Source organism: Mesoplodon bidens, assembly GCF_964165515.1.
Source record: "Mesoplodon bidens genome assembly, chromosome: 4".
Classification (NCBI taxonomy): domain Eukaryota; kingdom Metazoa; phylum Chordata; class Mammalia; order Artiodactyla; family Ziphiidae; genus Mesoplodon; species Mesoplodon bidens.
In genome coordinates this window covers 171,413,954-171,486,042 of record NC_138160.1, presented here as the reverse complement: position 1 = coordinate 171,486,042, position 72,089 = coordinate 171,413,954, and positions in this window count along the sequence as shown.

Here is a 72,089-nt window from a genome sequence, read left to right as displayed (position 1 = left end):
TCACCACACTCCCACTCTGTCCTAACCTCCTGGCAAAACCCCAGCCCTGAATAAATCCAACTTCCTGCCACCCTAAGCCCCTCACTGTGGCTGGAAAAGAAGACACAGACAAGGCTGCCAAGTCTTACTTTAACTTTCAGGCCTCAGATCTCGGATCCCCACTGATCATCCTCCTAAGGCCAACACCTCCATCTGTGCATTGCTTCTCTCCTCCTCAGGGACTTTGCTAACATCTTTCTTCCCCTGTGCTCCTTTGTGAACGAGCTTTCCTTCTTCACTGTATCATTCCCTAGGCCTACAGGCTGCCTGTCATATCTCCCATCACTTTGGCACCCACATCTGCCTCCAGCGGCCACCCTCTTTCCTCTGTCTTCCCAGAGCAAACCTCCTGTAAAAATTGTCTCTACTTGCCACCTTCAATCCCTACCCATGCATTGTCTTTGTCATCCTCTTCAGCCAGGCTTCCAAACCTCTGCTATACAGAAATCTGTACAGCATCTCCCCCTAAGGTCCATAGCCATCTCCATGTCACCAACCCAAAGGGTTGCCAATCCTTAGCGCCCCCCTCAGCAATTCCTTTTTTTTTCCCCATAAATTTATTTATTTATTTTTGGCTGCATTGGGTCTTTGTTGCTATGCGCTGGCTTTTCTTTAATTGCGGCGAGCGGGGGCCACTCTTCGTTGCGGTGTGCAGGCTTCAGTAGCTGTGGCAAGAGAGCTCTAGAGCGCAGACTCAGCAATTGTGCACGGGCTTAGTTGCTCCGCGGCATGTGGGATCTTCCCAGACCAGGACTCGAACCCGCGTCCCCTGCCTTGGCAGGCGGATTCCCAACCACTGCGCCACCAGGGAAGCCCCCCGCCCCGCCAACTAGCAATTCTTATTTGAACCACAGTGGCATTTGGCACAGATGATTACCCCTCCTTTTTCTTCACTAGGCATCTAGGACCCCATCCTCTCCCAGTCTTTCTATCAACTCTCTGGATCTCCTTCTCTATTTCTTTTACTGCTACATACTCCTGACCTCTCGTTGTTGGAGGGCTCCTAGAGTTCTACCCTGGATCCTCTTGTCTCCAACTTCTATCTTCACTCTCATGATGAACTCATCCAGTCCTGCCTGTGGCTTTAAATACATCCATATGCTAACTCCCAAACACATACCTTCTGCTCAGCTATTCCCCCAAACTCCACACTTGGATTATCTAACTTCTCACTCTTAATGTCTTTTAGACATTTCAAACTTAATATGTCCAAAGCAGAATTCTTGATTTCCCTCCCTGGTTCCCGCTTTAAAAAAATCTCCTCCCCCAGTGCTTTATGGCTTAAATGGCACCCCATTCTCCCAGGTTCTCAGGCTAAAAACGTGTCATCCTTGACACATCTTTACCCTTGCACTCCACATCCAATCTGTCAGCAAGTCCTGTCAGCTCTAACATCAAAACGTATCCCTGATCTGATCACTTTTCACCGCCTCCACCCAACACCAGAGTCCACGCCCTCATTCCCTCCAGGACAACTGCAGAAGCCTCTCAGCTCATCTCTCTGCTGCCACTTCTGCCCTGACCCCCATGATCTGTTCACACAACAGCCAGAGGGGCCTTCACCATCATTAAATCAGATTGTGTCATTTTCTTGACCAAAACTTTTCAGCTCTTATCACATTTGGAATAAAATCTAAAGTTTAGCAGGAACAACAAAACCCTGCACAAGACCCAGCCTGTCTTGTCAGCCTCATCTGGAGGAGATGTATCCAGAAATATTGAAGAGAAGTTGGCTCTAGCTCTGTGCCCAGGAGTTTTCTGCCACTTGCCATGTATTTCTTGCTCATGAGGCTCACGATGGCATTAGGTCCTCCACGGATACATCTGAGAGATGGATGGGTGGATAACGTTGTCATTCACCACATGAAGAATCTTAGGCAAAAACTTCACGGGACATACTATAAATATCAAGGGCTCTTGTTTGTGAGTTATAGAAAACCCTACTCAAACTGTCTTCCTACAAAATGGGAAGTGTTGGCTCCTATAACTGATAGGTCCTACAGGATGGCTACTTCATTCATGGTTTGACAGTCATCATCATCATCAGGACCTGGCCTCTCTCCATCTCTTGACTCTGCTCGCATTCATGATTTCTCCATTCTCAAGCTCTCCGTGGTGTCAAGTGGGCTACCCTCTCCTGACTTACATCCTTTCTGCTTCAAACCCAGTTGAAAATATGGTCATGCTTCTTGCTCACCAATCCTCTTTGTCCAGAGGTGGGTCACGTGCCCATCCCTAACCAGTCACTACAGCCAGAAGGATGAGATGCCAGATCTGAATCCCACAGGCCCATGCCTGAAGCCAAGTCAGTATTACTTCACTCAAAACATATGGATTGTGAGTGGAGTTCTTATTATTAGGAGTTCTTAGAGGAAAATCAAGTATGATAACCAAAAGTAGGGGAAATGGTTGCCTGCTGGCAAAACAAGAGCCTCCTATGAACATCTCAGACACATGGTCTTTCAGCTCCTACTAGGTTCCCTTAAGGGACAGGAAGCTCACTACCTTGTGAGGGCGATCTACTCCACTTTTTGTGCTAAATTGTTAGAAAAACTGTTCTTACATCAGGTCATGTATAACTTCCATAGACTCTGACTGTGGTCCCGCAGCAATACAGAAGGAGCACATCCAGGCACATTACAGCCCTTCAGATAATCAAAGATAGTTTTCATAGTCCTCTCAAGTTTCCATTCTACAGGCAAAACATCCCTGTTCCCTCAGTGGTTCTTCCAATGCTATTTCACCTTCCTCCTAGTGAACCATGACCTGTCAATGTTCCTCTCCAATGAGAGCAGAACCGTTACATCCATCCATCCTGCCCCTATAGATTGGAGTCATAGGTCACATAGAAAGTCAAGTCTAACATCAGCACACAAGGCAGAAACTCAGTGCCACCGAAATTGCCCTGGAAAATAGAGGCCACATTGGAGAACAGCAGTGTCACCTCTCAAGTAATCTAACACCTCTAGTTTTCCACCAGTGTTAGCACAGATCATTGCTCTCTGCTCGATCACCTGATGATCATTTGCTCCATTAGGGAGCCGCTGGCATTTTAACACATGGTATTATATACAATAGGTACCTATAGAGAGTAGAATCAGACTCGACACAAGGAAGTACTCGTGTTTAGAGAGACACAAAGGAAATGAAACCAGCACATCTCAGCTCTTACTCAATCTGAGGCATGCACACTCAACTGAGTGGCAGGGCAAGCAAGGCCTCTGTACAATTTTAAGTTTCTCTGTCTCTCTCTCCTTCTCTAATCCTGCTGCCCCATGTAAGTCCATAGACTTGAAACTAGACTTCACTATACTTCTCTTAATGAAATCTACAGTTAGCTTCACCATATTTTTAGCAGTCATTTTACATTAGCTCATATCAAACTTATTCTCAACCAAACTTCCAGGGTTTATAATCTTTCCACAGAAGTATAATTATCAAGTCACATCTCCCTGATATTCTTTTTATGTAATTGGTTATTGGTATCTAAATACTATACCTTAATATTTACTTCTGTTCAACTTCATTCTGCTGGTTTTACCCATGATTCTTACCTATGATGATTCACTTAGGGATCCCAATTCCATTATGCCATGCATTCATTACTCTTCCCAGGCTGGTGTCAAGGACAGATGTGATGAACCACGGTTCAAGCAAAATGCTGCTAGAAGTATGGACCCAATGCAGGGAGCCTGAGTGCAGAGCCCTGAGGCAAATCTCAACCTCTTGATTCTAACTTGCCAGATACAGTTGCTCCCTCAGCAAAAAAAAAACATAAACCATCCTAGTCACATTTCTCATCTCACCCAAAAAGAGATGCTATCAAAGTTCTGCTGAAACCCAGCCTCATCGTTCTTGTTATTCCCCAGAGCCACCAGTCTCACAATCCCTCTAAAACCAAATAAGATATATGTGGCATGATTTTTAGAGAACCAGGCTGAAGGACAGCAGCCACTCCTTAATCCAATTGCTTATCACTGTCTGTGGAAAAAAAAAATTCTAAAATTTTGCTGCTGAGTACCAACAAATGGAGGCTTATTGTCTCTCTTTTTCATTAAGTTCTATTAAAAACCAGTTTTTCAAAGTTTTCTGTTCTAGGAAAAAATTAGGGATACTAAAGCTTGGGTTTATTCTAGGAGAGACTAGGAATACTAAAGCTAGAGCTGAAAGAGCTTGAATATCATCTAGTCTGTGGCAGGCTATATCAAGGTTCCTGATGATCCCCAGTAAAAGGATTAGACATCTTCACTGTTGTCATCTGACTTTTTAAAATTGAAGTATAGTTGATTTACAATTTTGTGTTTCAGATGTACAGCATAGTGATTCAGTATTTTTTGCAGATTATATTCCATTATAGATTATTACAAGATAGTGGGTATAATTCCCTGTGCTATTCGGTGTATCCTTGTTGCTTATCTATTTTATATATAGTAGTTTCTATTTGTTAATTCCATACCCTAATTTGTCCCTACCTCCTCCTTCTCCCCTTTGGTAACCACAAGTTGTTTTCTATATCAGTGAGTCTGTTTCTGTTTTGTATATACATTCATTTGTAGTGTTTTTTTAGATTCCACATAAAAGTTATGTCATATAGTATTTGTCTTTCTCTGACTTGTTTCGTAAAGCATAATATTCTCTAGGTCCATCCACATTGCTACAAATGGCAGTATTTCATTCTTTTTCACTGTTGAGGAATATTTCATTGTATGTGTTTATATACACATATATCACATCTTCTTAGTCCAGTTGTCTGTTGATGGGCACTTGGATTGCTTCCATGTCTTGGCTATTGTAAATAGTGCTGATGTGAATATTGCGGTGCATGTATCTTTTTGAATTAGTGTTTTCTTTTTTCCAGATATATGCCCAGGAGTGGAATTGCTGGATCATATGGTAGTTCTATATTTATATTTTTAAGGAACCTCCATACTGTTTTCCATGGTGGCTGCACCAATTTACATTCCCATCAATAGTCATGTGACTTTCTGTGCCCTCCCATGGGAGGGGTATACTTCCCTGCCCTGTTAATGTTAGACCTCGCCATATGGCTTACTTTGGACAATAGGATGTGAGCAGATGTGAAGTAGACCCTGTTCAAGCAGAAGTTTTAGGAGCCATTGCATAACTCAGTATGCCCCTTCAGCCAGGGTCCAGAGTTCCCAGTCACTAGCTCAAAGAAACAACTGATCCATGGCCAGCATGAAACATGAGCAAGAAATAGACCCTTATTATTATAAGTCACTGAGATTTGGGGATTATTTATTGTCACTAATACATAATCCATCCTCAACCTCCATACACAGAGAAATTGAGACCTAACAATTTGGTGACCAGCATAGCTATTTAATCCTTAGCAGTAACGCTAAGTGGAACTATTCAGGTTTCCTAATATTTAGGTTACTAATTCACCCTTCAATAGTTGCACGTTGAGGTTTTATCAAGGAAGAAAGAATAAAGCTCTTAAAGTTCATTAGGAAAGTTTTCTGAGGGAGGTTGTTATAGTCAATCTACTGATATTAGTAGGAAACCCATATGATAAGAACCAAGAAGTGTTATATGGTGCCTTAGTTCAGACTGCTGTAATGAGTTACTATAGACTGGGTGACTTAAACAGCAGACATTTATTTCTCACAGTTCTGGAGGTTGGAAGTCTGGGATCAAGGTGCCAGCAGACCCCATGTTTGGTGAGGACCCACTTCCTGGTTTGCAGATGGTCGTCTTCTCATTGTGTCCTCACATGGTAGAGAGCAGAGAACAAGCTCTCATGTCTCTTCATTTAAGAGTACTGATCCCATTCATGAAGGTGCCACTCTTAATGACCTCATCACCTCCGAAAGACCCCCACCTCCAAGTCCAAATACCATCACACGGAGGGATTAGGATTTCAACATATGAATTTTGAGGGGATTCAAATATTCAGTCTGTAATATATGGGAATTTAGAGTCCCAGATGTATCCCTAGCCATATCTTAAAATAGGCAAACTTAGATTGGAAATTTTCAGTTCAATAATCATCATGTACTCAGAGTGGACCTATCAGTGTGGTAGGTACTGGGTGCTCAGGTAAAAGTAAGATACAGGTCCCCTCCCCCCAAAATCAAACTTATAACCTAGTCTGTTGTTCCTATAGTGTGATTTGAGGAAGGCCTCTCTTGCAAAGTGCTCTTTTTTTTTCCTAATTGAAGTATACTTGATTTACAATATTTCAGGTGTACAACAAAGTGATTCAGCTATATGTATGCATACAGATTCTTTTCCAGATTGTTTTTCATTATAGGTTATTACAAGATATTGAACGTAGTTCCCTGTGCTATACAGTAGGTCCTTGCTGTTTATCTATTTTATATATGCAAAGTGTTCTTTTTAAAAAGGTGGATACATGGTGTATTATTTTGCTGCTCCTCAAGCACGCATGAAGTCATCTTTACAAGGTCTAAGAAGTCCTTTGGTAGAAAAACCCTGTCAACCTTGTTTAAGCCAGTGTATCCCTGACTTATTTGACCATGGAATACCCATTTTGAATAACACCTACTTGCATCCTGCAAACTTGTGTTCCAAGGTACAGCCTTATGAAAACAATTCTCCCACCCTGCTCCAATGCTTGCCTACACCCTCACCCCAATCATAAGGGAGAGTGCCACCAAGATTCCCCTTCCCAAGGTTAGCTAGGCCTTGAGTCCTCCCTTCCTCTGGTCCCCTTCTTTCATTTCTACCAGTATAATTACTTCATCTGGGCTCATGGGATCCTGGAGGGGAATAATTTAATGTAGGTCTGGCACTAGTCCTTGGTAAGTGAATTTCATGCTCACTAGGAAGGAGCTTCCTGGAGCGGGCCAGGAGATGGGGCTATTTTGGTCCAGGCAGGCGGTAAATCACAGTGCAGAGGCAGCTGCCCACTCCTCCTACTGTCAGGCTGCCCTGTGAGATGTTCTCACACTCCACAGTCCTGCTGCCGCTCTTCTAGAATGTCGCCCTAACTCTGCACTGCTGAAATAGAGCTGGGGTACACGCGTTGCCTCCATAATGTGTGCTGCTTCCCCGCTTTGCACATTCTTTCTGCCCAGAGTTCTAAGAATCCAGAAGCAGAAAGAATTCATGTCTAGAGCTCATCTGACCTGACACCCTCATTTTACAGATGAAAACACTGAGGTACAGAGAAGCTAAATGACATGCCTAAAGGCGGGAATTAGGAACGAGAACTAAAGCTTGTGGATCTCAAGTCCAAGGTATTTTCCATTCAACAAAAAGTGCTAGTAATAGCAAAGGACTGGAAACAAGCTAGGCCAGCACAAACTTCTATGCTGTGAATATATACACATATATATGCAGAATATTTATATACAAAGTTATGCATATTCTTTTTAAAAAGACAAATAGAATCACATGTATGTTTCTACAGCTTGCTGTCATTTTTTTTTCACTACTGATGTTTTGAACATCTTTTCTGTGATTACTGCTGGACCTACCTCCTTATAAAATCCTGGTCTCCCTGTTTTGGCTCTTGCTTTCTCGTCTTCCTTGCCGAACACAGCAGTTAGAACAATCTTTTTAAAATGTAAATCAGGTCTTATTACCTCCAGGCTTAAAAACCTTCAATCACCTCCCATTACTCTTTTTTTTTTTAACATCTTTATTGGAATATAATTGCTTTACAATGGTGTGTTAGTTTCTGCTTTATAACAAAGTGAATCAGTTATACATATACATCTATTCCCATATCCCTTCCCTCTTAAGACAAAGGCCAAACTGCCTGATCTGATCTCTAAGGCCTTAGGTGACCTTGCTCTTCACTTCCTCCCTGGCCTCACCTCTGGCAGCTACACAGGCTTCTCTCATTCCTTCAAGGCACCAGACTCCTTCCTCCACCTCAGGGCCTTCCAGAATGCTCTACCCTCTCATTGAAATGCCCCCCATATGTGCACACGTGTGTGCATACAGGCAACACATATGCATTCATGCTCACATTTACACACGCATTCACACACACACACCTCATCTAGTCTTAAAAGCTCAGCTCAAACATCACTACCTGTTTCTCCTAAACACCCCCCATTTCCAACCGCTCCCCAAACTATATCACATCTATTACCATTCACCCTTATAGCAGCACCTATTTTTCTTTACGTCTTTATCCAGGTGTATATATGTATATATAAATATTTGTAGGAGTAGTTGATGAATAAATGTCTCTCCCATAAGACTTGTAAGGTCTGGAGGAGGGGTGCGGGGGGCAGGAGCCAGCTTTGTATATCATTATAATCCTCCGCATTTAACCAGAGTACTTAACAAACAGTAGACCCTCAATTAATGTTTATGGAATGAATGAATAAATGGAAATGCCAAAAGAATAGAGGGTGTGTGCAAGTTGTAAAGGAAACCATGTCAAAGGAAAAGACCTGGATAAGTCGGCACCCTGGAATCAAGAAGGCAAGTACACATTGCAGACCTCAAATCCCAGTTTGGAAGGAATATCACCTTCTTTATTTTTTAAATTGTTTATTTCCTATTCTGAGCCCTCAATCTGCCATACCGGAGATGGAGGGGTAGTCGTTTTTTTTATTTTATTTTACTGATGTATAGTTGATTTACAGTGTTGTGTTAATTTCTGCTGTGCAGCAAAGTGATTCAGTTATACATATATATATTCTTTTTCATATTTTTTGATTGTGGTTTATCACAGGCTATTAAATATAGTTCCCTGTGCTATAAAGTAGGACCTTATTGCTTATCCATCCTATATATAATAGTTTGCATCTGCTAATCCCAAACTCCCAATCCTTCCCTCCCCCACCCCCCTCCCCCTTGGTAACCACAGGTCTGTTCTCTATGTCTGTGAGTTTGTTTCTGTTTCATAGATATGTTCATTTGTGTCCTATTTTAGAGTCCACATGTAAGGGATATCATATGGTATTTGTCTTTCTCTGTCTGACTTACTTCGCATAGTATGATCTCTAGGTCCATCTATGTTGCTGCAAATGGCATTATATCATTCTTTTTAATGGCTGAGTAGTATTCCATTGTGTGTGTGTGTGTGTGTGTGTGTGTGTATATACACACCATATATATATACACCACATCTTCCATCTTCTTTATTAATTCATCTATTGATGGACATTTAGGCTGTTTCCATGTCTTATCTATTGTAAATAGTGCTGCTATGAACACAGGGGTGCCTGTATCTTTTCGATTCATAGTTTTGTCTGAATATATGCCCAGCAGTGGGCTTGCTGGATCATATGGCAACCCTATTTTAAGTTTTTTGAGGAACCTCCATACTGTGGAGGTTCACTGTGTTTTCCACAGTGGCTGCACCAATTTACATTCCCACCAACAGTGTGGGAGGGTTCCCTTTTCTCCACACCCTGGAGGGGTAAAGTCTTTGTTGGAGCACCCCATCCCCTCCCAGCCATGAATAAGAACACGGGATTATCAGCACAGTGACATGATGCTCCAGAAACAGAAAAAGGGTCTGCCACCTCCAGCCTACCATGGAAACCGCTGAAATCAAATCGTCAAGCTCCACCCCCTACAGTGATCCTTGAAGCCTGGCAGCCCTACTCTGCATGGGGCACAGAACTCTGTTGTGACCCAGGTCTCAAGTTCCAAGTCCTATCTTCCTGGGGGCATGAAGCTGCCATCCCCACAAGGTCTCCTCTTGCCCTTAGGGAGTTGCCACAGAAAGGTGCACCAGTCCACATTGTCTGAAGGACCTCCACACAGCAGAAAGCACCATGCTTGGAGAATGTGCCTAGGAGATGCATCTCCTGGTCCCCACCCCAGCCTGCTCCTGCGCCAGACCTCTCTTCCCTTTCCACGCCAGAAGCGACTTGCTCATTGCCTCCTCTTTCTGCTCCCCCAGGGACACCCAGTGATATTTCTTCACAAGTTGCAGATGGGCTGTGGGCTGTAGGCTGCTTCTGCTGACAGGAGTCCCTGAGCAAGAAGCCCAGAAGGGCCAAGCTACCTGCTTAAAATGGGTAGGAAGAAGAGAATTGAGGGAACTCAAAAACAAGTTAATATTCCAATAAATCATCTTGCCTCACAGGTCACTTTGATGCCTCACCCCCCCCACACACTTCCTTCCTGAGCCAACTGTCATTTGCAAGAAGGTTCTGTTTGCCAGGGCTCAGCCCCATGGGAGGAGTTGAGGCTCAGAGAAAAGAAAGGAACTTGAAGTGGCACTGGAGGCTACTAAAAAAACTGAGAGTCAGGAGGTGGGGCATCTGGTAGCACAAATCCCAAAAACCTGCACTAGAAGACTCTTTCCCCTTCCTCCCTATACTGCTTTAAGGCACACTTCATGGGAATTCAGTTGGGTTTAGTCTTGGAAGACAGGAATGTCAGCATTTAAGAATGGGACTCTTGCAAAGGATGGGTGGTGGGTAGTGGGCAGTGGGTGGAACAAGCCCTCCCAATATTGACTGCTGGACAGAACAGAGCACAGGCCAGCTCCTTCACAGCTAATCAACCAGAAGGATCTTCTCACCCCATGGCCCCTGCCCATCCAAATTACCTAAATGCACCCTTTGAGGGGTTTCCTTTGAGGAAGCTATGGCCTCTCAGTGTTTAGAAGACAGCCAAGGGGTGGACTGTGAGACTGTGGCCTGAAGATGAAAGAGTCACCCTCTCTAATCTTGAGGGTTAGTCACACACCCTCAAGCCTGGATGTCCCCATCCAGAAATCTTTCACCTGACCTCAGCTGTTATCTCTAGCAGCTCCCAGCCCTCCAAGGAAGGTGTGCCCAGCTTCCACTGTGGCACCAACTTTTGGGTGAACCACAAGTGGCTGGAATGACTTATTCTGTTAGCTGATCTGTAGCAGCCAGTCAGTTGGATTGTGACCCAAAGGCAGAAATTCCTCCTGTAGTTAATCAGCACTGGTTTCTGCCAAGGAACTGGGTAGAGCACAGGCTCTGGCCCACCATGGGTCTCTGCTGACACACAAACCCAGACTCAAGGCTATGGCCAGTGGAGCCACTGGACCTCAGGACCTCGAGCTGTGTCCAAGTTACCATCCAAGGTAGAGTATCTCCTTACCCAGGCCCTCTTTGGCTGGAAATCTCCAATGGGATCCTGGTGGTGATAAGCACAGTGATTACAAGGGCCTCACCCTGCCTTGTCCTAGACAGAGATAAAAACCCCAGAGGACTAAATACCAACAGCCTGTGTCAGCCATCAGTGAATGCTTGTTGAGTGAATGAATAAATGCGGGGAACACATGGCTTCATATCAATAAATATTAAAGATCTACATGGTTTCAGAGCCATTTTACATGCTTTGGGAATACAGATGTAGTTTTGGATGCTCTCCGTGTATGATTTTCCTAGGTGAAGAAAGCAGACTCACGCAATGAGCACTCATTAAACAGTTACTGAACACCTACTGTGTGCTGATCACTGTGTTGGAACAAAAACAATGACCAGCCCCTGCCTCCACGGACTTCACACTCTCATGAGACTGACAAGAAATTAAATGCAAAATGTACAATAAAGTGTGATGGATATTTCTGAGTGCTGTGAAATACAAAAAGAAGGGAGCTTCACTGGAACATGCTATTCAAGAGAAGTCTTCCTGGGAAGGGCAGAAGGAAGAGGAGGGAAGACAAGGACCCATGCTACAAAGACTTGAAGAGCAGACCAGGGGTGGACATACCAGCTCCGAAGCTAGTGCAGAAATTGAGGCATAGCCACCTCCTCACATTCAAACCCCACCTATCAAATAAGCTGTTGTTTGATCTTGGACAACTTCCTCACTTGGACCTTCAGTTTTTCATCATCTGTGATAAAATGGTGATAATAATATTGCCATCTCATAGGGTGGCTGGGAGAGTTCAATGAGTTGATTAATACAAGGAAAGATCTTAGCAGAATAAGTATCAATATGCAATAACTAATAATGTTATTGTTACAAGAGCTTAGCTGGGGCTAGAACCAGGGAAATCATAACAATAGGCTGAATCCAAGTCATCCTGATGGAACTAAGTCATGGGACTTGGTGACAGGCTGTGTCTAGGTAAACGAGATGGAGGAAGAATCAGCAATGATTAGCTCATTGTTGATGAACAGTGTGGAAATTGCAATAACCCCTGAATTAGGACATCAGAATACCTGGGCTTACTCCTGACTCTGACATTTGGTGGCAAGGTAACTCTGGAAAATCACTTAGAGCTCTGAGCCTCAGTTTTCACATCTGTAAAATGAAGGTAACATTGGCTGCTCTGTGTACCGTACAGGGTGGTACTGCAAAGCAAGCAAAAAGTAGGTGCGAAGGCCCTTTAGTCAAATTAGAAAGTGCTACCAGCATGTGAGTTGTTGTTATCCTAAATGTTCTAGCTTAGGAAACTAAAAATACATGCTTTGGATTCAATCTCCAACAAAGAGGAGATTCTAGATTTCTTTTCTTCTTTTATTTGTTCTTAAAGTTTCTAAAGCTGTGCTTCTCAGACTTGACTGTGTCTACAAATCACATGGGAGTCTCACTAAGTGCTGAGTCTGATTCAGTGGGTCTAGGGTGGAACCTACATTTCAGACAACTCATGGATGGTACTACTGCTGCTGGTCCAGGGACCACACTTTCAGTAGCAAGATTCTTCACAGGACCACACAGGTACGATGGTCCCATTGCACAGGGTGAGCTGACAGGAAAGTCTAAGGAGGGGTGTGGGGACCCGCGAGAGCGTTCAAGACCCACAGCCGTCAGGGTCCTGCCAGCTGCTCTTCCTTTATTGACTGTCACTCTTTTTTTTTAAATATACATATTACAAGGTCTGTCCCTGGTGGGTCTGAGTTTTATATTATTTTTTTCACATCTTTATTGGAGTATAATTGCTTTACAATATTGTGTTAGTTTCTGCTGTACAACAGAATGAGTCAGCTATGCGTATACATATATCCCCATATCTCCTCCCACTTGTGTCTCCCTCCCACCCTCCCTATCCCATCCCTCTAGGTCGTCACAAAGCACCGAGCTGATCTCCCCGTGCTATGCAGAATGGACAGTCACTCTTGCTGAGTGCCAAGCACTATCTAAACACTTGGCCGATATTTAATTTCATCCCCGAAACATCCCTGTGTGATAGGTACTGTTTTTGCCCCTGTTTTATAGATAAATTGTTTATAGGTTAAATTGTTTGCCCAAGATCACACAGCACACAGCCCTTATACCTCCAATTCTAGAGCTGAGCCCAGAGCAGAGATTAATAACGCACAACGCATTCTGTGATCAGCTGCCCCTCCAGACTACAGAGCAGAAAAGCAACTGCTGATACATCATCCACTGCTGAAGGCTGGTTAGAGCTGAGTCACTCAATGACAGCGACCTAAACGAACAATCCTAGATCTGCCCTGGTTCCTGTCCTGCCTGACGTTCATCTCCCTGTCACTCCGTGAGCCCCCTAGGATCCATCCAATGATCCCTTTCCTTGTGTGTATTACAGCTTCAAAACTTCGGCTCCATAACCAGGCTACCTGTCTTCAAACCCTGACTTCGCCACTTATTAGTTACTTCACTGCCTCAAGGCTCAGTTTTCTCTTCAGTAGCATAGGGATAATAATAGTACTGACCCCACAGAGTTGTTGAGAAGATTGAACGTGATAATGCACGCCGAGCACTTAACCCGATAACTGATACACAGCATGGGTTCCATAACTGTTCTTGGTATAATTATTAAGGTAAAAGTAAGAACAGGCTTGCAATCCCTGTGCTGTGAAATCAGCCCACCACACCACAACCACCTGACCCCCTCCTCAGATGCTGTGAGGAGGACCCAGGGTGTGTGGGCTTGGGCAGTGTGAATGACTCGTACTTCTGCAGGAAGTTCCAGGCCACTGCACCTGCCAGCCGCATCTGCCACTGCTTCTCTTAGAAAATGGGGAATGTGTCACATTTATGGGGGCGCTTTATCGCACATCAGGGAGCGCTTTGAACATATGTGTGGATCAACTTCTCATGACTCTGGCTCCAGGCCTGCTATGAGTCAGTCTTGCAGTCCCGACTCAGTGCCACACTCCTCCAGAGTTGGTCCCGCACGCCATGCCCCTCCCTCCACCCCTGCCTGCTGTCACCAGCCACCACCCTGAATCCCCCAGGAATCCAGGATGGAAGAGAGAGATGTTGAGTGATGTGAATGACAATTGCCAAAGAGCCACACTGGCCCTCCAGGACTTGTTAGCTGCTATTAAAAGATACTCCAAGTCATTATTGTGACATTATGGGGACTTCGCTAATCTCAGACTCCCTTTGTGTTCCTAATGGAGGGGAGTGGCCTCGTGTGAAAAATCCCATTTTGTGCCTTTCTTCTAAAATTTAGTTTAAGAAAAATAACTAGGGGCCAAATGGGATGTTCAGCCATTGAAAATGAGTAAGATAAGGGTTTTGGTACAGAACAAGTGAATCACAGAAGAGTCAGGTAGACATTAGAGATGGCAGACACACAGGATGAGTTAAGAGAGTAGAGGATATTGAATCACTTGGTGAGCAAACTGTCCTCTTCCGATTCTCTTTAATGCCTTCCAGTTGTATCAGTGAGAAATTCTCCTTTAGAGCTAGTGTGTCTTTAACATCCTGTGACACCAGCTAATCTTCCTTTTTAACAAAGAGACAGCTGGCCCACACAGAGAGGCAACACAGGACAGCCTGCTTGGGGTAAAATCTCAGCTAAGACACACACTGACCTTGAGAACTTGGGCAAGTTAATCAACCTCCCTCTGGCTCAGTTTCTTCATCTGTAAAATGGGGATAATAATAGTCCCTCTTTCACAGAGTTACCGTGAGGATCAAATGAGCAATTTCATGAGAAGCAGGCTTGGCACAGGGCAGTCAGCCAATGTGAGCTAGTATTATTTGACAGCCAACAGTATCTGACTGGAATATAATAGCTTTGTTCTTATTGTACTTATTTTTAAGGTTCTCTTCTACTTGGGGGACATGATATGGTTTTCCATTTTTAGTAGCAATATGAAATGATTTATAAAAGAGATGTACTTAAGTGTCAGTCAAAAATAGTATACTGGGCTTCCCTGGTGGCGCAGTGGTTGAGAGTCCGCCTGCCGATGCAGGGGACGCGGGTTCATGCCCCGGTCCAGGAAGATCCCACATGCCGCGGAGCGGCTGGGCCCGTGAGCCATGGCTGCTGAGCCTGCGCGTCCGGAGCCTGTGCTCCGCAACGGGAGAGGCCACAACAGTGAGAGGCCGGCGTACCACAAAAAAAAAAAAAAAAAAAAAAAGTATACTAACAATAAAACAGGTAATATTAAACTGTAAAAATCACTGAAAGTGTTACTTGAACAACTGAATTTTGGGAAGGAAGATCCAGTCTAATCCATTCATTTTCCAAGTGAAGACCTAAAGCCCAGAGACGGAAAGTGACTTTCCTGAGGTCACACAGAAAGTTTCAGGCAGAGTACTTCTAGAATCCAGAACCCTAACTCTCAGCCAAGTGTTTTACCCAACACACTGTACTCAAGTCACTAAGTTGATAGTGCCTTAAGGAAGCACAAATTAAAAGGCAACTTTGAAGTGAGTAGCCACTCGCTTTGAAGACCTAGAATTGGAGCTATTATTATGGAAGGCCTCAGCTACAATGAGACACTTTGCTCACACACACAAAAAAGGAAATAATATCATTTTTGGAGTTTCAGATAATTCAAGCAGGGCACGAAAACAACTCAGAACCCAGGATACTGTTTTCTTTGGAGCATGTACAAGATATGCCTTCGGGTTCCTAATTTTTTTTCCTCATAAAAGCATATTCAGACTAAAGTAGAAAATACTGTGATGATTTTTTTTAATAAAAGCAAAAAGGGCAGGCAAGAGGGTGTTTGTCTCATTAGAGAACAAAGGATGAACTTACATGGTCCAGTGTAACCACAACATAACAAGATTACATCGCAGGCGGGGAAATAAGTCCAGTGGAAATTGGAGATCAAAAAAAAATTTTTCCCTAGCCATGGTCTGAGTATTTACTGACTCCAAAACTGAACATTGAACTCCCAACCCTCTTTATCCTTTCTTTTTAATAGGCAGGACCAGGGTGGAGGGTCTTTCAATTTCCACCCTTCTTTGGCATTGATTACTTGCAAATGCTCTGGAGACCGGGGAATGGGCTTCATTCTATTAGTAGGAATAACAACCTTCAACCACACCCACTGCAATAAGCAGTGTACTGAACTTCACCTCTAAAGAGGTCCTTCCTTCCCTTTAGGAAGATAGAACTCATGTCTTGTGAATAGAATCTGGAGCAAAGAGGAAGAGTTTGAGGTGAAACCAGAAAAAGAGATCTACCTTGGAGTACATTATCTGATGAACATTCGTGTTCCCCAGCTGTACGTCCCACCCATTACTCTATGAGAATCACAAACTCAGAAGTCTTCAGGGCCCAGGCAGATAATGGAAATGAGAAGACCAGGCCCTCTGGCAACAGTGGGGACCTGGAAAATGTGTGCCTCTCTAAAGGGCCACAACAACTCAGCTCCACTCACCTGTTGCCTTGTGATGTAGGCCCAGTATTGCCACATCTTTCCATCATTAAAGAGAAGCCAAAAACCTAGATTTTTATGTAAATTTTTTTGATTTTTAAATGTCAGTGACTAATTCACTTTTTTCCAAAACACAGTGTAGGCTCCACACAAGCCTCTGAGCACCAGATCCAGCCTGCAGGCAACTCTGCTCTGTGGCCTCTCCCTAAGCAGTCTCATTCCTTTCTGAGCTTCAAGCACAAAGCGTGAGCAGTGAATCCCCAGGCTACAGTACAGCCTCACCCTCACCAGTGCTCTAGATCTGCTTTTCTCAGCTCAGGCTCTCCTCCTTTTTTTTTCTGTTTATTTGTTTTGGACCAACATTAAAGGCATGGATGAAGGAGAAGGAAGCAACGAAGGAAAGAGAAGAGCCTAGTCAACGGCATCCAACATGGCAGAGCTCAGAATTGCCTCTTGTTCTTCTTGGTAGCTCCAACCCTGAACACAGTGCCGGGTGCACAGTAGGTGCTTAATAAATGTGAATGGATGATAAAATAAAGGAATAAACTGGAAAACAAATGAAGTCACTGTGTTGTCCATAAGGAATAATAACCAGCATCTGAAGCAGAAATTATCAGCCACTGTAACGAAAGCACAGATGGTGAGACTGGAGCCTATGAAGTCAGAGGTCAAACTAGGGGAGAAAAGAAAGAATTTAAAATTCCATAGCCTGGATCAAAGTTGGGATATATCATGTAGAGACAGAAAGCTTGGATTTGAGTCATTGTTCTGCAAATTATTAACCACGTGATTTGGGGCAAGTCTTGGAACCCCACTGGGTCTTGGTTTCTACATCTGGAAACTGGGACCAGAGTTATCTAGCTCCTAGAGGTGACGTGGGGATCAGATGAAATAATGGAATTTAAAATGCTTTGTAAACTAAAGAACACCCCAGAAGTGGGTGAGGGGGACAGGAGAGTCAAGTCACGCAGAGGATGCTGAGTCAGAGGCCGTGCAGAGCCATCATGTTTCTGGGGCTGTCTGCATCATTTAACGTGTCAAGACAGCTGTTGGCTTAGCCCTTGGCTTCAGTCATCCTGATTAACAGGTGCCTGCCCAGCCAGGAGTTCGACTCCCAGCTGATTGGATGACTAAATGGGGAGGAGCTCCTGAACGTGGCCTGTGACTGGAGAAAGCTAAGACAGCAGCCAAGAAAGAAAGCAGCCTTCCCTGCCCAGCCCAAGGACAACTGGGTTGTCTATGAAACTCATCCTACAGTCTGTCTCCAAGGGTACATGTACAACAATTCTACTGGGGTCTCAGTGTTGATAAAGAGGGAACTCCAGTGAACAAGCTCATTCACGGTGTGAATTATTTATGTTCATAACATGCAAGTTTACACAGATCCATTAATGAAAATTATATCTGGCAACTACTTCCAAACAATGATAATAACTGTGGTTTTAAATAGTGAGCAAGATAATAAAACAGAGCAGCTGTTCTCCATCCTGCAGAGTATCCCCTTGACTTCAGCAGCTGAAGCTGGATAAATGGTTAAGAACATGGGCTCTGGAGACAGACAGACCTGATTCAAAGCTTAGCTCTGTCACCTGGAGCCATTTACTTACCCTCTCTGAGTCTCAGTTTCCCCAAATGTAAAGTGGGAATCATAGTATTAGCTACTTTCGAGTGAGGTTCTTAAGATTAAATGAGTTGACCTTTGCAGGACACTGAGCACAATGTTTCCCTCAGAGAAAGCAGTCCAAAATTGGTAGATAGCATGTCTTCTTCTACAGCCACTTTGGAATTCCATCTTAGACCTAGTCCCTTTCTCATTGGGATCTGGAAGATTTCTAGACTGTTAAGGGTGGATGCATCATTTAATTAAGACTATTGAGGACAGAAGGCTTTTTTCCCTTGGTGCCAGAGAGTATCTTGAAGGTCCGTAAGAAGCTTTTTGGGGAGACCAAGAGAACCCAAAATTAGAAAAGCTCTAGACCTCCCATGAGCTCTTCACCCAGAAGGGCTCCACTTTGATCTGTTTTCTTATATTGTAGCTCAGTGTAGAATTTTTGCTTGATGAAAATTGTTCACTAACCCAGAAGGGTGCCACTTTGATCTGTTTTCTTATGTTGTAGCTCAGTGTAGAATTTTTGCTTGATGAAAATTGTTCACTAGTAAAAGTAATTCTACCTCTTTGTTGTACAAAGAGAGCATCTGAGACCCAGAGTGAAGTGACTTGCCCAAGGATACCTTGTGAATATAAATCAGACACAGGACTGGCTTTTATGTCTCCAAACCTTTGTTAAGCATAAATAAAGATTTGTCTAAATTATCAGTTATTGGATAATTACTATCCCTAATGCAGCTATTCTGCCCTTAATCAAAGTTACACTCAGTCCAATGTGCTTCTTCTACTTTAAGACATGGGTTAAGAAGATACTATCTCACATCCAGGGATATGGGGAATCTCACTTAGATATGTAATATGTATTATATACCTTGTGCCTGGGATCTGCAAAACAACCCAAGAACCCTCACCTTCTGTTGCTTTACTTTAGCTTTTATTTTCAAAATAATGGAAGAGCAAACCAAGCCAAATTAAAGGATATAGGGAGGAAATAAGAAAGAAGGGAGAAAATAGAATGCATGAAATCCCAAATTAGAAGGATTCTGGGTATGTACAGTGTCTAACCCCCAGAAGCACCGTTAAAGTATCACCATGATGTCCTCATGTGCATCCTCAGAGCTGGCAGCCATTGAGTGTTTGTTTGAGCCAGGCCATGTTCTAGGTACTCTGTACACATTTTCTCACTTGAACCTCTCAAGGACCCTGTGAGGTAAGTATTATTGTTCCCATTTTTACAGATAAGGAAAGAAGTAGAGAGAGAATTAAGTACATAGGACAAGATCACAAGACAGGCAGGGCCACAATTGGAATTCACATCAGTGTGACTCCAAGACTCTTGCTCTTAACCATGGTATACAGTGGACTCACTCTACTCCCACATGTAACTTACACAGTTTCAGCTAATGTTCTAACAATCAAAACAAAGAGAGAGATAATACAATAGTATAGGTGGTCCCACCTGTCCTACCCACTGACCATGAACCACAGGGAGAGTGTCAGATAGAAGATGTGCTCTGATGGTCGGTCCACAGCCACATGCCTTTTGTAGCATCCTTGCCACAGCATATAGAGTAATTCTAGACATGATTTTTCACTTGACCTAAATGTAAGCCAGTTATGTCATTTGAGAAGCAGCAGCAGTCAAGTCCAATATTGGGAGAACAATGACTCCATCAGTGTTTTGACTCCATCAGTCTCCAACCAAGGCAAGTCCTTCTAAGGGATGGTTAAGGAAAATTTTGACCACACACAACTTTTCTCCTTACTTGCTCACTTTAGAACCCAGTTCCCAGGACTTCCCTGGTGGCACAGTGGTTAAGAATCCACCTGCCAATGCAGGGGACACAGATTCGAGCCCTGGTCCGGGAAGATCCCACATGCCGTGGAGCAACTAAGCCCATGTGCCACAACTACTGAGCCCTCGTGCCACAACTACTGAGCCTTCGTGCCACAACTACTGAAGCCCGCCTTCCTAGAGCCCGTGGTCCGCAACAAGCGAAGCCACCACAATGAGAAGCAGGCACACCACAACGAAGAGCAGCCCCTGCTCGCTGCAACTAGAGAAAGCCCGCGCACAGCAATGAAGACCCAACACAGCCCAAAAAATAAAAAATAAAAAATAATAAAAAGCCAATTCTTTAAAAAAAAAAAGAACCCTGTTCCCTTAGAAGTTATGCTTCCTTCTCTGGACCATCAGAGAGCCTGATGGGCAGGCAAGAGAGCGAGCTTCTTGTCCTGACCACACCACCAATCTGGAGGGCTATGCCTCTTCACGGTCTGCCACAGGAGGGATTGGACTAAGCTGATCACTGAGGAGCCAGATGATGAAGAAGCCTGGACCTGGTATTTGGGTCTAGTCTCTGAAGGCTGAGGGAACTGAGTTAAGCCAAGTTGAGCTCTACAAGGGGACTGCCCAGACCCTCAGGATATTCTGGGTCTCACACAGCAGACACCAACCAACACCCCCACCCCCTTCCCAGGTACTCCATGTTGTTTAGCGGCTAGGCCAGACCTCTTCCTGGGTATGTGGGGAAATGAAAGGGACAGCTTCCTGGCCTGGAGGCACAGTCGCAAGTGGGCTGGGACTCAGACTTTGAGCTGAGGAAACAGGCTACAGAGCCTCTCTCCATCCAAATCAGCCCCCCTCTGCCCCAGCCACCAGCCACTTGATAATTCATAATCTTGATGACAGGAGAGAGATGGGGGAGCCAAGAAAAGGAAAAAGATCCTTTCCAGCCAACTGGGATCTGAACTGTTGAATCCAGAAGTTTATTTTATTAAAAATAAAAAGAGAAAAGAAAAACAATTGACCAAGTGTGATTATAGAGTGTCTGAGACTGCACATGACTGGCCTGCCTGTGAAAGATGAGGACGTCCTCCTTCAGCCAGTGGTTTTGTCTACATTGCACCAAACAACCCACCACATTCTCTTTGTTTCTTTATACAAATTGACCTGTTTTATTTGAACAAATAGACCAATTGTTTGAGTGCCAAGCAGCAAATCCTTCGTATTCTCCGGCAGCTTAGCAAAGTTTCTCACATAACAGCCTGCCTGCCTCTCCGAGCTGATGAAACATACTACTTAATCATCTAGGGCCATGAGCCAAGGTGATTGCTGGAGAGGACAGTCAAACACAGCAGCCTGTGTGTAATGTAGGTCCAAGGCCCTTGGAGAACTCAGTGGAAATCAGTGCTCTTTGGAGCTACACCCTATTAAGTCGTTAGATCTTCCCCCAGTGGAGTTTCACTTGTAAATACTGAAAGGATCAAGAATCAGACAGTTCTAGAGGGAACCTTTCTGCTGCTGGACTTTGTAATGCAATAACCCCTGACTTCTGGGGCTGCCCCTTGGAGAGGGTCGCTCTGTCCCTAATCAGATGTGCTCTGCAGACCAGCCTGCGTAAGGAACCAAGCCCCTCTCTGCCTCCAAAGGCTAAGAATACTGTTGCACTTATTCTCCAATTTTAGGAGGTAGTGTGTGTGTGTATATACACATATATATATATATAATTAATATTAATATCAATGTTATACCTGTCTTGTACCTGTGATCTGTAATACAGCCCAAGAGACTTCATCTCCTGTTGCCACTCATTTATTCTAAAACTTGTTCATGAGTAAGTCTTTCCTTTTCTTACCAGACTATGAATATCTCTTGTTTTTCTTTCTTTTTTTTTCAAATATAATAATCCTGTTGTATCATTCTTTTTTTTAACATCTTTATTGGAGTATAATTGCTTTACAATGGTGTGTTAGTTTTTGCTTTATAACAAAGTGAATCAGCCATACGTATACATATATCCCCATATCCCCTCCCTCTTGCGTCTCCCTCCCACCCTCCCTGTCCCACCCCTCTAGGTGGTCACAAAGCACCGAGCTGATCTCCCTGTGCTATGTGGCTGCTTCCCACTAGCTATCTATTTTACATTTGGTAGTGTACATATGTCCATGCCACTCTCTCACTTCGTCCCAGCTTACCCTTCCCCCTCCCTGTGTCCTCAAGTCTGTTCTCTAGTAGGTCTGCATCTTTATTCCCATCTTGCCCCTAGGTTCTTCATGACCTTTTTTTTTTTTTTTTTTTAGATTCCACATATATGTGTTAGCATACGGTATTTGTTCTGCCCTTTCTGGCCTACTTCACTGTATGACAGTCTCTAGGTCCATCCACCTCACTAAAAATAATTTCATTTCTTTTTATGGCTGAGCAATATTCCACTGCATACATGTGCCACATCTTCCTTATCCATTCATCTGTCGATGGACACCTAGGTCGCTTCCATGTCCTGGCCATTGCAAATAGAGCTCTCTTGTTTTTCTAAATCAAGAGAATTACAGTGGATGTTAAAGGGGAGATCTTAAAGATACATTTCCCTATCCAGTGCTTGGCTCCCTGTCCCAGAGCCCAGTACAGAACCAGCTCATAGTTGACACTCAGTAAATAGTTGGCAGCTCAATCAGAAGGTTGGATAAAGGGCTGGTTGGGGCTTACCCCAATCAAAGGCAGCTTCAGGTCTTGGCTCTGCTTCCTTGACTAGACTAGAGCTACAGAGACCTTTGCCACCATCTAATAAACATGCACACATACAAGGACAGGTCGGGATCCCCCCTTTCCCAAGGCAGCCTCTGAGTCAAGGACTCAAGGGCAAGTGGTTCATTTGGGCAGTGATCCGAGGCAGCATCCATAGAGGTTTAGGGAAGTAAGATGGAAAGGAAGGCAGCCAAGACAAGGTGTGTAAATGAGCAACTGAATCATATTCCCAATGGAGGCCTCTGGGAGAAAATAGAGAGCATGCCTCTGAGTTGCCCCCCCACCAAAGGGTATCTTCTACCAACTCCCATCTGTGAGTTGAAGGCTACTCCTGCAGCTATCAGAAGCCAGACTGCCCTGCTCATGGGCTGAGCATGCAGCCCAAGAAAGCTTCCAGGCCGAGTCACAAGTGCAAGCAGTAGAAGCCGGTGAGCATGAGAAGGATGAGTCTGGTGGTAGGAGCAGGGCCCTGACAGTGGCTGATTAACTGGACTCCCCAGTGCCTGTAGCAGTGCTTGGCATATAGCTGGTGCTCAAAAAAAAGTTGCACAAATGAATGCATTTATTCTATTGGCTTTATAAAAAAATTTTAAGGAGGACACGTTCTTCAAAGGAAATCTTACAAGCAAAGTTCAGAACGTAAACGAGATTAAAAAGGAGTTGCCTGATTTAAGGACTGAAGCCTCATCACCTCCTCTCACAATACACAGACAGCTGTGAGGAACATGCAGCGTGCCTCAGAGTGGAAAGCCCTGATTTAATTCCTCCCCCTCATTTTACAAACGAGAAAATTGAGGTACCATGTCTCTGCTGACACCATGAGTTAGTGCTGGAAGCCAAAGGCAGCTCAGGGAGTTGGTCAGTGGGAGTGGGCATGACCCTGAGCATTGGCACCTGGGAAGCTCTTACTGAGAACTGGGATGCTCCTCCCCCAAGACTGGCAGGGGAAGAGAGAATCATCTGTTGCAAAGTCATGACACCTCATCAGTCTCCAAGAACACAGGTGATTAAGTCTGTTCTCATTCACATCGCATCACTCCAGAACCAAATGTTAGCAGGCAAGGGGGATGTTGGCACCTTCGGTTGTTGCCATCACCCAAGTCTGCTTTCCACGTCTGCCAGGAGGACTATCATCTTGGATGTGCAGACTGTACACTCCCATGCACAACTGGGTCCTCTCTTCCCTGGGAAGGTGTGCTAAGCAAATCTTGGGGCGTGGCCAGGAGCAAGAATACTGAAGAACTTGAAAACACAAGTTTCTGCTAGAAACCCAAGATTAAGGCCACTAAACTGGAATGAACTCACAGTTTGGACAGAGAAAGAGATTGAGATGTGGAAGGAAAGATTTCAGCATTGTCTTCCAGGAGCTTTTGGATTTCCTGTGGCAACGTTTGGATCTGTGCATGGCGCCCGCCCTCTGAGGCTAGGTCTCTTGCTGCCAACACTGAAAACTCCCAGCTCAGCTGCCTTCCTTCCAATCTTGAGATCAGTCTGAAAACCGGGTGAGGCAGCCAAGGCCACCTACCAGTGTTATCAGTGAAGAAGGAAATCCCTCCTCCTTAGTCTCTCTGGAGCACCTAGGCCTTCCCTCTGCTGACAAGAAAGAGAAAAGAAATAATAAGGAATGGTTTAGTGTGAACCCCAGTGGAAATCAGCTCTTCATCTCAGTCTATTCTCCTAAGAGGAAATCTCAATGGACCATTCCAACTGGGGCAACTTGCCAAACTCCTCATTTTCGCAGATAAAATTTAAGGCCCAAAGAAGAAGTGACTTGCCTAAGATCTCACATTATTTATAGAACATCTGTGACTAAAATACCAGTGTTTCTTTGTCTAGCACCTTTTTTCTATACTAATTATAGACAAAATCTTTTTTCCTTTAGCTGTGCTTTTTTTCCCTCTTTCTTTCTTTGTCTCTATATATTTGTTTGTTTTTTTGTTCATCTGTTTAGTCTGTCCCTGGCATATAAACTTTCATCAAACATTTGTTGAATGAAGTATTATATGAATATATGAATGAATCTCCTCTCTAAGGGAAATCTTGGGACTTTCTTTTTTTTTTTTAAGTATATTTACTTACTTATTTATTTAGCTGCACTGGGTCTTCGTTGTGGGCTTCTCTCTAGTTGCAGTGTGTGGGCTTCTCTAGTTGTGACGCAGGGGCTCTAGAGTGGGTAGCTCAGTAGTTGCGACGTGGGTTTAGTTGCCCCATGGCATGTGGGATCTTAGTTCCCCGACCAGAGATCGAACGCACGTCCCCTGCATTGGAAGGCGATTCTTAACCACTGGACCACCAAGGCAGTCCTTGGAACTTTTTTTAAAAGATGATTTTTTTTACCTTCAGAGATCTTCCAAATGGTACAAACATAAGCATGTTGGACAAACAGCATTCTTTTTTTTAATTGAAATATTGTTGACATATGATCTTATGTTAGTTTCAGGTGTACTACATAGTAATTTGACATTTGCATTCATTATGAAATGATCACAATAAGTCTAATGACTATATGTCCCCATATAAAGTTATTGACATATTTTTTACCGTATTCTTTATTCCTTATGTATGTTACATCCCCGTGGGTTAATTTTATAGCTACAGGTTTGTACCTCTTACTCCCCTTCACCTATTTCTCCCCTCCCACACCCCTCCCCTCTGCAACACCACCCATTTGTTCTCTGTATCTGTGAATCTGTTTTCATTTTGTATTGTTTGTTTGTTTGTTTTGTTTTTTATATTCCACATATAAGTGAGATCATATGGTATTTGTCTTTCTCTGTCTGACTTATTTCACTTAGCATAATACGTTCTAGATTCATCCATGTTGTCACAAATAGCAAGGTTTCTTTTTTATGGCCAAGTAATATTCCTATGTGTGTGTGTCTGTATCCATTCATCTATTGATGGACACTTAGGTTGCTTTCATATCTTGGCTATTGTAAATAATTCTGCTATGAATATTGGCATGCATGTATCTTTTTTGAATTAGTGTTTTTGTTTTCTTCAGGTAAATACCCAGAAGTGAAATTGCTGGATCATATGATAATTCTGTTTTTAATTTTTTGAGGAACCTTCATACTGTTTTCCATAGTGACTGCACCAATTTATAATCCTACCACAGGGGTTCTCTTTTCTCTACATCCTCACCCACACTTGTTATTTGTGGTCTTTTTGATGATACCCATTCTGACAGGTGTGAAGTTGTATCTCATTATGGTTTTGATTTGCATTTCCCTGATTATGAGTGATGTTAAGCATCTTTTCATGAGTCTGTTGGTCATCTGTATGTCTTCTTTGGAAAAATGTCTATTCAGTTCCTCTGCCCATTTTTAATCAAGTTGTTTGTTTTTTTGATGTTGAGTTGTATAAGCTGTTTATGTATTTTGGATATTAACCCCTTATCAGATATATCTTTTGCAAATATCTTCTCCCATTCAGTAAGCTGCCTTTTCATTTTGTTGATCATTTCCTTCACTGTGCAAAAGCTTTTTAGTTTGAGGTAGTTCCATTTGCTTATTTTGCTTTCATTTCCCTTGACTAAGGAGACATATCCAAAAAAATATTGCTAAGACTGATGTCAAAGAGCATCCTGCCTATGTTTTCTTTTAGGAATTTTATGGTTTCAGGTCTTACATTTAAGTCTTTAATTCATTTTGAGTTTATTTTTTTATACGGTGTGAGAAAATAGTCCAGTTTGATTCTTTTACATGTAGCTGTCCAGTTTTCCCATCACCACTTATTGAAGAGGCTGTCTTTTCCCCATTGTATATTTTTGCCACCTTTGTCATAGATTAATTGCCCATTTAAGCATGGGTTTATTTCTGGGCTGTCTATTCTGTTCCATTGATCAGTGCATCTGTTTTTTGTGCCAGTACCATACTGTTTTGATTACTGTAGCTTTGTTGCATAGTTTGAAATCAGGGTGCATGATACCTCCAGCTCTGTTCTTTCTCAGGATTGCTTTGGCATTCAGGGTCTTTTGTGTTTCCATACAGATTTTTAAATTATTTGTCGTAGTACTGTGAAAAATGCCTTTGGTATTTTGATAAGGATTGCATTGAATCTGTAGATTTCCTTGGGTAGTGTGGTCATTTTACAATATTAATTCTTCCAATCCATGAGCATGGTGTACCTTTCCTTTTGTTTGTATCATCTTCAGTTTCTTTCATAAATGTCTTACAGTTTTCAGAGTATAAATCTTTTACCTCTTTGATTAGATTTATTCCTAGGTATTTTGTTCTTTTCGATTCAATTGTAAATGGGGTTTTTAAAAATTTCTCTTCCAGATACTTCATTATTAGTATATAGAAATGCAATACACTATTCTCTAATAACTTCTGTACATTAATTTTCCATCCTACAAAATTGAATTCATTTATTAGTTCTAAACAGACTGCATCCTTGATGGCAGGTGAAGTTACTGGATGGTGAGTGATGCAGTTCAGAGTTCAAAATTAAAAGGAGTGATGGAGAATATGTGGCATTGGGCAGCAATTGAGAATACCACTGCAGCAGCTCCCCCGTGGAGGGTTCTCAGACCCCTCCCCTTGGCCTAAGGCAGGGAGAAAGTCATCAAGAACTTGCCTCATGGCAAGGTTGAAATTATTTCCAGTTCTAAAATTCCATAATTCAGTACACTAATTGACTAAAAATCAGGATACCTCTGCTACTGTCTATGATCATGTCTACACCCCCAAAATACTTAACTTGATAAGGTGATTTGGAAAAAAAGAGGTTATTTTGATCCAAAACAGCTACAGTGATTTCCACCTAAGAGAGAAATCTCTAGACATCAGTCTGTCTCTTTTGCAGACTAAGCTTGCCTTTCTTTGGCTTTATCTACTTATCATTAGCACTAGAGCATTGTAAAGCAAGCAGTAGCTTTTATTTTTGTTGATTTAAAGTTTGCTACTTACTAGCCATTCTTTTCTTTTCAATAAAACAGTCTAACTGTAAACAGTTTTTTTTTCAAACAGCACACACACTAACAAAGAAGAAAATAAAAATCACCATCAACATTTCTGTGAGCATTCTTCCTTTCACTTCTCTGACTCCGTCACCCAACATTTTAACTTCATCCTGCTGCTTCCAGTCCCCTAGTACTACCTTCCTTTGACTCCATTGGGCTGAGCCCCCTATGTTACCTCACCTAATTCTCACAACATCCCCACAATGTGGCATTTATCATCCCTGTTTTACAGTTTGGAAGCTGAGGCTCAGAGAGTTTATGACCTGCCCAAGGGCACACAGCTAACAAGTGACAGAGCTAGGTTTCAAATCCAGGTTTACCTTATTCCAAAGAACAAGTCTAAAAAAATACATAGCCACCATATTTTATACCTTTACCATGTGCCAGACACTGTGCTAAGTGTCTTTCTACATTATCTTAGGACAGCAAATTGATAAGGTGGGTTTTATTCTATTGTTGGGAAGTCTAAGGCATAGAGGAGTTAAGTGATTTGCCCAGAATCACACAGCTGGTAACAGGCAGAGCCAAAAAGCAGATTCAAGATGTTTGACTCCTAAATCCGTGGTGCTCTTAACCAGGAAAATACGTCGTACCCTCCATTCCACTGGTCTAGACAGATTTATGTATATATGGAGTCATAGTCTACACACTGTTCTATAACTTATTTGTTTTTCTCATAGATAAAGGTAGTGAGTTTTCAGTCCTTGCCTTTACATTTGAAATGACATGATTCAGTCCTGCTCCCTTAAGCCAGTGATTGGCCCCTGTCCCACCATTGGTGGCCCCACTACTCAATCACAGCCAACGCCCTGATCACTCATCTCAACTGTCTTACCCTCTGTCACACCTCAACTCCTCACATTGGTCTCACCTTCAGGTTGTCATCTTATACTTACCCCTCAAAGCAGATACTGCATAGAGGCCCACTGACCAGACCTCAGGTTTCAAACAAGCTCTCATCCCCATGATCTGGCCACTTCTGACCACTCTGGTGGGCTACCTCACCCCACCCAGCCTGCTACCCAGTACTGGAACCCTCAACACAGGACCTTGCTTTGCTAGCACTTGCCACCTTCCCTAGACGGGCTCTGGCTTCATAAGCACGTCAGCAACAGGAATTCTAAATTCCCTGTAGTTTGAAAATAATATCTAATGTTACAACTTAAATAAGGAGACAAAAGTTTTTGGGTAAATATGCACAGACTACACTACCCTGAAGTTGAGTTACATCTATCACTGTGCTTGAGCTAATCTCGCTGTGTAGTTTCAGGCAAGTCACTTCAGCTCTCTTGTCATCAGTTTCTTTATCTGTCACACAACAGGTAGAAATAGATGGTCTCAGGCCCCTGCCAACTCTGAAATTCTATTAGCTCATGATGAAGGAAATGACAAGCCTGGTAGATATTACTCCCATCAATGTTTTTGTCGAATCATCAACCAAACTAATGAGGCCGTTTATACAATCCAACTGCCAAGTTCACTTTGGGGAAGAAGGGGAGGAATCGGGGCAGTTGGACATTCCAGGACATCGCTGGGGGCCAAACATAAAGTTGACAGTAGTGTGCTGGCCACAGTGAGAGGAAATTGAGGGGATCCTTGCATAAATGGGGTGCACTTTGGAATGAGCGGGCACTTTCAGTGAGTAGAAAACTGTTACCTGACTGAAGCCAAGATGAAATCTACTTTTTTTTAATGTTTGTTTTTGTTTTTTTTTTAAGTTTGGCTCAATCTCTTGTTTTTCTCTGTTCCTTATGTAATCTTGTGGGATGCGGCGTCAGAACGTCATAAATCATTCATGGTGCTCCGGAAAAAAAAAAAAAATCACTGTGCAAAGCAGATGCAACTTAAAATGAAATGGGAGAAGTTTTTGCATGAAACCCAAAGAAAAACGTAATTTCTGTGGTTCGTTTAACTCACCATGATCACTAATTCTCGCAGTCGCTATGTGGCTTGGTCATTTGTTCCGGGCTTCTTGTGCTTCATTTTAAATGGAGACTGAGTTAAAGATATAGCCTGTCACAACTGTACTGCATTTTTCCAGGAGTCTTAGAAAAGATGCTGTAGTAGCGACATTTGTGGGGACAATTGAAGCTGGCAGATTTTATTTCCTGCTTGAAGAAACCAAGAAAGCCCCCTCTTTGTCCAAAAAATCTTTTTCAGTATGCCCATTATGGCTTTCCAAAATTACTAGGAGTTAATTAAATTCCCTTTGTAAAATATACTCTTCCCCAAAACCCACATACAAAGACACAAGTAGCCCCCAGCAGAGGTAACCCATAAAGCTGACTCTCAAATATTAATGCCTTAAATAAACTGGTTTAGTTTTATAATTTCAAATGTGGCAGCTAGCTGTGATGAGACTTCTAATAAACAAGCAAATTATGGGGTTTTTTTAACCTCTTTCATATTCATTAACTCATTCAAGCTTCACAGAAGTAGCAAGGACAAGTATGTGCTCATTCATTAATTCATTTCATTTTTTTTATTCATTTATTTATTTGGCTGTACCGCGTCTTAGTTGCGGCATGCGGGATCTAGTTCCCTGACCAGGGATCGAACCTGGGCCCCTTGCATTGGGAGCATGGAGTCTTAACCACTGGACCACCAGGGAAGTCCCCCCATTAATTCATTTCTACAACAAACATTACTGACTGTCATACACTGTTCTAGGGTGCTAAGAATACAGACAAGCTAACACTGCTTGCCTTTGAGCCACTCACAGTATATTGTGTGACAGACAGGTAAAAATCATTATAGGGAGACAAGTTAAAATGACTACAACTCCCAAAAGTGAAATGCTTTGCCCTAAGTCAAGCAACTGGAAAGTTCTGGAGTAGAGATTTCCTCCTAGGTCTCCCAAGTCTAAGTTCAGAACACTCTCAAAGAAGTTCTGTAGCTTTTTGTAAATTGACACATTTTGATGGGAAAAAGTGAGGGAAAGAAAGCTCCCAGACTGAGGTCCTGCCTCTTAGAAGAATAATCTGGGTTAATTACCTTAGGAACCAATGCGTGACCAGCAGAACTGAGAAAGAATTCTCAGCAGAACAACTGAGGGAAGGATTCCTAGAGGTCAAGTTTACAGTTTCTCCCAGTTAGTCCAGAGAAGATGTCCAGTCTGGCACAGTGCCTGGCTTTGGGTTAGTCCTCAAAAACCGTCTATTTACTGTTTGTCCAGTTGAATTCAAATTAGTCATGTGACCACTTGTGGCTATGTTACCAAATGACAGACACTTGCCCCCAAAAACTTTTGAGATCTCAGTGATATTGCCTTAAACCCCCAGTTCCACGCATGGGAAAGCCTTAAACCATCCTCAAGACCTTGGCTTTTTCCTAATGCTGAGAATCTTATAACTGGATTCACTGTCGCCATTCTACTCCCATGTCCCAGGGCATAGTCTTTTCCCCATTTTCCAAGAGAAATCTATACGAACCATTTGCTAAGGTTCTAAGAATTGACTGAACATCAGACAGTTATGGAGGGTAGTTACGTCATGCACAACCCAGCACAGCTGATTCACCATCTTGCTGATTCTACCACCCCTCCTCTCTCCCTCTCTCATATTTCCCACTCCCTTTCCAGAGCAACAAATATGTCCTTCCTCTTTGCTCAAGCACAGTATACTGTATATCCAGAGTCCCAGTTTCTACTGTAGGAGGATTTATCAAGGGTTAGCAAGGTCAGTCTCTCCTTAGAAAGAATTCTCAGACCAACTGCTAAGATAATAAGAATTTCCTGCCTTTCATTCCACCCAAGACTAAAATCAAAACTGTAGACCACTGCCCTTTTTTTCAGTATTTCCTGTGGCCACATGATGAAAGGTGGCAGAGAGTTCCTATTGTAATATAGTTTCTCAATGCAGACCTAAGCTTTGCTTTCGCCTCAGTCCGATGCCCTGCCTATCCGCCTGGCTTTAATTCTCTTGGACCACATGCTTTCTCTACCCTGAGTGTGATATGATGTTTTCTGGGTCTGTGCAATAAGCAACAGAAAGAAAACTCATTAAACACCTACTGTGTACAAAACACTATACTGGGGACTGGGGACAATAAAGAATCATGGCTCTGTCCTCCAAGAACTCATAAGCTAATCTCTGGCATAAACTTACTATGTAATCTTAGGAAAATGACAGTGTCCAAACTTCAGTTTCCTCATCTGTAAAATGATAGTGTCATAAACATTTACCTCATAGGGTCATTGCAAAGAGTAAATGAAATAAAGAAAGAAAAGGCAAAACATGTAAATTGCTCGGCTTGGCATATGGCTAACAATAATAATAAATGGATTCGTCTCCAAAATTTACAAGCAGATCATGCAGCTCAATAAGAAAAAAACAAACAACCCAATCCAAAAATGGGCAGAAGACCTAAATAGACATTTCTCCAAAGAAGATATACAGATGGCCAACAAACACATGAAAGGATGCTCAACATCTTTACTCATTAGAGAAATGCAAATCAGAACTACAATGAGATATCTCACACTGGTCAGAATGGCCATCATCAAAAAATCTAAAAACAATACATGCTGGAGAGGGTGTGGAGAAAAGGGAACACTCTTGCACTGTTGGTGGGAATGTAAATTGATACAGCCACTATGGAGAACAGTATGGATGTTCCTTAAAAAGCTAAAAATAGAATTACCATACGACCCAGCAATCTCACTACTGGGCATATACCCTGAGAAAACCATAATTCAAAAAGAGTCATGTACCAGAATGTTCATTGCAGCTCTATTTACAATAGCCAGGACATGGAAGCAACCTAAGTGTCCATCGACAGATGAATGGATAAAGAAGATGTGGCACATATATCCAATGGAATATTACTCAGCCATAAAAAGAAACGAAATTGAGTTATTTGTAGTGAGGTGGATGGACCTAGAGTCTGGCATACAGAGTGAAGTAAGTCAGAAAGAGAAAAACAAATACCGTATGCTAACACATATATATGGAATCTAAGAGGGAAAAAAAAAGGTCATGAAGAACCTAGGGGTAAGACGGGAATAAAGACACAGACCTACTAGAGAAGGGACTTGAGGATATGGGGAGGGGAAGGGTAAGCTGTGACAAAGTGAGAGAGTGGCATGGACATATATACACTACCACACGTGAAATAGATAGCTAGTGGGAAGCAGCCGCATAGCACAGGGAGATCAGCTCGGTGCTTTGTGACCACCTAGAGGGGTGGGATAGGGACGGTGGGAGGGAGGAAGATGCAAGAGGGAAGAGATATGAGAACATATGTACATGTATAACTGATTCACTTTGTTATAAAGCAGAAACTAACACACCATTGTAAAGCAATTATACTCCAATAAAGATGTTAAAAAATAATAATAATAATAATAAATGGAGAGCAAAAATATAAATCAATACTGATTCCTGAATGAAACAGGAAAACATACATAATATAAGGCAGGCTTGAATAAGTTTTATAGGAGTTATACAAAGTGCTAAGGTGGTATGTGGGAGGGAAAGTTTCATTCTAGTTCAAAGGATTGAGAAAGACTAGTCAGAGTAGATAGAAGTTGAAGGAGGCATGAAAAATCAGTAGGATTTGGAGAAATGGTCTTGGGAAGTTCCCACAAGGAGTTGGTAATCAGTGTTAAAAAGCTGTATGTTTCTGGCAGTGTTTCAGTCTTGAAGGATGATGATCTTGGCTCCAACTGGGAGTAAGAAGCAATGCTGCTATATTCAGAAATGATTTGGTTGGTAGAACTCTTCAAAGTTTTATGGCTAAAATTCTGTCTGACTCCTATGCCATCTGTGGGTGGCTTAGAAGTATAAGAGTGGACATTACATTACCTGAAAGGTCATTTAGACCAATATTCATTAAACGTCTCAACTGTTGCTGTAGGTACAATATCCCTACCCAAAAGTCATCTGATTATCAGTTTGTACACCTCCAATGACAGGAGGCTAATTGCCAATACAGTTTTGAGTGCAGTTGACATATTGAAAAGAACCAGAGCTGGGGAAATCCACCAGATTTATGGGAGATCATAAGGCTGGAGGGCATAGCTTCCAGAAAATACAATTTTAGAAGGAATCTTAATTTTATTAATAGTTTGACCCTAAGCAAGCCACTCATTCTCTCGGGACCTCAGAGTACCTCTCACACTGCTTATAATGCTAATATCCTTAAACCTCTGATCAAAAATGTAATAGAGATCAAATGTCATATTGTATAGAAAATCAACTGAAATCGAGCATGCAGAAGTGTTGTGTAACTTCTCAACTATAAAATAAAGGGATTTTTATTACCATTATGAAATCACTCAATTTCAGTTCAACAAGCAGCTCATTAATCCCCAGGAATACAAAGATGAATAATCCCACCCTGCACTTAGCATGCCTGGGAAGCGTTGTATCCAGACATGGACACCGCAGTTTAATAGAGATACCAATACACTATGGTTTGGCCAGAAGCTGGAGCTATTGCTGGGTCAGAAGCTGTCACCTAATTAGAAATTCCTATTAGAGCTATGTGGGAGGGACTAAAACTCTTTTAAACTACTGAGGGCAGAACAAGTATCCACAGGTAGAAGTTGCATGAAAGTGAATTTCAGCTTCGTGTAAGGAAGAGCATCCCAATAGAGTTGCCCAATTAGAAAAGTTAGCGAGTCCCCATTACCAGGTGTGTTTCAGAAGGATCTGGAGAACTAATTCTCAGTGTAGCTGTAGGAGACATTTCCACAGGGTCTAAGATGTTAGCCCAGAAGATGTATACATGTCCTCCCAGTTCTGAGTCCCAAAGTTGCATCATACACAGTCATATTTATCATGGTTCATTCATTTATCCAACAAATATTTAGTGACTAGTCCTGACTTTAGGACCATCGTGGCTGGGTTTAAATCTCAACTCTGCCACTTCCTACCTATGAGACTTCGGGCCAGTTAGCTTCTCTATATCTCAGTTTCCTCATCTATAAGATGGGAATAATAATAGTTCCTGCTCATAGAGTTGCTGTAAAGATGAAAAGAGATAATTCATATAAAGCCCTTTTGAACAGTGTCTGACACATAATGCACAGTCAATTAATAGCAAACATTGCTAGCAGTAGTAGTATATGTCAGGCATTGAGCTAGACATTAAATCACCATGTTTAAGAAAACAGACGTGAATCCTACTTTTCTTGAGTGTAAAGTCATCCAGTAGGGTATAAAAGATATTAGACAGGGCTTCCCTGGTGGCGCAGTGGTTGAGAGTCCGCCTGCCAATGCAGGGGACACGGGTTCGTGCCCCGGTCTGGGAAGATCCCACATGCCGCGGAGCGGCTGGGCCCATGAGCCATGGCCGCTGGGCCTGAGCATCTGGAGCCTGTGCTCCGCGGCGGGAGAGGCCACAACAGTGAGAGGCCCGCGTAATGCAAAAAAAAAAAAAAAAAAAAAAAGATACTAGACAAAAGGTCAAGAACTATATAGTTTCGAACTATGACAGCTGCTGTGAAGGGGAAAAGGAAGATGCTATGGTAGCGTATGACAGAAGAGCTGGGAACTCGTTAAGACTGGGAGGTGCAGGGAAGAGTTGTTTCAGAAGCTGTGATACTAGAGACATATCCCAGCACAAGTACTTTAAAGGGGTGCCCCAAGGCCTGGCCTTATTTTACGTCAGCAAAGAAAGCAAACCAGCTGTACGCTAGGGCATAAAGTTATTTATCCGTCTGAGTCCCAATTTGTACATCAAGCCTCACATTAGTCAGTGTAAGCAAGCTCGTTTTGCTTTACCTATTAGTTCCCATATGATTTTTCTCTGGGTCTATAAACCCATCAGTCTATCCATCCATCCATCCATACGTACATACATACACACATGTTGGGTGAAAACTATGAATTCTTAAATGCCGAGGTCACACATAGTGTGGGGTCCATGGGGGAGCAGAGAAGCAGTCATTGCCACATCTCCTGCATCCTCCAGGGTGGCGCTCACCACTTACCGTGTGGAAAGGGGCAGAGCTGCCCCAGGAACTTAACTGTTAGTTCACCCTTACTTTCTGCCTCTCTCTGTCGATCTATCAATTAGCCTATCTCTTATTTTTTGCCAAATACTTAGATTTGCATACGTTAGATAGAGATGATGTGTGTCCAATGTAACATAATCAAAGACCTGAGGTCAGCAAAGAGTTGTGCTTTCAGGAAATAACTTACTGACACAATATACCTGAAAGTTGGGGTCTGTATTAGCTTCCTAGGGCTGCCATAACAAACTACCACAAACCGAGTGGCTTGGAACAACAGGAATTTATTCTCTCACAGTTCTGGAAGGCAGAAGTCTGAAATCAAGTTGTCAACAGGACCATACTTCCTCTGGAGACTCTAGGGGAGATTTCCTTCTTTGTGTCTTCCAGCCTCTGGTAGCTCTGGCATTCCTTGGCTTGTGGCAGCATAGCTCCCATCTCTGCCTCTGTCCTCATGTGGCCACCTTCCCTGTGTCTCTGTGTCTCAGTCTTCTCTCTCCCTTTTCTTAAAAAGGTATTGGAGGGACTTCGCTGGTGGCGCAGTGGTTAAGAATCCGCCTGCCAATGTAGGGGACACATTTTCAAGCCCTGGTCCGGGAAGAGCCCACATGCCACGGAGCAACTAAGCCCGTGCGCCACAACCACTGAGCCTGCACGCTAGAGCCCGCGAGCCATGACTACTGAAGCCCGCATGCCTACAGCCCATGCTCTGCAACGAGAGAAGCCACCGCAATGAGAAGCCCGAGAACCACGAAGAGTAACCCCCACTTGCCGCAATTAGAGAAAGCCCGCGTGCAGCAACAGACCCAACACACCCAAAAATATATATATATAACATAAATAAATTTATTTTTTAAAAAAGGCATGGGATTTAGGGCTCACTCTAAATCTAGGATAATCTCACCTTGAGATCCTTAACTTAATTAGCATCTTCAGAGACTTCATTTCCAGATAAGATTACATGCATAGGTACCTGGGGCTAGAACTTGGACATATCTTTGGGGGCCACCACTCAACCCACTACAAGTTTCAAGAAAGAGAGTAATAAAAGTGGATTGATTCCATATATATGTGTTAGAATATGGTATTTCTTTTTCTCTTTCTGACTTCACTCTGTATGACATCCAGGTCCATCCACCTCACTGAAAATAGTTCAATTTCATTTCTTCTTATGGCTGAGTAATATTCCATTGTATATATGTGCCACATCTTCTTTATCCATTTATCTGTCGATGGACATTAGGTTTCTTCCATGTCCTGGCTATTGTAAATAGAGCTGCAGTGAACATTGTGGAACATGGCTCTGTTTGAATTATGGTTTCCTCAGGGTATATGCCCAGTAGTCAGATTGCTGGGTCATATGGTAGTTCTATTTGTAGTTTTTTCAGGAACCTCCGTACTGTTCTCCATAGTGACTGTATCAATCTACATTCCCACCAACAGTGCAAGAGGGTTCCGTTTTCTCCACAAAAAATGATTATGAAGAACCTAGGGGCAGGACAGGAATAATAACACAAATGTAGAGAATGGACTTGAGGACACAGGGAGGGGGAAGGGTAAGCTGGGACGAAGTGGGAGAGTGGCATGGACATATATACACTACCAAATGTAAAATAGACAGCTAGTGGGAAGCAGCTGTGTAGCACAGGGAGATCAGCTCGGTGCTTTGTGACCACCTAGAGGTGTGGGATAGGGAGGGTGCGAGAGAGACACAAGAGGGAAGAGATATGGGGATATATGTATATGTATAGCTGATTCACTTTGTTATAAAGCAGAAACTAACACAACATTGTAAAACAATTATACTCCAATAAAGATGTTTGAAAAAATGGATTGAAGCTCCATTTTGACAGGCTTTGTATGCCGATTTCAAATGTCTTTGAGGGTTTAGTTCTTTGTGGAGTTGTGATACTAGCAACATTGACTTCAACAACTGTTTAAACACCTGTACTGTAGGGTCCCCTCCTCTGCCTCACTGCCACTATCTGACACCCTGCACCCCTCTTCTCCTTACTTTAATTACTCATTGGGATCCCTGCAGTTCAAGAAGCCTCGACATACTTCAGTGTCTGCATTTCCATGTCCTAATCAAAATTCCCATGCCGTATCCCATCCTCTAAATGATTGATGGTTAATTAACTAAAATAATCTTTATTAAGGCACTGCCTCATCAACATTATTAAAACCTATACGCATCACCCTGAAAGTGTGATAGTGTTGATACAAGCTGCCTCTGGGGAGACGCAGCTGCTGCAGGAGACACCACCTGAAGCTGATGGGAATGGGAGAAATGCCCTGGCTAGCCCCGTCTTCTTGCCCCCAGATCTCCCACCATTGTCCAAACCCAGCTAGAAGCCAGCTGACACAGGAGCCTGGGAACAAGAGATTGCAGAAATCAGCTCCCTGTGACACAGAATAGAGGAGGGAGGGAAAGGCATGGATCGGAGGACACATAGGCCCAGGACCAGCATATATTATTATCCCCATTTTACAGAGCAGGTCATGGAACTCAGCAAAGGTGATTAACTGCCCAGAGTCATACAGCTAGCTAGTGAGTATTACTAAAAGTGTATGAGTCCAGGTCTGTCTGAATTCAAAACCTGAGTTCTTGCCGTGTTGTACTTTCCCTACCATCATGGACATTTCAATTGCTTTTTCCCACTGCCTTGGTCAAGAGATAGCTTGGGGTTCTGAGAGGCTGTTTCAGGGCCATCACATCTGCAAGAGGACCTTCTCTGGGTTTGAGATTTGTATTTTGTGAAGGACACAGAGATGCACCGCTCAGATCTCCCTTCAAGGAAGGACTTGCCATGCCTGCTGCTGTGAACGTTATCAGCTCAAGCAGAGCTGTCTCGCCGCCCAAGTCTCTACCCTTCCCTGGCAGCCCATGTCCAATAACCGATAGAGCCTGGGTCTTTTGGACCCACTGCGCCCGAACAACACAAATATACATCACAGCTCCACTTCTCCCGCTGCCCAGTCCTGAGTCTTCTCCTTTCCACAGGTGTTGGTTCCTAACAACACACCCTGTCTCAATACCTGCTTCTAGAGAACCCAAACTGGGATGGGCTCTGCTGTGATTAATGTTCTCACCTTGGCCCATAACCCCTCAATCTACACATACTAGTCGATGGTGCAGCAGTATCCATTATAGTGGAAGCAACAGGGGTGGTGTCACCTACTTTCCTCTTAGACATTCTACAGGCTTCTAAAGCTGCACTCACTGAAATGGTTCTGATGAATTTAGACTGACAAGCAACTGCAGATGCTCTCAGATGGTGAGGAATGTGGTCATTTTCTTGATGTTCATCCTTTGCTGGTCCACCCAGAATGAATCACCAGGAAAGCATTTGATCAGAACTGTGTAAACACAGCCCCCAGCTCTTTAGCCTCACCTCTTGTTCCTTATGCAGAGGGTAGGAAATGTCTTCTGAACCCCTTACTGTCTTGAAGGCGGGGACTGAAACCCATCCTAACGTTCCTTAACACTTCTGCGTGTTAAGGTCTACCTGGAAGTATTCAAGGTTGGGCTCTGCCTTTCTGCAGAATATTCCTTCTGAAGAACCCAGAACGCTTGGAGAAGTGCTTGAATTCACTGATTTCTGACTGCCACCCCTCTCGGCCATGATGAAGGGGATTCTAGAAGACATCAAGTCTGCCTCTTTGCCCTTGAAGAAGGACTCCTCTCTCCAACACACCCATATTTTTCCTTTAAAATGAAAGAAATTATTTTTTAACACTTTTATTGGAGTATAATTGCTTTACAATGGTGTCTTAGTTTCTGCTTTATAACAAAGTGAATCAGCCATACGTATACATATATCCCCATATCCCCTCCCTCTTGCGTCTCCCTCCCACCCTCCCTATCCCACCCCTCTAGGTGGTCACAGAGCACCGAGTTGATCTCCCTGTGCTATCTGGCTGCTTCCCACTAGCTGTCTGTTTTACATTTGATAGTGTATAATGTCCATGCCACTCTCTCACTTCATTGCAGTTTACCCTTCCCCCTCCCCGTGTCCTCAAGTCCATTCTCTAGGTCTTCATCTTTATTCCTGTCCTGCCCCTAGGTTCATCAGAACCATTTTTTTTTTTAGATTCCATATATGTGTCAGCATATGGTATTTGTTTTTCTCTTTCTGACTTACTTCACTCTGTATGACAGACTCCAGGTCCATCCACCTCACTACAAATAACTCAATTTCGTTTCTTCTTATGACGGAATAATATTCCATTGTATATATGTGCCACATCTTCATTATCCATTCATCTGTCAGTGGGCACTTAGGTTGCTTCCATGTCCGGGCTATTGTAAATAGAGCTGCAGTGAACATTGTGGTACATGACTCTTTTTGAATTATGGTTTTCTCAAGGTATATGCCCAGTAGTGGGATTGCTGGGTCATATGGTAGTTCTATTTGTAGTTTTTTAAGGAACCTCCATACTGTTCTCCATAGTGGCTGTATCAATTTACATTCCCAGCAGCAGTGCAACAGTGTTCCCTTTTCTCCACACCCTCTCCAGCATTTATTGTTGGTAGATTTTTTTGATGATGGCCATTCTGACTGGTGTGAGGTGATACCTTATTGTAGTTTTGATTTGCATTTCTCTAATGATTAGTGATGTGGAGCATTCTTTCATGTGTTTGTTGGCAATCTGTATATCTTCTTTGGAGAAATGTCTATTTAGATCTTCTGCCCATTTTTGGATTGGGTTGTTTGTTTTTTTGATATTGAGCTATATGAGCTGCTTGTAAATTTTGGAGATTAATGCTTTGTCAGTTGCTTCATTTGCAAATATTTTCTCCCATTGTGAGGGTTGTCTTTTCATCTTGTTTATGGTTTCCTTTGCTGTGCAAAAGCTTTTAAGTTTCATTAGGTCCCACTTGTTTATCTTTGGTTTTATTTCCATTTCTCTAGGAGGTGGGTCCAAAAGGATCTTGGTGTGATTTATGTCGTAGAATGTTCTGCCTATGTTTTCCTCTAAGAGTTTGATAGTGTCTGGCCTTACATTTAGGTCTTTAATTCATAAAATGAAAGAAATTCTCTTTTTTCTTGACTACCCAATCAGAGGGCAATGAGCTACAGAAGGTCTGTAGGACTGTAGCTGGCCTCCCCCACATACTGTTTTCTTCCCTGCCAACTAATTCCTGCCCTTAACCTTCTTAGGTGTCAGTACAGCACCTATTATTCATGGCTTCATTGACATTTCTTCTCAATCCCCGAAGCTGGTGGTGACTCATTGTCTCCTGTCATCGAGGGCATCACTGGGCTGTGTACAGTGCACTGCATGAAGTCCGTGTTAACTCTTCTCTGATGCCTTTAAACAGAGGTGCCCTGGCAACTTTTTAATTTGATGACCTAGAGGAAAACATGAAGATTTCCAATTTTATAACCTGTAGACTTAAATGAAGCCACCTTCCTGGGGCATGCAGGGACCCGAGGACTCTGGACGTGCCCTGGGGGAGCACAGTCCCCAGGCTAGTTTAGCAAGGGTCTAAAATGTGCATAGCCTTCTCTAGGGGGATGTGTTTGAACTTATCCCCCGCCCCCCAAAATGTACTTAGCATGGAAGAGGAGTGATACTTCAATGCAAGCCTCTTTCTACAGACAATGTCTTTGGATTTTCCATGGGATATTTTTTTTTTCTTTTGCTGAAAAGCACTGGTACTTATTGGGCTAAATGGGACTGAGGAGGCTTGCTCCCAGATACAATTTGTGTCCACAGCACTAATGAAGTCATATAGGATGGCGACTTCCTGGGAGGTTGCATCCAACTTCCTAGCCTCATGGCTGTTTGGTAGGATAGATTCTCCTCACTCCCATTCTTAGAGCCTGAACCATAGTGATGCATGGACAAGAGAAGGGGGCCTCTGTTAATGGGACTTAGTGGAGAAAGTGACTGACCCTTTTAGTAAAATCACGTGCAGTATAAAAAGAGAAAGTTTATCCTGCAGGGTGGAGGTTTGTGGCCTTGCAGATGTCCTGCCTTGATGGCAGGCAACAGTTACGGCCTTTGCCCTTCCTTCCCCCATCCCTCTATCTCCCATCTCTATACCACCCAAGCCCACAAACATAGCCCTACCCAACAGCAAAATTTGAAAGAAGTAACTGACAGCCCACACTTGAGATCAAGCCAAGGAAGAGACAGAACTCTGGGGCTAAAGCCAGCTCACTAATGTGTGACCTCTAGACTATACATAGTTCTCAGATGTGTCCATTTAGTCCATGCAGTATCTTTCTTTAAAATTTAACTGTACATATAAAATTGTGAGATTCTACATAAAAATATGGTTTACCAGTTTCTCTTGAAAAATAAAACCATCTGACCACATCATGCTAGCACTGCCATGCTAGGTAGCATTGGCCACTACCAGCCAGAGCTGGTTAACCAACACCAGCCCCTTTACAAGAAGCCCTCACTCTCCAATTTGCTTCTCTTACACAGGGCCTGCTTCACCTATCTATATCCCTGCCCTGGCCCCTACAGGCATCCAAGTCTGAATCTCTTGGGTTAAGGCAGGGAAGAGAGAGGAAAGAGAAGAGGTCAAATGAGAAGAGGTACTATTTATACAATATGTATCCATGATGTATTAGTTAAAGTGCTTTGGGATATATGTAACAAAATATCTGACTAAGAGTTGCTTAAACAGTAAGGACTTTTAATGCTTTAACAGAAATTGGCAAATTGGCAGTTAGATCAGGCTTAGATCAGTGGCTCAACAATTTCAAGGCTCTGGGTCAGCTTCTCTGAAGTGTTCTTTGCTTTTTTTTTTTTTTTTTTTTTTTGTGGTACGCGGGCCTCTCCCATTGCGGAGCGCAGGCTCCAGACGCGCAGGCTCAGTGGCCATGGCTCACGGGCCCAGCCGCTCCGCGGCATGTGGGATCTTCCCAGACCAGGGCACGAACCCGTGTCCCCTTCATCAGCAGGCCTACTCTCAACCACTGCGCCACCAGGGAAGCCCATGTTCTTTGCTTTTGCCTCATGGTGACAAGATGGCTACCACAGCTCCAAGGACCACATCCTCACCCAATGATATAGAAAAGAAAGAAAAGAGAGACCAGAGTTTCTCCTCTCATGTCTCTCTCTTATCAAAGAGAAAAATCTTTCCAGAAGATTCCAGAAGACTTTGCCACAGGCCCCATTGCCTGGAGCTGGACCACATGACCACCCCTAAGCCAACTGTTACCAAATGAGAATGGGATCATCATGTTTGAGTGAGACCAAACATGATTCATCCCTGCATCTAACAGAGGGGTCCACTGTGCACATCGCTGCCCACCCAGTTCTACTAAAAAGGAAGAAGGGGAGAATGTAGTTGTTTGTAAAACCTACCACCTGTGAAAGGGGTGGCCACACAGGACATCCCAAGATTCTACTAAAATGGCTCCATGTCACCTGGGATGCTGGGGAAGACCTAAAATATGGCTGAGCAGAATCAGCCCCTGTGGTGTCTATAAGGGTGGTAAGATAAGGCTGGAGTACAAAGTAAAGGACTGTTTTCCACTTCTTATGAGCTCCATTTTGCCCACCTGACAGTAAGATCATCTTGCTATGAACTCTACCACCCCTTTCCACAATTAGGGGCCTGACACTTTTGTTTCAGGTATTCATCTGGCCAGTAGAAGGGTCAATTCCCATCCTGACCCCATCCCAGAATTTGCTTTCCAGGCTTTTTTCCCCCTCAGGGTACATAAAAAGGTTGCCCTTGGGAGCAGGCCTGAGACTCAGTCCTGCAGCTGGAAGGGCATTTCATCTGGTTAAAAGTCTTTCCCAAAGGAACTGATGATATGGCTTCTGGAATTGGAGCCTCAGGTCGTAAATCAGTGTTTGTTGCCTGGTCCTGTGTCACTTCTTCCTTGGCTGACTCAGTCCCAGGCAGCCTCAGAGTCACAGGCTCTGGGAAATGGTTAGCAAATAAAGCTTTAGCTCCTGGTCTTATGTGCTCTCCCCACTTATAAACCGCTGTGCTAAGCTGGAAGTACTGAGCAACATTGATGGTCCCAGAAGGTCCTGTAAGAAAAGGAGGACCCCGTCAAAGCACTTTCCATCCCACTGCACCAGATTACAATGTCATATAGGAGCCTCCTCGAGGGAGTCCTTCATGCCCTCTATTTGCCAGGTGCCCAATCCATGTCCAACAGCACATCAGTTAGCAAATTTCAAAAGCTGAGAACTAAAATAATTATTTCAATACTCTATATTGACATCATGCTCTCCAGCCTCCTAAACATGTTCAAACCCACTGTCTCATCAGATACTCCCAATGACCCTGAACAGCTACCAGTGCAGGGGTCAAAGAACAAGTCTGTCACCATAGCCACCATTTTATTGACTGCCTGCTGCTTGCCAGCACTGTGCTGACCACTTTACATCCATCACCTCATTTAATGCTCTCAACAGCCCTGGGAGACAAGTACATTACTGACCCCGTTTTACAAGTGAGAAACCCAAAACTCAGAAAGATGGTGCAACTTGCCCAAGCCAGCAAGCAACAGAGCCAGGTCTCAAGCTCAGGTCTCTCTGGTTCAGAAGCGTGGACTTTTAGTAACCGCTATGTTCTTCTTTCAGTGGTATTTTAATGGTGGCTGGTTTGACTACTCTTCATCTCAAGGATAAGGATGGGCACTCTACCATTACTGTGACTGCCCTCCACTTCCTGATTCTTCCTTCTCTCCCCAGACTCACTTCCTGCTCTTCCTTGCCCTCTGACTTTCCCCCGGGAAGAACTTCAAGGCTCATGCTGGGTTTGGTTCTCTGTATCCTAGAAGAACAGGTTCAGTGCTCTTCAGCTTGGTCCCGTCAGGACTCCAGGGCTGAACTAGGCCTGAGAATCAGAGGTGGAAACTGGCAAGACCAAACACCAGGCCAGTCTCAGCCAACCCTGACACGTCAGGGAGGTCAGGACCAGCAAGCCCAAAAGGAGCCACTTGAATCAAGATGTCAGAGATGAGCAGCGGCTCTTACCTATGCCACATTCAGGGCCAGAAGCCAATGTGATGGTCAGGGGCCAAGAGGAAGAGCACGTGAGGAAAGAACACAGGGTCTGCACTGGACAACAGGTATCCAGTCCAAGGGATCTCCGGCCTCAGCTAGGAACAAAGGTCCGGGCTCACACTTAAGCCAACTGAGAACCATGAGAGCTAAAAAGAGAACCCCCACTCAGAGCAGGGCTCCAGGCCATGCAGAAGGGCTTAGAACTAAGGGACCAATAGAACAAACAGTCCCAGACAGCCTTGGGGTCCCTGTTCCCTTCCAGGACCAATTAATTAATCTGACCAATTAATTCAACTGAAGTATTATTGGCTGATAGTACCTTCATATCCATCCCTCTCAGGTAGTATATAATTAAGTAACTTACTTGTACCATCTCTTATCCTTAGCATAACACCCAAAACATAGTAGGTATCAGTGACTTACCATTTTACAGGTGAGCAAACTGAGGCTTGAAGCGATTAGGTGACCTGCCCAAGGTCTTCTAGCAGAAGAGGCAGGAGTGGAGCCCTGGTCTTCCTGACTCCCTAGAAAATGTTCTTTCCTCTCTAACATGCATCTTACCCAAGAACCCTAACTGGCATCCTCATATACCAGGAAATTAAAGAGATCATGCATGTATCCAGCTGTCACCTAAGATCTTCTAGGTACTGCCTGTGTGTCAGGCAGTGTGCTGGATGCCTCAAGTGCAACAGGAGATGAGACAGAGTCTGCACTCAAACAACTCACTGCCCACCCCTCCCACTGGACTTTGCCAGTGTCCCTCAAAGCCTGACAAAGAGCCAGCTGCCTCTCCCTATCCTGCCCTGGCCCTTGGGAGGGCAGGTTCAGCCTGCTGTTGCATTTGCCCCATGAGCTTGCTCTGCTCATTACAGAAACCACACTGTTGATAGAGGCAGGACCACTGGGTCAGCGGATTAAACTGTATCATTTGAATCTAAACTGCATCCTCTGTGATCAGTGGCCTCTGCAGGCCCAGAGAGGTTTCTGTTTGTTTGGAGCTGGGAGGATTTGCCCAGATTAGCATAGAGATTGTCTGTGCACCAGGGAAAGGGTCCCAGTGGCTGCCGATGGACCAGCTAGAACACAGTCAGCTCAACTCTTCCCTGTGGACCGCAACCCTGGAGTGACACAGCACTTCTCTGGGCTCCAGCAGCAACAGGCGCCTGCTTCTAAGAGAGCACGATGGTGGGAATGACATCTCTTGGTTATCTTATCACTCTCCATCACTGAAGCTCCTTAGGAATGATTTCAGCCCCCTCTCCAGCAGCCAGGGCTATAAATAAAGATTCCCCAGGGATGCTGAATCCTGCCCTTTATCCCGATTGCCTCTGTGACTCATCCCACAGGCAGATTCTTCTTGCATCTTCTTGATTACAGGGAGGGGGAAGTGAAAGTCTGTGCCTGTCTGCGCGAGTGGGTGTGCATGGCCATGCTTGTCTGCATGCCATGTGCATTTACTTAGGTGCAGTCTGGGTGTATGCATGCATATCTGTGCATGGAATTCTGTGTGTATACTGCATCTATTTGTGACTCGATATTTAATTTTAAAGGACAGAGGGGACATGCATTCTCACATAAATTTTGCCATAAAGACTGTTAGCTAAGACTCCATACTAGATCGCATCTACTAGTATTTATTAAGGCCCTTCTTTGTGCACAGCCCTATGCTAAGCAAGGAGAATAAGACACAAGCTATATCATCTTCAAGGACTACAGCTGCTTAAAGCAAATCAAATTCCTGAGTTGGCAGTGGTAGTTGAGAAAGCAGCATTTCAAGAAAAGAAAAGCCTCACCTGCAGCAGAGAAGAATCAAGAAAACACTCAATTACTGAGTTCCTTCTCTGTACCAGGTCATTACTAAGTGCTGCATCATTTATTTCTCACAACATCTCACAGATGAGAAAACAGCATCAGAGAAGTTAAATAACTTACCTGAAATCACGAAGACCGTAAGGTCCAAGGTAAAATTAGAACCTAGAGCTTTGGGGCAGAATCTTAGAGGTCCTCTCATCTAAACCTTCATATAATGTTTGCATCAACCCTACAAAAATCCCTGAAGACTGGTCATTTGGCCCCTTGGTAGGAGAAACTCAACTTTCAAGACAAACTGTTCTATCTATAGACAGTGCCGAACTGCTGGAAAGTTCTCTTCTATGCTGAGTCCCAATCTACCCCCTTCTCATTTCTGCTCATCAACTCTTATGCCCTCTGGGGCTAACAAAGTCTAATTCCTCTTCCTGTCACTTCCCTTCAGATAAAGGATGACAGCCGTCATGCTGTTTCCTCACCAAACTAAACGCTTCAACCATTCCACACTTGAAATAATTTCAAATCCCTAAATATTGTTCATCACTGTATCCTTCATGCTGGTATCTACAGTGCTGGCACATTTTTTTAGTTAGGTAAATATCAGTTGAGTGAATAAAGAGATAAACAAGGGACTTCCCTGGTGGTCCAGTGGTTAAGACTCCACGCTTCCGGTACAGGGGGTGCAGGTTAAATCCCTGGTTGGGGAACTAGGATCCTGCATGCTATGGCCAAAATAAATAAATAAATAAATAAATTCTTTTTTTTTTTTTTTTGATGATTATAGCAGCTTTCTTTTCTTTTTTTTGAATTTTCTTTTATTTTTTATACAGCAGGTTCTTATTAGTTATCCATTTTATACATATTAGTGTATACATGTCAATCCTAATCTCCCAGTTCATCCCACCACCACCACCACCCCCGCTGCTTTCCCCCCTTGGTGTCCATACGTTTGTTCTCTACATCTGTATCTCAATTTCTGCCCTGCAAACCGGTTCATCTGTACCATTTTTCTAGGTTCCACATATATGTGTTAATATATGATATTTCTTTTTCTTTTTTTGACTTACTTCACTCTGTATGACAGTCTCTAGATCCATCTGTGTCTCTGCAATTTCGTTCCTTTTTATGGCTGAGTAATATTCCATTGTATTATATGTACCACATCTTCTTGATTCATTCGTCTGTCAATGGGCACTTAGGTTGCATTGATGTCCTGGCTATTGTAAATAGTGCTGCAGTGAACGTTGGGATGAATGTGCCTTTTTTTTTTTTTTTTTTTGCGGTATGTGGGCCTCTCACTGTTGTGGCCTCTCCCGTTGCGGAGCACAGGCTCCGGACGCACAGGCCCAGCGGCCATGGCTCACGGGCCCAGCCGCTCCGCGGCATGTGGGATCTTCCCAGACCGGGGCACGAACCCGTGTCCCCTGCATCGGCAGGCGGACTCTCAACCACTGCGCCACCAGGGAAGCCCGCAGGTACCTTTTTGAATTATGGTTTTCTCTGGGTATATGCCCAGTAGTAGGATTGCTGGGTCATATGGTAATTCTATTTTTAGTTTTTTAAGGAACAGTATGGAGATACTGTTCTCCATAGTGGCTGCATCAATTTACATTCCCACCAAAGTGCAAGAGGGTTCCCTTTTCTCCACATCCTCTCCAGCATTTGTTGTTTGTTGATTTTCTGATGATGCCCATTCTAACTGGTGTGAGGTGATACCTCATTGTAGTTTTGATTTGCATTTCTCTAATAATTAGTGATGTTGAGCAGCTTTTCATGTGCTTCTTAGCCATCTGTATGTCTTCTTTGGAGAAATGTCTATTTAGGTCTTCTGCGCATTTTTGGATTGGGTCGTTTGTTTCTTTAATATTGAGCTGCATGAGTTGTTTATATATTTTGGAGATTAATCCTTTGTCCGTTGATTCATTTGCAAATATTTTCTCCCATTTTGAGGGTTGTCTTTTCGTCTTGTGTGTAGTTTCCTTTGCTCTGCAAAAGCTTTGAAGTTTCATTAGGTCCCATGTGTTTATTTTTGTTTTTATTTCCATTACTCTAGGAGGTGGATCAAAAAGGATCTTGCTGTGATTTATGTCATAGAGTGTTCTGCCTATGTTTTCCTCTAAGAGTTTTATAGTGTCCGATCTTACATTTAGGTCTCTAATCCATTTTGAGTTTATTTTTGTGTATGGTGGTAGGGAGTGTTCTAATTTCATTCTTTTACATGTAGCTGTCCAGTTTTCCCAGCACCACTTATTGAAGAGACTGTCTTTTCTCCATTATATATCCTTGCCTCCTACTTCATAGAATAGTTGAGCTTAGGTGCCTGGGTTTATCTCCTGGCTTTCTGTCCTGTTCCATTGATCTATATTTCTGTTTTTGGGCCAGTACCATATTGTCTTGATCACTGTAGCTTTGTAGTATAGTCTGAAGTCAGGGAGTCTGATTCCTCCAGCTCCCTTTTTTCCCCTCAAGACCTCTTTGGCTATTTGGGGTCTTTTGTGTCCCCATACAAATTTTAAGATTTTTTGTTCTAGCTCTGTAAAAACTGCCATTGGTAATTTGATAGGGATTGCATTGAATCTGTAGATTGCTTTGGGTAGTATAGTCACTTTCACAATATTGATTCTTCCAATCTGAGAACATGGTATATCTCTCCATCTGTTTGTGTCATCTTTAATTTCTTTCATCAGTGTCTTATAGTTTTCTGCATACAGGTCTTTTGTCTCCCTAGGTAGGTTTATTCCTAGGTATTTTATTCTTTTTGTTGCAATGGTAAATGGGAGTGTTTCCTTCATTTCTCTTTCAGATTTTTCATCATTAGTGTATAGGAATGCAAGAGATTTCTGTGCATTAATTTTGTATCCTGCAAGTTTACCAAATTCATTGATTAGCTCTAGTAGTTTTCTGGTGGCATCTTTAGGATTCTCTATGTATAGTATCATGTCATCTGCAGACAGTGACAGTTTTACTTCTTCTTTTCCAATTTGGATTCCTTTTATTTCTTTTTCTTCTCTGACTGCCGTGGCTAGGACTTCCAAAATTATGTTGAATAATAGTGGTGAGAGTGGACATCCTTGTCTTGTTCCTGATCTGAGAGGAAATCCTTTCAGTTTTTCACCATTGAGAATGATGTTTGCTGTGGGTTTGTCGTATGTGGCCTTCATTATGTTGAGGTAAGTCTCTCTATGCCCACTTTCTGCAGAGTTTTTATCATAAATGGGTGTTGAATTTTGTCAAAAGCTTTTCCTGCATCTATTGAGATGTTCATATGGTTTTTATTCTTCAGTTTGTTAATATGGTGTATCACATCGATTGATTTGCAGATATTGAAGAGTCCAATAAATTCATTCTAAAAAAAGAGAGAGAGGTAAACAAGCCCTTTCACGGTAGATGGTGCCATGACTTGTTTCATTAGGTCTTTTGTCTTAATTAAGGATTTCCTGGTTACCAGGAAAAGAGCCTATTGTAGCTAGTTCAAGTGAAAATTCAGGTTTGAAGGAAGCATCCAAGGGATTCTCAAGTAAGCTAAATGTGGAAGAATTAAAGGGACTTGTAGAATGAGAACAATATCAGAAAGCCCCACCACCACCACTACCCCCACTTCCTTGTGTTCTCTGATCTCTACCTTCACTTCATGTGTCTACTATGTACACTTCTTGACATGCTGGTTTCTACTATTGCTCATGGCCCAGCATGGTGGCTGTCCCATAACCATAGTCCCATACAGCTCCATGTCCATCAGCATTAAGTAACAGGGGCTCTGTGTCCTGGTAGAGAGGAACCTATTGGTCATACTTGAGTCAGGTGGCTACTCCTAGACCAATCAACAATAGCTAGTAGGCAGGAAGGGGGGATCATCTAGTACAAACATGCATCCTTCAGCACCTCTTTAGCAAGAGTTCAAAGGGTTTGTTTAGAAGGAAGGGAAGATTCTTTTGTAAAGCAGTATGGGTGAATAGAAATGCTGGCATCTCTTGTACACCTTTAAGTATCAGTGTTATAAATTTGTCTGAATGGCTCATGATGCTCTCAGAGAAGCACTTTATCCTTAGGATGTCCAAACATGAGCTCTAGGGACTAGGGCCTTTCAGAACTTCTTGTACTTCTGTAATTCTACTTCAGTGCCATGAGGCCCTGAAAAGCCTGACCAGTGGCCATAGGTGCTCTGGAGAGGGCTCAAGCTTCCCTACCTGCAGGAGAATGTTGTACTGGAGTTATTAGTGTCGCCTTAGATCCTGTCAGTGATCTTGGCCATCTCTGGTAATATATGAAGATCCAATCAGCAAGTGCTAACCACATAAACAGCCCATTTTCTTCTTCCCTGTATTCATAGAGAAGTTATGTGTACATGGAGTAGTGAGGGTTATGGTTAGGTAAGGGCTAGAGACAAGGGAAATATGGCTGTTTTGTAAAAGAAATTAAAATTGACTGACTCATAGACTGGAAAGTCCCTTAGCGATCATCTAGCCCTGTGGTCATCAAACTGTGTCTCTCGGACCTCTAGGGTTCCTGAAGAACCAAAGAAGGAGGTAAAACAGGAACAACTGGCAGGCAGATTTCCACCCACCACCACCACCGGGCCCACCAGCATTTTTTCCAGCAACCAGAGAAATTCTGCTCTTCTTAATATTCTATGCTAGGTTGCTGTGTGTTGTCTCACTCTTTTATAGGTGAGTAAACTGACTGCAGAGAGGGGAATGACTTGCTCAGGGTCACACAGCTAGCTAGAGTCTGAGCTGAGCTGGCCCCAGCTGTGCTGACTCCCAGAGCCCTCTCTCTGTTGGCACAGGTCATACTGAGACAAGAAAGAAAGCAATGATTTATTTATTTATTTATTTTTTTTGCGGTATGTGGGCCTCTCACTGTTGTGGCCTCTCCTGCCGCGGAGCACAGGCTCCGGACGCACAGGCCCAGCGGCCATGGCTCACGGGCCCAGCCACTCCGCGGCATGTGGGATCCTCCCAGACCGGGGCACGAACCTGCCTCCCCTGCATCGGCAGGCGGACTCCCAACCACTGCGCCACCAGGGAAGCCCGAAAGCAATGATTTTTGACATGGAGGAATATCATGATAGCTAACCATCTGTGTTTTCCTCCTGCAGCGAAGTGTGAGGCATTCACTACTGACACGTTTCCATTGCCCGATAGCCCAGGTATACAGCTATGCTTGTCAGTGTTCAAGCGGCAGGACAGTGATGAAGTGGTAGCTTTAGGGCTCAAGCCCCCTAAAGGGCCAAACTCACTCCTTAAGTGTCTATTTTGCAATTAGCTAATTCATAAAGGGACCCTGTAACAGTTAAGGTAATTTAATTGCAATCAACGGAGCCCTACTCTAACTAGCCTGAAAGAGAGATTGGGAGAGAATGTTGAGGAGTCCTCCAAACCGACAGTGTCAAGGCACCATGGCTGGAATGAATGAAAGTCAACCAATTTTCCCGAGATTACACGGTCATGGGAGAGGGAAACAGATGGATGAACTCAGTTCACATGACCACCTCCTTAGTGTCCACTGAGGTTCCTTTGTACAACTGCTGGTTCCAGGCTCTCCAGGTCACCATATTTACTGCTTCCCTTGAGCCAAGTCTTGGGTGGCATGGCTCAAGCAGTCACAGGGTACCTAGCCCACAAGTGGCCCTTGTTCCTTCTCCCCTCTCCCAGTCCGACCTGGCTTTTGTCATGCTTCTACCACTCCAAGAATCATAACACCAAACTCTTGTCATACCCCTAAGTAGAGTTTCCATGCTCTCTGAGTATCTTGCAGCCTGGTGTTATGATTCCTTTGACTCACAAATAAAGTTTCTTACTGTGCCCCCTCTTTTGGGAATCTGGGAATGGTTTCTTTGGGACCAGGATAGAGGGCAAGATGCAAAAAAGTGTAGCATGCAGAATTATCCCCCTTCTTTGACAGAGCATCTAAGAACTGGACTCAAACTTAGAGTTGGTTCAAGAGTTAAGGGGCAACCTTTGTTCCCCATCTTGGTTTATGAATTTCAGCCTAGAGCAAACAGTCAACTCCAACATATTTCCTCACTGGCTCTCCTAGAAGGTCTATGGGGACTTCATACAAACTGAATCCCTACATCAGAGTCCCGGCAGCAGACACAAATTAGGTCCACCCCATGGACTTTGCTGCAAAAACATTTAAACACATAACCTCCAAAGTCACTTCTAGCTCTAAGTGTTCATGATTCTCTGATGGAAAAAAAGGGAATTTATTTCTAAGAAGAGGGTGATAAACATCTTACTCAATGAACCATAATTCATTCTGCCGGAATCTGGAGACTTCTGGCTGATCATTGAGAATACTACCATAATGCTGAATTTCTGCCATTTGCCTGGGAGTTTATGACGTCAGAAAGCAGAGTCTGACCTGACCCTTGGAGGAAAAATGTTATCTAAGCTATGAGGCGATAGACCCTGTCTACCCTCGGAACCAAACACATCATTCTCTGGTTGGCTCAGGCCAACTGACCAGAGGCTGAGGGGTTGCTGATGGTTGATTGAACAGACCATTTGCAACAGACAGAAAAGAATGGTCTGTGCCCTCTGCTCAGCAAGCAATCTTCATTGTGGCCAAAAGCCAAGGATAAATTCAAAAGAAAAAATCAATTCAATTATGCATGTGACTAAGCTATGTTTCATGGCGAGGAAACTAAAAAAAAATTGGTTGTCCCATGTAACTGAAGAATATTTTCCCAACCCCCAAATGGCATGCCATTATGTTTTGAGTTGTTCCTTCAAAATGGAAATGGTTTTTATCAACCATTTGTACTGATCCTTCTAAAAAAAAAAAAAAAGTGTTAACCATACAATATGTGACCGTAACACACAGAGGAGCTAGAAATGTTCAGATGTACCACCCTTCAGTCCAAAACACTATCTGAGGTGGGCTTGCCATCTTGGGTAGAGGAGGGATTCCCAGGTATGTTCCTGAAGTAGAAAAAGGCAGACCCTTTGGCACTTAGTCAACTGTATCATCAGCTCAGTTACACAACTCACTGTTGTGACAGTTAGTGGGATCTTGAAATCAATTTCCTTTGGCTTGTTTTGAGTAACTGCACACCTGGAGTGTTTTGCTTGAGGTATTTCTGAGAAGGGAATGAGAGTTGGAAATAGAAATGGTACATTTCAGTTGCCCTCTCATTAGAAGAGGCAGGGACCAAACTTAGCCCAGCAGACACTGAGAATGCTGAGTAAGATCAGACTCATGACTCTCAGAACAGGAGGAGAGACTGGGAGAGCAAGCAGTCCAAAGCAAAAACTGATGATAAAAAGAGTAATAGTAAGAATAATAATAGTAAAACTTATGGATAGTAGAGATTTTATTCAGATGCCTAGCCAGCATCCATATCTCCCTTCTTCGTTCCCAACAGAACTTCAGTTTTCTTTGGACATCCGACCTCCCTCCATGTAGCCTCAGGTGAAGCTGACTGTACCCCTCAGAGCCAGGGTAAGTTCCATTGGTTAAATGTGTCTTACAAGTAACTGGTCAGAACAGGCATGTGACCCAATTCTGGACAATAAGATATACACAGAAGTTTGCTGGTGGGATTTTAAAAAGTTACTTTGCTTCAAATAGAGAGTCATAGGAGAGACATCCTTTTTCTTCCCCAGGACATTGACATATGTAGGTGTGGTGCCTGGAAGTAAGGCACCCATCCTGATACCAGCCTAAGAGTGGAGCTAACACTCAGGATCACAAATAGAAATATGGAAAGAGCCAGGTTCTTGATGAAGTCACTGAGGAACTAATTTAACTAACCCTGAAGACATTGTCTCCCTAAACTTTCAGTCACATGAGCTATTACACTTCCTTTTTTAAGCCACTCTGAGATGGAGTTTCAATTACTTGCAGCCAAAAACATCCCAAGTTAGAGAATGCTTACCATGTGCCAGCCACTGTGCTTGGTACCCTATAAGCTAAAGGGAAATAATTTTCCCTTATTTTCCTTGTGGCAACCCTGTGAGATGAATATCATTGTTATCTGATTCTACAATTGAGGAAATTTAGTCTTACGGATATTAAATAATTTGTCAGAATCAGTTGGTAAGTGGTGGAGACTAGATTCAATATTTAAGCACTTTGACTCCAGGACCTACAATTTTAGCCTCCATGCTCTGTAACAGAAAAGGAAAAGATTTGTTCCAAAAACACCATAAGTCAGTATCATCCAAGGGTTGAAACCAAGGTCCAGTGCTCTTTCAATGCCCCTAAGGATGGTAATGATTTCAGAGATCAGGAGCCAGTGTGGTCTCCTTTAACCAAGGCATTGCTTCTCACGAGATCCATACTCTGGCTTGAATGACTAGCCTTTCTCTTTAATCATTAGCCATATTACCTGGTTCTCTATGCCCTTCCACCTCCTTTTTCATTTCTGCCTTTTCAGCTCATTAATTGACTTTTTGCAGCCATTGAAGAGAGACATGATTATCCTGGAAACCCCTGCCATGACAGGAGTTACATCATTGCCAGTGGGAAGTTCTCACCACCAGGGAAATTAGGCTGTCTGCTGGGGACTTGGAGGATGAGTTGGCAGGTTTCCCATGCTAATTGGTTTCAGTCTTGATTCATTGGGTCTCCCAAGCCAGGTGACAGCTCAATAGTGGCCAGAAGTCCCAGACAGGGAAAGAAGGCAGACACCTGAAGCTGCTTTAAGCTGAGTATGGGTCACCAGGAGCTCCCCCATAGGGACCTCACAGACCTTTGATTGTCCATGAGTGAAAAGACATACTGACAACGGCATGACAGACTTATATCATCATGCTAATAGGACAAAGAGAAATGAGGAGCCCACCCTTGCATTGTGGGGTTTTAGAAGTGGGAAAGCAGTAGGATGTCGTGGTTTTGAGCATGGTCTCATAATTAAGCCCATATGGATTTGACTCCCAGTTCAGTTACTTGTTAACTAGTGAATGCAAAACAGTGAGGAATGGAACATCCCTGAACCTCAGTGTCCTCTTCTCTAAAAAATAAGGTTAGGATGATTTTGGGGATTAGACATAAGGAGCATTACCCTGGAACATAGTAAATGCTTAGCGCCTTTGAAGATAATGATACTGGCTGCAATAATGATGAAAAATTGAGTGGATAAAGAACATGTGTTAATTCTCATGGTCAAAATTTCTTCTTAATAACAACTCCAGACAGGACCCATACTTGAGACTCTCCGCTTCTATTTTGCCCCATGCTCCCATGTTTCTTCCCTCCTTAAGGAAAGCACAATTAGGCGCACTTGAACTTTACCCAAAAAACTGGATCTTCTGTGACTGACTACAAAGATGATTTCCTATTGTATCAAGCTGTGTTAATGGTGAACGCCCACCTCAACTCAGTAGAGCCAATTAGTCAGGTTACATACAGAATTGGAAAAGGTGAACCAACACACATATGGTTACTTTCAAGAGAAAATGTTGGTTACAGGGTAACTAAGCCTCAGTATTCAAAACTATTATAATGATCTTATCAGGTTCATGGTGTGAAGACTTGGACTATGCCTTATTCAAATATCTCCACAGGATTTCATTTTATCTGCCATTGAATATGGTGTAGTTATCCAGTTGGCCAAAATATACATGTCTTATCTGACAAGGTAGCAGGGAAGATTTGCACTCAGGTTTCTAAGTCTATTGGTTGAAGTAAGGTATGTTCAGACTATCATTTGAGCAATGTGTGGGCATCATATTTAATTGGATCCCCTCCTTTTGTGCCTGTATGTGTAAAACTGAAATACATAGAAGAAATGATCTAGTGCAGAGTTGTAACTGTGCTCCATGGATCCCTGGTGGAATGATGAAGGTACTGCCAAGGGTTTGAGGCTAGGGGAAGACTGGAGTTTATGAAACTCTAGAATGCCCACCCCTGACTTCAACCAGATCTTCTATTTCTGGTTTCCCTGCTGGGTTTCCATGTGATGTTACTCAAAAAAATTTTTAAAGTTTGGACATCACCATCCTGATTGAACCCACTCATTTTTCAGGAGAGGAAACTGCAGCCCAGAAAAGTCATCTGACTTCCAAGGTTGCACAGCTAGCTACTAATGGAATCTGGATTAGAATTCCAGACTCAGAGATCAGCACAGTTGCCTAAGAAAAGCTACTGAAGCATTCTCCTGCAAACATACACTTTTAATCTTCATGACTGTCACTGTGAACATCAACAAACACTACTGTCATATACCTCCCTGTGAGCGTGTGATACTATATTTGTCACTTTAGGGCTTAGAGGGGCAGAGTGCAGGGGTAATATCAGGAAGGCTTCTGGAGAATGAGTGCCTGGACAAAGTTTTGAATGCTACATATGAGTTTAGCAGGTTGAAAGGGAAGAAATGGGAGTATTCCAAACATTAAACCTCTTTGAAATTGAGAACAGTGTTATAAATATAAGTCCTATTGTTCTCACCAAATTACCAAGTGTAGCAGTCAGAGTCCAGTCAGAAAACAGCAAGCAGATTAATATTTCAAATCAGAGGATTTAATCCAGCAAAGTACTTACAAAGTGTTGAAAATGCTAAAAGAACAAAAAGGAAAAGTTGAGGTAAGCCTGAGACTAGGAAAAAGCAGAAAGCAGCTCTATGTTGGGACAAAGACGAGAACATGTTATTATCCAAGTGCAGGAATGCACTTACGACTGCGCCACTGGGGGTGCCAGAAAGGGTGATGGAACCATGAAGGAGGACCAACAGGGAGGGCTCTCCCAGGCCGGTACTGAGCTATTGTGACTGAGGTTGGAATTGGCAGAGATGCGGTCACTCCCAAAGATCACATGAAGAACACACTGTCTCACTTCCTCCCACCATCCAACTTCCTACCAGTGCTTCCCCTTGGCTGAACCTACAAAGGGGGTCTGAGATCTGTGGTTTGCAGAGGTCCAGGCCCTGTAATGCAGAGCAGCATGTGTAAAGGCAAGAATGGTGCTGCGAGTAAGCAGGAAATAACCAGCACACCATATTTTCTAAATGTAATATTCTTCCCAGAAATTTCCCCAGGGTCTTGCTCCCTCTCCCCTGCAAACACACGTTGACACAGTGATATACCCACAGTAGCAACCCAGTAGTGGACATTTGCAATTCTTTTATCTGTCCAGTACCTGAAGTCTCTTCCTATCTGGGGGGAATCCCCCATTGTACAAAGATGATGCTCTGGATCCTGGATTTCCCTGCTTACTTACAGCTAGGAGGTGGCACATGACCAAGGCTCCACCAATCAGATACATCTGTTCCTAGACTTGGAATCAGGAGCTAGTGACCCAAAGAAGTAGAAACAGGGAGGTTCCATCCTGATGGAGAAGTAGCCACATCCAGGTTCCAAGTGCTGTGGCAATTGTGTCCTTACCAAACTGGTCTGACATGTGACCTGGCCCTTAATCTCTAGCCTCCCAGGGATTTTGGAAACTATCCAAACCTTTCTAATAATTTCACTTTCTGCTTAAATGATCTAGAATAATTGTCTGTTGCACACAACAAAGAACCTCTACTAGCATAAACTCCTTCCTTGTTTTGTGACCAGAGATCTTATATCTTCAGTCTAGCCCTTATGATTACCCATGAGTTTTAGGGAGCTTCATCTCCTACAATATCCAAGAGAAATAGGCACTGGCAAATAAGTAGACTTTGGCCTAGAACCCTCTGGAAGTCCTGAGAGGCTGGGATGTGCTACCAGCCTCCAGCATCCATAGGTATGGAATCAAGCTATCCCCAGCCGTGACCATGGAGAACAGTCACTTGCCTTGAGGGTTAAGTTCAAAACCCAGTGGCAGAGACTGGATCATCTTCATACCTTTCCCACAAAGGTTCACCGCAGCCAGGAAGCTCTTGACTTTGTTGCATCTCCTTCCCTCTCCCAAGCCAAGTTCTGTCAGAAATTATTAGCCTCTACCCCCTTAAAATTTCAGAGCCTCCAGCCTCCTTGCAATATCAGTCAGCAATTTCCAAGGACCTCTCTTACTCTAAATCATCATCTATTAAATTAGTCATCTATTGCTGCGTAATAAATCACCTCAAAACTTAGTGGCTTAAAATGATAATAGTATTTATTACTTCCCATGGTCTCTGGAGGTCAGGCATTCAGTCAGGGCAAAATAGGAATGGCTTATCTCTGCTCCACAATGTTTGAGGGTCTCAGCTAGAAAATTGAAATGCTGGAGGTTATACTCATCTGAGGGCTCATTCATTCAGATATCTGGCAGTTGATGCTGGCTGCAGACCTAGCTGTCATGACCAACTGAAACACCTCCCACACATGGCTTCTCCGTGGCTTGGGCTTCCTTATTACAACATGGCAGCTGCGTTCCAAGAAACAGGTGGAAGCAATATTGCCTTCTAACCTCAGAAGTCATGTGGCATCACTTCCACCACATTTTGTTGGTCAAGTCAGTTACAAAGATCCACCCCATTTCAAGGGGAGGACACAAAGACTTCCACCTCTCAGTGGAGGAATATCAGTGTCACCTTGTAAGACAAGCCTGTGGAATGGGAGATATATTGATGAAGTTTTCTTGAAAATATTTTCTCCCCCAGTCGCCTTCAGTAATTCTCAGGTTTAAAAGGCCTCTTTGGACTCATTCTTCTTTGATCATGTAGCAACTCACTCTGTACCTGACCTTCTAAGTATACCCATCCTCAGTGAGTCCACCTACCTTCTGGGAAGGGGACTGCACTCAGTGTGTCCCAGGTGCTCTTCTGGATCCTTCTTCTGAAGAAAAGCAAATAAATGCAAATGTCATCTCAATAGAGCTCTCTGCTACACACATGAACCCAAAGATACTGATTTCACTAACTCCTCGGAGCTGTACACCACGTTATGGTTCACACTGCTCTTTTGCTTGCACAGCTCATTTAATCAATAACTCCAAGGTGATTTTTCTGATGAAAAAAATAAATAAAACTACACAGAATTAAGTACAAACGTGGCTCGAAAATTGCTCACACTACACTTTCCCCGCTTAGCTTCTGCCACCTTGAATTACATTCATGAAGACCCAGCCCCTCAAGGGCTGACACCTCAGCATAAAATGCATTCCACATCAGCAAGCTTGTTGAGGTGGGAGAGGAAACCCAACAAGGTGGGGTAGGAAGGTGGCTTACACAACAGGAAGAGGAGGCCCTAAACTTGAGTTAATGTTCCCAAGTAAGGATCCTGCAGGAGCTGGATGATTTGGAGATGGAAAGGCAACAAATAAATTGACTGTGCTTTTAGTCCTTAGGCAAAGTATCAGGGATTCATTGCTGAGAATTTTCACAACACTGTCCTGCAGCCTTGCTCCCTCAGTCCTTTGCTGTAGGCCAGGCCTGACTCTGTGAGACGAGGGCAAAGTCACGTCAGGGAAGACGGAACTGGGTAAAAGCTCTAGACTGCTCAACAATGTAGAGATTCTAGTCCCTGATTTTGATGGAGAAGAATCACTTTAGGTTTCTACCATGACTGTAGAATAGGAGTCACTTGCACTTGTCAAAAAGCTTCAGTTATCCATGCTCAAATTTGAAATGGGCTTCTCATAGTAAATAAAAAGAATAGCCATCCTTTGAAGATGCTTAGTTTGTGCCAGTCACTGAGCCATGCTCTTCACAGGTGTTATTGAATTTGATTGATTAATCAAATTAATCAAACACGTGTTATTGAGTACCTGTCATGGTCTCCTAGAGCTTATATTCTTTGAGGTATGTCTGTTAGAGCTGGGACTAAAACTGCTTCTCTGGGATTCCACAGCCTGACACATTAACCACAAAGCCATAGAACCGCATGCTGGTAATGGGTGTATCTTCCATGACCTGAGGGCTTAGTGCCAGGCATCCAAGGGTTCATCTTGGGCTGCAGGGCTTAGCAGGCTGAACTAAGAGTTTGGAATACCTTGGTGATTTGTGGAGACAACTCAAAGGAGGAAAATGGAGAGGTTCTCACAGGCCCAGCATAGGTAGAGAGGATGTCAGAATGACTGGCCAGGCCTAGGTTGGAATGCCAGCTCTGCCAGTTGTTAGCTATGTGACCTAGGGTGAGTTACTTCACCTCTCTGTAAAGAGGGGATAAAATAATTAAACAAGATAATGAGCTTAAGTATAGTCCCTGGCCCACAAGAAGTGATCATTCATTCAATGCTCAATGAAGATGAAGATGAGGATGAGGATGCAGCCTAGCAGGAGGGTCTCCAGGTGACAGTCAGAGCCTGGAAACCAAGAATGAGAGTTGAATATACTGCGAAACAAAGTGGGGAACAAAATATGCATGCCAGCACCTCAGAGGTAAAGACTGGGGGATTGCACCAAGCTAGGAAAAAGGGAGAAGGTCAAATATCAAGAAAGATGCAATTCACTATTTCTTTAATTCGTTCATCCATTCAGTCATTCAGTAAACATTTCCCAGGCCCCTGCTACATGCAAGAAGCTCTGTAGTGCCAAAAGGAATATAGGAACTGGTGCTGTCTGAGAAAGCTGGGCAGAGAGGCAGTCAGGAGCACAAATATCATCAAAAGCCTTTTGGAAATACCAGTCCAGAGATGTGGGGCTATGCTGGTGCATCAGGAAACAGAGTAGGGACTTGCAGCCTTCTGCCATGGTTCAAGTAGCCTCGCAGGCATTGAATCTACCACCAGGTTCTAGGAGTTTAAGATGCCATCGGGGACTAGATTGGAAAGGCCTCCCTGGATGGCCCTGTCCAGTCTGGACCATCCCAAGTAAACCTAATCACTCTTAGAGCCAAGCTCTGAGACAGACTTGGTTTCAGGGGTCTCAGGCTTGCCCACATATCCAAAACAGGCAGCTACCTACCACTGCAAGGGGCCAGCCAGCCAAAAGCGGTCCTTGTTGAACTGCCAGAAACCCCCTCACCAGAGCCAGGCCCACAGGGAGACATCCACTCAGTAGCTCCACTCACATGTACCAAGAGCTTACTATGTGCCAGTCTCTGGTCTAGGCCTGGGGATACAGTATTGAATAAAACAAATGAGGTCCCTGCCCCCTTGGGGTGTATGTTCAGGTTGGGGAAACAAACAGCTAGAGAGCCACAATCCCTTATCTGAAACATTCACCACAGATGTTTTTGGGGGATAGAGAATTTTTCACATTTTAGAGAGGTCATGCTGTTCAAATTCCATGTAGTACGTTATACCCCATAGAGTCTGGGCCAGCTTTTCATAGTCAAACACATTAACAGTTCTGTAGCTGCACATATCCATGTTTACACTAAGAGGGATAAATTAAGAAAAAAGATAGTTTCACATCAGTTCAGGTCATATTTGGCTACAAAAACTGAAGATTTATATCAAAAACAAACTGATGCGTGCCCAAACTATTTTTTTTAATGTTCTACCTTGAGGGCATTTGGAATTTCAGAATTACAGAGGAGGACTGTGAACAAGATAATTTTAGATAGTAATACAGGCAATGAAGATAATCAAAGAGGATCATATAATCCTGAGTGAGGCAGGGAGAGAGCAACTTCAAGTAAGATGGCCTCTTGTCTGAAGCACCACGCAGGACCCTCATACACATTGTCTCATGTCATCCCTCTACTCCCTGGGAGGTAATGCTGTCTCTTCCATTTTACAGCAAGGAGCCGGAGTACTGGTACCATTCAGAACCTCATTCTACACCAGCATTTCCCAAATCTCCACAAACAAATACCACTCGTGGTTTTACCACATTCACATACCACGCTACTAGTCCTTCAGGTTCTCCTTTAAATCAAATCAGTTTTTTAACTTACATAAATTTATTTTTAAAGGAAGCATTATAGAACGACCATAAGTGGAAAGATAGTTTCTTCGTAATACACATAAAAATGTTTGCCTCAATGCTACCTAAACGTTATCTATGTAGACCACACTTTGAGAAATGCTGACCTATAGGCCAACAAGCAGAACTCAGCTTGAGCCCAACAGTCTTCCTCTTGCCAAGCACTCACTGCCTTTCTAGACCAGGATGGCAGCAAACACCAACTGGACCCATTTCCCCAGCTTACTCCACATCTTAGACCCAATGGAATCTTCACCTTCCTAGGAATGTGTCCAGAATGGACTCTGAGGATCAAAGAAGAGGAGGAGCCTCCAGGCACTGTGCCAGCGCCCTGTTGAAGCTTCACAATCCTGAGGTGGATGACACTACTACCCTCATTTCACAAAAGAGGACACTAAGACAAGGGGAGGCCAAGGTCACAGAACAACCAGAGGCAGAGCTGGACCTCAAACTCGGCTCTCAGACCTCCAAAGCTTTCACTCAGTATTTCCAGCCTCAGCCTTCCCCAATACCGCTCCCATTCTCCCTTAGGGTTCCCAGAGCGCTCTGCCACACAGCTCTACTAAAGTTCTTCCTCAGCTACCAAGCCAAGAGCTCCTAGAAGGTACAGCCCATGTCTTAGTGCTCCCTGAAGACTGTAAGATCTATGAAAGCAGGGATCATTTCTGTCTCATTCAGCTCTGTGTCCCCTTCACATAGTGCAGTGCCTGACACCTCCAGGAGGTGCTCAAAAATACTTGTTGAGGGTTTTCCTGGTGGCGCAGTGGTTGAGAGTCCGCCTGCCGATGCAGGGCACACGGGTTCGTGCCCTGGTCCGGGAAGATCCCACATGCCACGGAATGGCTGGGCCCGTGAGCCATGGCCGTTGAGCCTGCGTGTCCGGAGCCTGTGCTCTGCAACAGGAGAGGCCACAACAGTGAGAGGCCTACGTACCGCAAAAAAAAAAAAAAAAAAAAAAAAAAAAAATGTTGAATGAATGAATGGATAGACGAAAGAATGGCTGGGTATCCACCCACGAACCTGGTATCCCAATACCTAGCACAGTGCTTGGCATATAGAAAGAGCTCAATAAAGACTTGTGGAATCATTAAATAACACTCCTGTTACTTACAGATTAAGTAGAACTAAGAGTTTCTAATTCTGTTATCTAGAATTCAAAAGAAGGGCCTCCCTGGTGGCGCAGTGGTTGAGAGTCCGCCTGCCGATGCAGGGGATACGGGTTCGTGCCCCGGTCTGGGAGGATCCCATATGCCGCGGAGCGGCTGGGCCCGTGAGCCATGGCCGCTGGGCCTGCGCATCCGGAGCCTGTGCTCCGCAACGGGAGAGGCCACAACAGTGAGAGGCCCGCATACCGCAAAAAGAAAAAAAAAAAAAAAAAAGAATTCAAAAGAAAATGAATTTTAAATGGGATGTTCTTCTGTTTAAATAAACAAACAAGCTACCAATAGGCAAAGAAAGAAGAGAGAACGCTTTTTAATTCAGTTACTCAAGATCAATTCAGATAAACTTAAAATGTTAAAAGCCTTGGATTTGAAACCAAACCTGAGCCCGAAAAGAGACATCTTTTTGGCAATGTGCTTCCACAAGAACACTTGCTGTAATTCCCAGCATTTGTATCAATTCCCCAGAGACTGATGGCACCGACCAAATTTAAGTGATTAAATGTGTTCCTGGAATTCTCAAGTGTTCCTCCTGACTCAGATGGAAGATGTGTGCTCAGGGAAGGGAGGGAATATCCGACGATCTCTATTGTTCAGTGAATGTGGGTGTGGAAGGGTGGAGAGGAAGGATAGGGGCCCATGAGTCCCTTATTTCACAGGGCTTGGAAACTTAATATAATGTGAAACCAACTGCATGTAGAAGAACACACTGGGTTCTCTGTCAAATCCATTCTTGTTTTACGATGTGATCATCTCAGGAAACACACTCATCAGGCATACTCCACTGGAATCTCAGATGTATTTAGCAAGCCCCTGGAAAAAATTCTCAGAGATGGAGATTTGCCTAGCACAGGGCAAATCAAGCATCTTACTCCTCCAAGTCAATAAGACAGAAAGATGCAGGATTGTAGTACGTATTCAGTGATAGCAGGGGAAGTGTCTAACTCAGTGCTTAGCACATAAGAATCCAAGAATTTCCTTTTGTAGTAATAAAAAAGATCCATGTAACCAAATTCTGTCCAGGTCCCACATAATTATTTACATAATATGGGAAATTTGGAAATTGCCTGAATTTCTTTCCTTTCATTTTTTCCCCCAACAGCCCTTTGAGGCCCGTTGACAATGGCTTTATTTAATCTCCATGCAGTTGAGGAGGCAATCAAGGCTAAGACAATCAGACAACTGATCCAAAGTCACACAGCAAGGAGGTGGCTGAGCTGGGATGGACGTGTAGTGTTTTGGACTCCAGGGGCTATTTTCCTGGACTCCTCTGCCTCTCCCAGTTGCTGATTTTGCTATGTCTTGACCAGCCCCACCCATGGATGAAGCAGATACTCATTTGAGATGAGTGATTTTTTTTTTTTTACAGAATTGAAATTTCAACTTTATTGCTGATAACCACAGGATTAGAGAACGTGGCTTTGAGTCTATGGCAAAGTGGACTTGCCCATTCTTTACTCTTTTTTTTTTAACATCTTTATTGGAGTATAATTGCTTTACAATGGTGTGTTAGTTTCTGCTTTATAACAAAGTGAATCAGTTATACATATACATATGTTCCCATATCTCTTTCCTCCTGTGTCTCCCTCCCACCCTCCCTATCCCACCCCTCTAGGTGGTCACAAAGCACCGAGCTGATCTCCCTGTGCTATGCGGCTGCTTCCCACTAGCTATCTATTTTACGTGTGGTAGTGTATACATGTCCATGCCACTCTCCCCTTTTGTCACAGCTTACCCTTCCCCCTCCCCATATCCTCAAGTCCATTCTCTAGTAGGTCTGTGTCTTTGTTCCCATCTTACCCCTAGGTTCTTCATGACATTTTTTTCCCTTAGATTCCATAAATATGTGTTAGCATACGGTATTGGTCTTTCTCTTTCTGACTTACTTCACTCTGTATGACACACTCTAGATCCATCCACCTCACTACAAATAACTCAATTTCGTTTCTTTTTATGGCTGAGTAATATTCCATTGTATATATGTGCCACATCTTCTTTATCCATTCATCCGATGATGGACATCAGATAGGTTGCTTCCATGTCCTGGCTATTGTAAATAGAGCTGCAATGAACATTTTGGTACATGACTCTTTTAGAATTATGGTTTTCTCAGGGTATATGCCCAGTAGTGGGATTGCTGGGTCGTATGGTAGTTCTATTTGTAGTTTTTTAAGGAACCTCCATACTGTTCTCCATAGTGGCTGTACCAATTCACATTCCCAGCAGCAGTGCAAGAGTGTTCCCTTTTCTCCACACCTTCTCCAGCATTTATTGTTTCTAGATTTTTTGATGATGGCCATTCTGACTGGTGTGAGATGATATTTCATTGTAGTTTTGATTTGCATTTCTCTAAGGCTTAATGATGTTGAGCATTCTTTCATGTGTTTGTTGGCAATCTGTATATCTTCTTTGGAGAAATATCTGTTTAGGTCTTCTGCCCATTTTTGGATTGGGTTGTTTGTTTTTTTGATATTGAGCTGCATGAGCTGCTTGTAAATTTTGAAGATTAATGCTTTGTCAGTTGCTTCATTTGCAAATATTTTCTCCCATTCTGAGGGTTGTCTTTTGGTCTTGTTTATGATTTCCTTTGCTGTGTAAAAGCTTTTAAGCTTCATTAGGTCCCATTTGTTTATTTTTGTCTTTATTTCCATTTCTCTAGGAAGTGGGTCAAAAAGGATCTTGCTGTGATTTATGTCATAGAGTGTTCTGCCTATGTTTTCCTCTAAGAGTTTGATAGTTTCTGGCCTTACATTTAGGTCTTTAATCCATTTTGAGCTTATTTTTGTGTATGGTGTTAGGGAGTGTTCTAATCTCATACTTTTTATATGTAGCTGTCCAGTTTTCCCAGCACCACTTATTGAAGAGGCTGTCCTTTCTCCACTATACATTCCTGCCTCCTTTATCAAAGATAAGGTGACCATATGTGCATGGGTTTATCTCTGGGCTTTCTATCCTGTTCCATTGATCTATATTTCTGTTTTGGTGCCAGTACCATACTGTCTTGATTACTGTAGCTTTGTAGTATAGTCTGAAGTCAGGGAACCTGATTCCTCCAGCTCTGTTTTTTTCCCTCAAGACTGCTTTGGCTATTCAGGGTGTTTTGTGTTTCCTTACAAATTGTGAAATTTTTTGTTCAAGTTCTGTGAAAAATGCCAGTGCTAGTTTGATAGGGATTGCATTGAATCTGTAGATTGCTTTGAGGAGTATACTCATTTTCACAATATTGATTCTTCCAGTCCAAGAACATGGTATATCTCTCCATCTGTTTGTGTCATCTTTGATTTCTTTCATCATTGCCTTAAAGTTTTCTGAGTACAGGTCTTTTACCTCCTTAGGTAGGTTTATTCCTAGGTATTTTATTATTTTTGTTGCAGTGGTGAATGGGATTGTTTCCTTAATTTCTCTTTCTGATCTTTTATTGTTAGTGTATTGGAATGCAAGAGATTTCTGTGCTTTAATTTTGTATCCTGCAACTTTACCAAATTCATTGATTAGCTCTAGTAGTCTTCTGGTGGCATCTTTAGGATTCTCTATATATAGTATCATGTCATCTGCAAACAGTGACAGTTTTACTTCTTCTTTTCCAATTTGTATTCCTTTTATTTCTTTTTCTTTTCTGATTGCTGTGGCTAGGACTTCCAAAATTATGTTGAATAATAGTGGCGAGAGTGGACATCCTTGTCTCGTTCCTGATGTTAGAGGAAATGATTTCAGTTTTTCACCATTGAGAAGGATGTTGGCTGTGGGTTTGTCATATATGGCCTTTATTATGTTGAGGTAGTTCCCTCTATGCCCACATTCTGGAGAGTTTTTATCATAAATGGGTGTTGAATTTTGTTGAAATCTTTTTCTGCATCTATTGAGATGATCATATGGTTTTTATCCTTCAATTTTTTAATATGGTGTATCACATTGATTGATATGTGTATACTGAAGAATCCTTGCATTCCTGGGATAAACCCCCCTTGGTCATGGTGTATGATCCTGTTAATGTGGTGCTGGATTCTGTTTGCTAGTATTTTGTTGAGGATTTTTGCATTCATCTTCATCAGTGATATTGGCCAGTAATTTTCCTTTTATGTAATATCTCTGTCTGGTTTGGTATCAAGGTTATGATGGCCTAGTAGAATGAGTTTTGGAGTGTTTCTTCCTCTGCAATTTTTTGGCAGAGTTTGAGAAGGATGGGTATTAGCTCTTCTCTAAATGTTTGATAGAACTCATCTGTGAAGCCCTCTGGTCCTGGACTTTTGTTTGCTGGAAGATTTTTAATCATAGTTTCAATTTCATTACTAGTGATTGGGCTACTCATATTTTCTATTTCTTCCTGGTTCAGTCTTGGAAGGTTATACCTTTCTAATAATTTGTCCATTTCTTCCAAGTTGTCCATTTTATTGGCATAGAGTTGCTTGTAGTTGTCTCTTAGGATGCTTTGTATTTCTATGGTGTCCGTTGTAACTTCATTTTCATTTCTAATTTTATTGATTTTTGTCCTCTCCCTCTTTTTCATGATGAGTCTGGCTAATGGTTTATCAATTTTGTTTATCTTCTCAAAGAACCAGCTTTTAGTTTTATTGATTTGCTATTGTTTCCTTTGTTTCTCTTTCATTTATTTCTCTCTGATCTTTGTGATTTCTTTCCTTCTGCTAACTTTGGGTTTTGTTTCTTCTTCTTACTCCTGTTCCTTTAAGTGAAAGGTTAGATTGTTTATTTGAGGTTTTTCTTGTTTCTTGAGGTAGGATTGTATTGCTATAAACTTCCCTCTTAGAACTGCTTTTGCTGCATCCCATAGGTTTTGGATCGTCATGTTTTCATTGTCATTTGTCTCTAGGTAATTTTTGATTTCCTCTGATTTCTTCAGTGATCTCTTAGTAATTTAGTAGCATATTGTTTAGCCTCCATGTGTTTGTGTTTTTACTTTTTTTCCCCTGTACCTGATTTCTAATCTCATAGTTTGTGTTTGGAAAAGATGCTTGATATGATTTCCATTTTCTTAAATTTACCACAGCTTGATTTGTGACCCAAGATATGATCTATCCTGGAGAATGTTCCATGTGCACTTGAGAAGAAAGTGTAATCTGCTGTTTTTGGATGGAATGTCCTATAAATATCATTTAAATCTATCTGGTCTATTGTATCATTTAAAGCTTGTGTTTCCTTATTAATTTTCTGTCTGGATGATCTGTCCATTGGTTTAAGCAAGGTGTTAAAATCCCCTATTACTGTGTTACTGTCGATTTCCTCTTTAATAGCTGTTAGCAGTTGCATTATGTAATGAGGTGCTCCTATGTTGGGTGCATATATATCTATAATTGTTATATCTCCTTCTTGGATTGATCCCTTGATCATTATGTAGTGTCCTTCCTTGTCTCTTGTAACATTCTTTTTTTTAAAGTCTATTTTATCTGATATGAGTATTGCTACTCCAGCTTTCTTTTGATTTCCATTTGCATGGAATATCTTTTTCCATCCCCTCACTTTCATTCTGTATGTGTCCCTAGGTCTGAAATGGGTCCCTTGTAGGCAGCATATAGATGGGTCCTGTTTTTGTATCCATTCAGTGAGCCTGTGTCTTTTGGCTGGAGCATTTAATCCATTCACATTTAATGTAATTATTGATATGTATGTGCCTGTTACCATTTTCTTAAGTGTTATGGGTTTGTTTTTGTAGGTCCTTTTCTTCCCTTTATTTCCCACTTAGAGAAGTTCCTTTAGCATTTGTTGTAGAGCTGGTTTGGTGGTGCTGAATTCTCTTAGGTTTTGCTTGTTTGTAAGGCTTTTGATTTCTCCATCGAATCTGAATGAGATCATTGCCAGGTAGAGTAATCTTGGTTGTAGGTTCTTCCCTTTCATCTCTTTAAAAATATTGTGCCACTCCCTTCTAGCTTGTAGAGTTTCTGCTGTGAAATCAGCTGTTAACCTTATGGGAGTTCCCTTGTTTGTTATTTGTCATTTTTCCCTTGTTGCTTTCAGTAATTTTTCTTTATCTTTAATTTCTGTCAGTTTGATTGCTATGTGTCTCAGCCTGTTTCTCCTTGGGTTTATCCTGCCTAGGACTCTATATGCTTCCTGGAGTTGGGTGGCCATTTCCTTTCCCATGTTAGGGACGTTTTCAACCATAACATCGTCAAATATTTTCTCAGGTCCTTTCTCTCTCTCTTCTCCTTCTGGGACCCCTATAATGTGAATGTTGTGGCATTTAATGTTGTCCCAGAGGTCTCTTAGGCTGTCTTCATTTTTTTTTCATTCTTTTTTCTTTATTCTGTTCCGTGGCAGTGAATTACACCATTCTGTCTTCCAGGTCACTTATCCATTCTTCTGCCTCAGTTATTCTGCTGTTGATTCCTTCTAGTGTATTTTTCATTTCAGGTATTGTATTGTTCATCTCTGCTTGTTTGCTCTTTTAGTCTTCTAAGTCTTTGTTCTTTAATTCTTCTAGGTCTTTGTTAAGCATTTCTTGCATCTTCTCGATCTTTGCCTCCATTCTTTTTCCGAGGCCCTGGATCATCTTCACTATCATTATTCTGAATTCTTTTTCTGGAAGGTTGCCTATCTCCACTTCATTTATTTATTTGTCTGGGGTTTTATCTTGTTCCTTCATCTGGTACAAAGTCCTCTGCCTTTTCATTTTGTCTGTCTTTCTGTGAATGTGGTTTTCCTTCCACAGGCTGCAGAATTATAGTTGTTTATGCTTCTACTCTCTGCCCTCTGGTGATGTGGCTATCTAAGGGGCTTGTGCACGCTTCCAGATGGAAGGGACTGGTGGTGGGTAGAGCTAGGTGTTGCTCTGTCCGGCAGAACTCAGTAAAACTTTATCTGCTTGACTGCTGATGGTTGGGGCTGGGTGCCCTCCCTGTTGGTTGTTTGGCCTGAGGCGACCCAGCACTGGAGCCTACCTGGTTCTTTGGTGGGGCTAATGGAGGACTCTGGGAGGGCTCACACCAAGGAGTACTTCCCCGAACTTCTGCTGCCAGAGTCCTTGTCCTTGAGGTGAGCCACAGCCATCCCCTGCCTCTGTCGGAACCCCTCCAACCCTAGCACGTAGGTCTGGTTCAGTCTCCTGTGGAGTCACTGCTCCTTCCCCTGGGTCCCGATGCACACACTACTTTTTGTGTGTCCTCCAAGAGTGGAGTCTCTTTTCCCCCCAGCCCTGTCGAAGTCCTGCAATCAAATCCTGCTAGCCTTCAAAGTGTGATTCTCTAGGAATTCCTCCTCCCGTTGCCAGACCCCCTGGTTTGGGAAGCCTGACAGGCTCAGAACCTTCACTCCTGTGGGTGGACTTCTGTGGTATAAGTGTTCTCCAGTTTGGGAGTCACCCACACAGCAGTTGTGGGATTTGATTTTATTGTGATTGCGCCCCTCCTACCATCTCACTGCAGCTTCTCCTTTGTCTTTGATGTGGGGTTTCCTTTTTGGTGAGTTCTAGTGTCTTCCTATCGATAATTGTTCAGCAGTTAGTTGTGATTCCAGTGCTCTCACAAGAGGGAGTGAGCGCACATCCTTCTACTCTGCTATCTTAAACCAGTCTTTTAAGCAGAGTGATTTTAAAAAAAAATTTCTGCCTCTGAAAATATCTCCTCTAATGATCTTCCAAGATCATTTGATCATAATGATTTCTCCTGAAATCCTTGCCCACTTCTCTTCAAGGTCAAGTGCCAACAGGTAATGGTCCACAAAGTTGTCCCATCTAGGTCTTCCAAAGAACCTAGGCCTTTCCCCGTTGATGAACATTTGAATCAAGATTTTCCTTCTGGACTCCCGGTTCCTTCATCTATAAAACAAAGCCTGTGGGTCACAAGATCTTCAAAGTCCCCTCCTGTTGGGACCTTCTCTGTCACTCCGATCTATGTGGATATCCAAGGAGTTTGGCCACCTCTTCCTTGTGCACTTATAAAAGGCCCAGTAGCAGGATAAGGACAAGGAGCACTGACGCCTGAAAAAAATAAGTATGGCTGAGAGCCTAGGGGCTGGCACAGCTCCATTTGTAATGGCATTAAGCTAATAACACTCGCCACCCCTCCCTGCTCCCTCTCTCACCCTCCCTCTCTCCTCCCTCTGCCTGGCCAGGATGACAAACCACAGTGAGAGAAGTCGTGGGCAAGGCTGTTCTGTGGTATCTCTGCTGGTTCTGCCTATGATTCCACTTAAAGTAACCAGTTGTGCTGGTTCCAAATTGGAAGCGGAGAAGTAAAATTGTCACTATTTGCAGATGACATGATACTACGTATAGAATGCCCTAAAATCTCCACCAAAAAACTATTAGAACTAATAAGAAACTGTCTGAAAGAGAAATTAAAAAGTTACCCCTTTACAATTGCATCAAAAAGAATAAAATGCCTAGAAAGACCCATACTCTGAAAACTGTAAAACACTGATGAAGGAAATTTCAAATGACGTAAAGAAATGAAAAGATATCCCACACTCTTGGATTGGAAGAATTAGTATTGTTAAAATGTCCATATTACCTAAAGCAATCTACAGATTTAATGCAATCCCTATCAAAATACCCATAACATTTTTTACAGAACTAGAAATAATAACCCTAACGTTTATATAGAACCACAAAAGACCTTGAATTGCCAAAGAAATCTTGAGAAAAAATAACAAAATTGGAGGTATCACACTCCCTGACTTCAGACTATACTACAAAGCTACAGCAATCAAAACATCATGGAACTGATACAAAAACAGACACATAGATCAAGAGAACAAAATAGAGAGCCCAGAAGTAAACCCATGCAGTTATGGTCATTTAATCTACAACAAAGGAGGCAAGAATATACAATGGAGAAAATACAGTCTCTTCAATAAGTGGTGCTGGGAAAACTGGACAG